This window comes from Clarias gariepinus, chromosome 2, assembly GCF_024256425.1.
Source record: "Clarias gariepinus isolate MV-2021 ecotype Netherlands chromosome 2, CGAR_prim_01v2, whole genome shotgun sequence".
Classification (NCBI taxonomy): Eukaryota; Metazoa; Chordata; class Actinopteri; order Siluriformes; family Clariidae; genus Clarias; species Clarias gariepinus.
The window spans coordinates 40,263,600-40,320,788 of NC_071101.1; the positions used below are offsets into that span (position 1 = coordinate 40,263,600).

The window sequence follows — 57,189 nt, forward strand, 5'->3', positions numbered from 1 at the left end:
TGTGTTTGGTGGGCTTCCTCCGGGTACTCCGGTTTCCTCCCACAGTCAAAAGACATGCTAATTGATTAGATTAGGCTAATTAGTCTTCCTAAATTGCCCATACTGTGTGTATGTGTGCCCTGTAATGGATTGGCACCCTGTCCAGGGTGTACCCCACCTCGTGCCCTAAGGCTCCAGGCCCCTGCGACCCTGAATACAGGATAAAGCGGTATAGACAATGAGACGACGAGACTAACGCTAGGTAAATTGAAGGACGCAAATGACAACTAATTGTAAAATTTCTGTTTTGTTTTTTTAAACCAGTTTATCCTAATGCTTAAAAAAGAAGGGGGAAAAAACAAAAACATACACCAGTGTTGTAGACTGACTTTAATTATTAATTTATCCTAAATAAATGTTTTATATGGAATTCCACACAGTTGACTTTGGTTTTATGAAAAATAAAATAAACGAATTTATTCGTTAAACTTATTTATTTTAGCATATGTATTTAATGCTAGATGTCTTGTTTGCATTTTTTTTTTTTGTAATTAGAAGAAAAAAATCATATAGTATTCGATTAACATGTGAATGATTTGAACGATTTCCGCTCTTGTTCACAAACCTCCGCCCCAGGATCCACAGTGGCCAATGAAGTACGTTTGTAAAATGACTGACAGGTTGTACATCCAAACGCAAACAGGAATTCCAAACAGGAAGTCAGCTTTCCAAACGGGTTTCCTTAGCGGTTTAATGCTTAACGTCTACTATCCACTATCTTAGCAGATTATTTGTACAAGTAAGAATATAATAGAATATAATAACAATATAAAAATGCGTGTGTATGTGTAAGCGTATATTAATAGATAATTCTATAATGTTAAATCATGTGCTGATTATTTCCTCCTGCATCATCCCATAACCAGTAACGGTTGCTAGGAGACACTTTGTACCAAGCGTTGACACACAAACCCGTCGCGATTTATCTTTGACAGACATATAAATGAACCAATCACAGAGCAGGATTAGATCTCTGGACCAATGAAACATCAGCGTTTTTGGAAGGCGTTATGTTAAGACGCTGTAAGGGTGAAGGGTTTGATGCAGCAGGAGTTTGTCCAAGCTAAAGGAGGTAAAGTAACATAACATTTATATTTTAAGAAACATTATAACACTTTGCAGTGGGCGAGTTGCAGATGTATAAGATGTATGTTTTCTCCTTACATGAAAAGCCGTTTTTTAGTGCACATGGATAGCTAGTTAGACAAAAACAAGGAGTCGATGCTAATTGAGCTAATTGAAAGCTCCTGACTGTTTGAACATAATCTCACGTGCCATGATAGTTTTGCTGCTCCTGTTAAACCATAATTTAGCAGACTCAACCATTGAGCTGTTTTTAATGTAATAAGGTTTTCATATAACTGCGTTCTATTACCCTAAGCAACAGAGACAAAAAGTTAAATATATTGTGCTTCTATAAATGTTCACATTCATGCATGTATGCCCAAAACTAGCTTAAATAATAATGTCCAAGAACCTGACACTGTTTGCTAGTACACACTGTCAGAGGTGCCAAAACTTTTGTCAGTGTGGCCAGATTAAATTATCAAGGGTGTGCCACTGGTCATGTTTTATCCTGTGTGTATGTATTACACTAGAAATTAGTCTTATTTATTAGAGTTGAAAATAATCAGACAAACTATATACGATTGTAAGTCATAAATTATCTGCACTCTGGCTGTTGAATTTATTTTAATTTACTTAATTTTTTTTTTTTTTTTTTGCCATAATTTTTTTGTTCATCTGTCTCCAAGCTTTTGTATTCCTTCATAAAAAAAGAAGTTTTATTATGAGCTGTGAGCCACGAATGGGGCTCTTTTTTCCTTGTGGGGCGACCAAACGGGTGAAAGTCTGATTAAGCGAGATCGGGATTATAGGGTGGAGGGAGGATGCTCCAAAAAAAAGTTTTTGCTGAGTGTTGACAGTGTGGGCAGACGTGCATTGTCATGCAAGATCACAACATTACAACATCCTTCGATACTGCATTTAACCCTAAGTTTAGGCTTCAGCCCTTTAATAAGTGTATCACTGTAACAAACACTGTTGATTGTTGAACCTTTTTCCTGATAATGTTTCAATACTAGATCTTGAGAATCCCAGTAGATTTTCCAGCTGATGGTTGACTTTTGAACTTTCTCAGTCAGCGATTGAGGATGTTTTCGTTTTATAATCTGCTGTTTGTATCCTTGTCTTGTCACCGGTAATGATTCTCTTTAAGACACTTAAACCCTCCTTAGAGTATCGATCCACATATTGTTCACAGATATTCAAACGCTCCTGTTTTTGCTCTTCTGTGGGTTGTTTCGGCACCAGGTACACCCTCAGACCACAAAAAAAAACAGATCACAAGTGGAGCATCAATTTTTGCACGCACTGCTGTTACAAATGAACTGATGTAATATGTTCACACCTGCACAGCAGTGACTTGGGGAAACACGCTGATACAGTAAGTGCAGCAAACTGGAGTTTTAATATAACCTGAGTGCTTTTTTTTCTTTTTTTGCGTTACCCTATTTCTTGCATTTCCTATAATTTTTTTAATAAGGTCTAATGATATTTAATTCCTTAATAACCATTAATTTGCATTTAGATTTTTAGCCAGTAACTAATTATCCTTTAGGCAATTAATTTGTCTAGTCAGACAAATCCTTTAGGCAATTAATTTTTAGTCAGAGAGTAAAGGTTTTTAAAATATAGCTGCTGGCGTTAATGCGATCTGCCGCCACCTTCAGGTAAAATGTTATATTATATAATTTTTTATCATTTTTAATTATTAAAATTATTACTTTTTTGGTTGATTGATCACATGTCTCACAGAAATTTGAGAGAAGCTGTAGGCTGGCCCTGGGATTGTAATTTGGCCACCCCAAAAGATTGACCATTTATTTCTCTTCTCCAAACATAGACTTTTTAAAAAAAAAAATTTATTTCTGACATGTTATTAAAATTTAAATGCTTGGCAAAATGGATGCATTTCAACTTGAGTAATACCGTAAAATATTAAAGTGAAATGTGCTGGTGTCAGGGCTTCTTGGAAAAAACATCACACCTCATATGTTACTGACAAAAAAAATGTGTGTTTCTTTGTTTTTTTTTTTTTATTTCATGTTTGTCATCTTGATGGCTACAGCATGACGAATCGGGCCAGACATGGATAAATATGTGAAGGTGAAGAAGATCGGAGAGGGCTCTTTCGGGAAAGCCATTCTGTTCAAGTCTAGGGAGGACGGTCGCCAGTATGTCATCAAGGAGATCGGGATCTCCAGGGTGAGCTTCTGACGGTTCTTGTTGGATTCTAAAAGTTTACACACAACAGAATTCATGCAGCACATTTATCGCTTTCATTTACACTTTACAGATGTCTAATAAAGAGAGACAGGAGTCACGCAAAGAAGTGGCCGTGTTGGCTAACATGAGCCATCCCAATATTGTGCAGTACAAGGAGTCGTTTGAAGGTAAAATTCTTTGAACTCTGAAGGAAACGACTTGTGAAGTTTTATTGAGCAGGCACCGTTTCATAGTTTGCTTAGAGTTAAATTTGGTTTTGACTGAAACGAGAATCATTTACTTGGTTCAGGAACATCTTATAAATGTCACAGGAATTAAAAATAAAGATAAAGACATCCTGCCAAAGATTAATGGAGTCATTTGAGCACACTGTGGCAGGCTTGACAGGCGGACGCTCAAGTGATGGAGCTACAAGTCTTGGAATTGAATTACAGGGAGTTTCTGCATGATCTAATTGCTTTAAAGAGAGTCGGAGACAAAACAGAGAGCTGTTGTTTGGTGGTTGTGATGCATCAAAGGTAGAGGTAACCAACTGGTGTAATGTTAATTTTATATTTCCTTGTCTGCAGAGAATGGTTGCTTGTATATCGTGATGGACTACTGCGAGGGAGGCGACCTCTTCAAGAAAATCAATAACCAAAAAGGCCTTCTTTTCCCTGAAGAACAGGTTAATGGAGAAGTAAAGCATGTGCTGGTTGTCTCACCAGCACACAATCATATAGGCTACTGATACAAAAGCCAGTAGATATACACTGCGCATGCAGTGGAAAATCTCTAGCCCATAAAACTTGCAGATGAGCAGATTTGCAAGGTTAAAAGATTTACAAATATTGACCATCTGTTGGGTAAAAAGATGACAAGGTTTGGTTGAGATCTTGCCAATATAAATCAGAAGTTTATGACTATCAAGTAGAAAAAAAAATCTGAGTGCTGAGGATGTGAAGGGGTTTTTGCAGGTTGAAACACATTAAAATATCACTAATTGCAAATAGCTTGAAAAGCTCTTAATTAAATGTAAAAACAGCAATCTGAAACAATACACTGAAAAATAGAGTGGCATGAATAATATGAGGGAAAAACCATCATGCACAAACTTGTGCTAAAACTTGAAAAATGCATTTTAAAAGTCCAGGCCACTCTATTTCCTGTAAGTGTCTGATTTGATAACAGCTTAACTACATAGAAAAAAAAGGTTTGTTTGACAGCACTTGATGGATTAACCCACACAATGTACAATGGGGAATTTCAAGGAGCTCTGTTCAGATCTGAGAAAGAGGATCGTAGATTTACGCGAGTCAGGAATGTCACATGGAGCCATTTCAAAGTTGGTGGAAACCAGTGAATGTGAATATAAGTACAAGTTAAAGGGAGGTTTAGCCACTTCAACATTGTGAGGGGATCTGGGTAAAATAGTCAGGCACAACCAGATGGTCAGGAACTAATTCTACATTAATATAATATAATTTTATGTTTTTATATTTTCGTTGCTTTTTTACATGCTCTCTTTCACACATTCTAGGCTGTAATATTATAAGCCTTTATATCTCTCTTTCTCCTGCAGATACTCGACTGGTTTGTGCAGATATGTCTGGCTCTTAAACATGTACATGATCGTAAGATCCTCCACAGGGATATCAAGTCACAGGTACTGATTAAAACTCCATTACAGCTAATAACCAATGATTAAGTCATATGTTTTTGTATAAAATTAATAAAATTTATTATTATTTTTTAAGAACATTTTCCTGACTAAAGATGGTACAGTGCAGCTAGGAGACTTTGGGATTGCCAGAGTTTTAAACAGGTAGGGTGCTTTTTGATAAGTATCACTATCACAGCTCAATATTATTTTTTTAATGATTCACAATAAAATAGATTCTAGCTAGGTCTATGGACATTTTGGTAATGTGTATGAAGTGATATTAAAACCTTCCAGGAAAGCCTGTAATGGTTTACGATTCTCAACGATTGCAGAATCTTCCAGCCTCTGCAATAGTGAGCAGTTCACAGTGATTCCAGAAGCTTCTATCTCCATCAATAGGGGCGAGTCTCAGTGATGCCAGAAGTTTCACAGGCAGTGGAACGTAGTGACAGTGTTACAGTTAGAGGGGTCGAAGTAGGTTAGGACTCGGTTGTCCTACTTAAAGTTATTGCAGAAGCTTACGCTGTACAAATTTTCTGTGAACAAATTTTTAAACCTCGAACCTTATGACAATCACTTTTGATAAAAGGCCGACTAAATGAGATGTGGTTTAATATTCTTATAATATGTTTTGTGTGCAGTACCGTGGAGTTGGCCAGGACCTGCATCGGGACACCTTACTATCTTTCCCCAGAGATTTGTGAAAACAAACCATACAACAATAAAAGGTAGTGTGTTTTATATATCATCCGTATACACATTGAAAGGTGTGTGTGTATACAGTCAGGTTCAAAAGCCTTTTTTTTTTTTTTTTAAATAATACTAAAATACTCACTCCTGTGTGTAACCACAATGAGTTGAAATGAATCAGTCAAGGTTTGAGAGTGTCTCTTTAATTCAAGCGATTTCACAAAAATATTGCATTAACAGTAAGGAATTAAGCTTTAACGACGCAGCCGTTTGTTCAGTAAGAACAGGCTCAAAAGAAATCGGACAAGCCTGAATTAGCTTGTTTAATTAGCCTGGAAACTCTTAATATGTAGTCCAGTTGAAGTGATGAAGTGAAGGAGGCTATCATTGAGTTTGAAACTGTAGGAGTGTGCCCAATCATCCATGCGAATGAGAGAGGATCTGATCATTTTCTCAAAATCAAACGCAGACTCTGCAATACCAATTTGGCCTGGTACCAAATTATCCGCAGCTGTGGACTGCTGCTTTAGACGTAAGACGAATGCTGCAAAACTTGCTTGTCTGAGAAAAGAATCTGAATGTTAAAGTTAGTCACCTGACCTTATCCCAGTAGAGCACATGTTGAAGACAAAACTGAAGGCAGAAAGACTCACAAACCAGCAGCAGCTCAAGGCAGTTTGGTGGTTGTGGCCTGAAAAATCACCTCAAGGGAGACAGCTTTGGTGATGTCCATCGTTTTCAGACTTCAGGTAGTCATTAACTGCAAATGGTTTACATCCAAGTGTTTTAAACAGTCCTAATATATATAATTAATGGTTTGTCCAATTACTTTTGCATTCAATGCTTTTGTAGTAAGTGTTTGATTCCTAAACAGTAAATGCAATATTTTTGTTTTACTGAAAGTCTGCACTTAACATCTACTTAGCACACGTCGATTGCTTAATTTTTTTTTATTCTTTTTTTTTAAAGCAATTTTTGTTTCTTCTCTTTTCTAGTATATTACTAATAAAATCTAGAGTACTTTACGTACCAATTGTAATTGGCTTTGTTTGGTTAGGATGCATTATCTGATTAATGTAAATAATCCATCCCTATTGTTACATGCTATATATAATGAAAATGTAGTATATGTATATTTTAAAGGAAATGTCACTATATAAATATTTATATACAGTAGTAAATAAATATAGTTAAATTTTCTTTAAACCCCTGTCCTTGAAAGTCATGTCCCCTGACAAAAAAATAAAGGAGATAGTGTGATGATACCTGTAGATGTCAATCATATACCCTATTATTATTATTATTATTATTATTATTATTATTGTGAAATCCAAGCTCTTGAGCTGTATATCAGACTCGTACTTCCCCTATCTCAAAAAGGTGTTTCTTTTTTAAAAATTGTTTTTGTTATTCTGTGCTTTACCTGTGTGTCCGTGCTGAATGTGCCTAATGCAAGAAAACCTGTGTTGTTCTGTTTTTTTTTTTTTTTTTCCTTTTCTCCTATCCTTGTGTCTGCTAGTGATATTTGGGCCTTGGGATGTGTCCTATATGAAATGTGCACACTTAAGCATGCAGTAAGTATAAAATTCAGTCCATTGCAGTGCTAATGTTGAAGGTATGTGTGGGGAAAATTCAGGTCTGTCTGTGTTACAGCAACTCCTTAGTTGCTAACTCTTACTGTTGTGATGAGTGTTGAAGTATAATCGTCACTTCGCCTTTAAATAGCTTAGCCTGCCTGATCAAACAGGCATGCTTTAAATACCCTGTGTGAAAGGAATTCAGTAATTAAAGATATAGCGATTTAATGTGCAAGAGCTCTAGGGAAGCCTTTTGTCTTTCTTTTGCTGTAAAAAAATTTTCTTCTATACTGCAGTCTTCTGACAGTATCTCAAGCTGTGCTGATAAAGTTCAAAGTAAATGTCCATAGTAATTTATTTGATATGCGTGTTTAATTTTTCATTTATTTTTTTCCCTCTCTCTCTTTTCCTGTACAAGTTTGAAGCTGGGAACATGAAGAATTTGGTGCTGAACATCATCCGAGGTTCATACCCCCCAGTGTCGGTGCATTACTCTCAGGATCTGCGTGCACTCTTGGGCCTGCTTTTCAAACGCAACCCCCGGGAGAGACCCTCCATTGGTGCAATACTGGACAAGCCGTTTCTCGCACGCAGAATCCAGAAATTTCTCTCCCCACAGGTTAGACTCTACTTTTTTTTTTTTGGCCTGAGCACATAGACAGGATTTTAAAAAATAGTTTACGGTGACAAAAATCTACGGGGTCAATGTAGAAATATTAGTGAATGTATAAAATGTCTTAAGTCTAGTATTTTGTATGTGTGGCAGAAATGAGTTGTCCTCTCCGGTTTCAATGAATTAGTTTGGAAACATGTTAGACAATGGGTGTCCTGATGGAGAATAATCCTAATTTACTGTAGAAAAATCCTGACCAAAACAGGATTTACAGCTTAATACAGTGGAAAATAGCTCTGAGAGAAAACAGCGTCCGCAATCCCCCTCGCGATTAAAGGTGCAGAAACAAACTGTGGGATGTCTCAATGTGTGAGATTAATTTTGGGTGCGGTTTATTTATATATTTATTTTTAGCTACATGATGGCAAGGGGGGAAGGGGACAGAAATTTAGTCAAGTGGATTGACTGGAATGGAACTTGTTCTTAAATCAGGGACTACCTGTATTTATACCGCATTTGTAAAAAAAAAAATTATAATAATAATAAAAATGCATCCAGATTGTTTAAAGAGGCCTTGGGTTTGTTTAAGCTTAATTTAACAAATAAATACATTTCGGCATTGTTAGGGGAGTTTTTATGAAATTTTGAGTTCAGTTACATCATAGTGTGTGTACGGTTTTGTGTGACTGTGTTTCAATACTCTGTTTTATTGCGTATTTCACTATTTAAAGCACGCTGTGTTTGTGTGTTTATTTCAGCTCATAGCTCAGGAATTCAGCCAGCCTTCTCTCATCAAACAACCCAAAATAAGTGTCGCTCAGGGAGTCCCAGGTGAACACACTCCATCTTTGACTCGCATGCGCACATACACACAGTAGTTAAATGTCTAAATGAACATGCTGACATTTTAAATCAATAGTTAACAAAGGAAAACAATTCTACTGCACTTTATACTGAAAAAAAAATATTGGTAATTACCTTGTTATTGCAGCTGTGTGTAAGATACTATGTATGAAAATCAACAAGCAAATCTGTACTAAAGAACAGCATTTAATTTTTCCCAGCCAAGCATCCAATCTCTGGTCCGGCAAGTGTCGCCCCTTCTCAGAAAATCACCAAACCAGCTGCCAAATACGGAGTGCCTTTAACAGCAAAGAGAGCTGCTGATGCTGTGCGAAAACCAGCTGATGCAGCCAGGAAACCAGTAGAGAAGAAAATTTGGCTCAAACAGGTGTGGGTTAACCTGTATGAAATAGAAACTGATGCAGAGAGAATTTAGCAGCAAACACTGACACCCCTTTTAACAGTGCAAAAGTCACATGAGTGTAATCTTCAAGTATAGAAACCAGAGCGAGTTCATGTCTCAGATGGCTAGACAGTGTGCTTGTCTAATGTGCGCCGGTGTCGTGTCGTGTGTTGTCCAGGCTCCCCCTCCAGCAGCAGTTCAAAGGCGAATGAGTCGAATGGAGGAGGAGAGGAGGAAGCATGAGGTACCCCAGAGAAGAGCCCTTTATTTCCAGCCCCCTGTACTAACATGCACAACTTGCTCTTCTTAAACTCCCTTAGTAACACTCTTCTCCTAAAACAAATTTTCAAGCCTCAACACTGCTTTTTATTCAGTCTGGACAAATACATCACCCAAATGAGCAAAGAGAAATGTAAGCTTAGTTCAGGAAAGATTCTGGTGCGTCTCTCTTTCTGTCTGAACATCCACTTTGAGATTATTATTATTATTTATTTATTATTATTTTTTTTAGATTTGCAGACCAAACTAGATTAAGAGGGGGAACAAAAATCCTTGTTCGCCGCTCATATAATTTTATGACCAATATTAGTCTCACAATTAAAACGTGTACAAATATTTCTTTTATTTTAATGTAACCTTTACTTAACTTTATACAGTTAAACCTTGGATTGTGGAAACGTGCTTATAATCCAAAGCACTCATATATCAAACAAATGTCCCTGTAAGCAATAATGGAAACTCAAATTATTCGTTTCACAACCCAGAAATATTTATATAAAAAGATAAAAAATCTAAAGTAAAAATAAAACAATTTAACCTTTGAAAAGAATCATGGCTGGTGTGAGGGAGACGAGAGAGAGAGAAGAGGAGAAGGCTGAGGAGTTATTGTGTTGGACAACTTTCACTATCACTGCTATCTGTTGGCTCACTGGAAACTTTTTTTCCTCTTATTGTGTGACTTTAACAAGAAACCTTTTTAATGACACTTGCATTTCGCAGAAATCCTGACATTGCATTGTGGTTAAACAGATTCATCTCCCGCACTGCTACAGCCTTTTTAAGCTTTTTTTTTTTTCCACGAGGGTTGTTGTTGCAGTACAGTTACTACACTTGGACACAAAATAATTAAAGAAATGCTTTACGCACACACACATGGTCACAATGTTGTAGTAAACGGTACATGCACTGGCGGATGTTGACTTTACAAGCGAGGCATGCGCACTGAGACTGAGTATGGGAGACGATTACCCACAATCCCACAGCGAGAGAGAGTTCAAACGTTTGCCTGGTAGTGTGTCTTTATCAATTTTAAAACCACTTGGGGAGCATTTTGCAAACTGCAGCATCTTTACAGATGAAAAACCAACACACTGGTGTGACATTTATGAGGTTTAACACCAACCCATCCCCCAAACCCCCCTCAAACTGCAAGAATCCTGTTTTGTATGGTTTGGCTGAGTACTGTTTATTACTTGCAAAAATAAAATTGGTGATCTGGCCTGAGTGCATTGACGAAAAAGAACTTCTACCCTAGTCTCACTATTTCATGTTTATGATGTTCCACCATTAACTCTATAAGCAGGGAAACACTGCAAAGAATCATTAGGACACAATTTGTTTCCCCTCTTCTTTGACTCTGTTTCCAGTCAAGAACCAGTGTCTACACCGGTCACTTATTTTTTTTTTTTTTAATTTTTTTTTTTATTACCTTAAATAATGACTTGAACCACAATCAGTCACCCTTGGAGAGAAAAATGTTTTCCAGAAGATATCCTACTAATGCTGTATATGATGAAGTCAGTAACTGAACCAGTTTGTAGTTAAGAGTTTGGGAACGTGGTGAGAATCGTATTCTTTAACCTGTGTTTTGGTTATAGGAAGGAGCAAGAAAAAAACGGATGGAGCAGATGGAACGAGAGAGGAAACAGCGAGAGCAGGTTAGTCTTTATTCGACATTTCTGCTCAGACACTTCAAATGAGGGGATAAAAATGTATTCACGACTCGTTTTATTGCAGATGTTTCTCCTGAAGGCAGCTCAAATGAAACGATTCGAGAGGGAAAAGGTGATTACGTGTATCCAAGTTCATTTTCGCACCTGTATTCCACCCGAGTTATGACGAATAACATTTTAAATGTCTTTTCACATCAGCTTAATAGGATCAACCGTGCTCGAGAGCAGGGCTGGAGGAATGTCTTAAGCTCCAGTGGAGGCAGCAGCCCAGAGAGGAAGGTACCGTGTGCCTTTAGCAGTGACGCAAAGTACTTTTGCTCAGTAATCCTTTTTAGATTAGTGGCAAGACTAGCAATGCTAAAATATCCATTGGCATGAAATTTGTTTGTCTGCTTGCTTGTGTATTCACTTTCTTTCTGGAATTTTTCCGTTGGTGTCTAGTTTTTTGCAGGTGGAGGTATGGGAGCACTTCCTACTCCTGTACCAAGCCTCTCTCCTCTCCCCGGAGCTGCCCATGTGCCAGGTCCAGTCAGAGGATCCAAAGCTTCTGGAGACGGCAACCAGGCAAAGTAGGTTATGCCAAAGAGGGAGTTTCAGTAAACCAGAACTCTGCACTGTTTGAACAAATGAATATGGGGCTGCTAAAAATACATCACTGTGATTTTGTTAAAATGCTTCTGGTCTATCGTTTTAATAAAGGGTCGAACTAAACCATGGCATGGATAACGGGCACGATCATTACTCTGTCAAGGGCCAGGCACGGAGGACGAGTCTCCAAAATGAGACTGTCATAAAAAACGACTATGCCAACAGGTCTAGGTGCTTTTCATTTAGATACTAACAATAGTCATGGTATTTTTGTGTATGTGTGTGCGAGATTAATTTATCTATCCATCTATCCAGGCTAAGGGCTCAGGTAGTGGCAGGGAGGGCCAAACAGGTTGAGGAGTTCCTGCAACGCAAACAGGAAGCCCTACTCAATAAAGTCCGTGCAGAAGGCCAGCTGGTAAGAATCCTTTTTTTTTCCCTTCTTTTTTTTTTTTTTCTTTTTCTTTTTTTCCTCTCTGCTCTCGCTGTAATATTAAGGCTTAGTTATTAGTGACTTATAGTGACCGTATAGCTTCTGTTGACTTGAATGTGGCAAACAGGGGGCCCGGCAAAACCTGGCCACCATCTTTGCGAGTCGGACAAACTCGTCCCGAGGCAGGAGACCCAGGGTCAACAAAGAGGAGGAGGTAGGAGGGTGGATACAACCAAACGCTCCTTCCTACCCCGTTTTATTTGCATCATCCACCGTTCTCATTTTTAATTTTTTTCCCCCTTGTACAATTTGGGTTGTGAGTACTTGCCTACGCCAGCAGACTGATCACTTCCTCACCTTGCACGATGCTGTTAACCATGTACGCACTAATCATAATGCTACTGGGTATCAGTAACAGAGTGCTTTCATTTCTAATGAGCTGTTTGCCAAGAGTCTCAATTGAAGTGAAACTCCTGCTTTTTTTTTTTTTTTTTTTTTTGCATTTCTCTCCGGTTTAGTTTTTCCACTTACTGCAAATAATTAAACCAGCAATTAAGGAAAATATTTAGTTGTAGGGCTTGAAATGCCGACATAAAACTTGAATTGACAGTCATAGAGAATGTATAGCCTGCATTCAATAAAGTGCTTGAGAAATAACTAGTGTAAGAATTTTGTGCATCACATCTAGTGTTTGTTTTGTTTGATTCAATTCCTCTAGTTAGGTTGATTCAAGGATCTCTCGCGTTCTCGCTGCAATCAAACCACATCACACTACACTTAAGATAAGATATACTGTAACTTTATTCGTCCCACAGTGGGGAAATTTTTGTACTGTCCCTACTTTTTTACCCTTCTTTCTATTTGCTTTGACGGTGTATGAATACAAAATAGTTTATTTTAATAAAATATTAAACAGTTATACTTTCAATCTAATTGCACTGGAGTAATATTGCACAGTTTAAAATGGTGTTATTGCATAGTTGCTATTGCACAAAAAATTAAGTTTGTAACTATACTGTAAAATATTGTAACTTTTTTGCAAAATTCGAGATATTGTAACATTTTATATAACGGTATACAACAGTGTGCGATATGGAGACCGTGTGCACTGGGAGCAGGTCTGATTACAGTCTAATAGCACAGGGAGAAAAGTCCATCAATATCGCTCTTTCAGACACTTGCAGTATAACAGTTTGTCACTGAAGGAGCTGCTAAAAGATTAAACAGTTTCATGCACTCTGCTTGGTAGTGGACCAGTGTTCAAAATATTAAATTTGAGAGCGTCTGAGAGATGTGTTCTTGATCATTCGATTGAGGAGGAGAGGCATTCAAATGGATTAAACAATGCATACACGAAGGTGCCAAAACAAGTAGGAAAATGATTGGTATGTCGGTGCTCACGGTACTGATTTGAATTCCTTGTAATACTTTCGCTGTTCATACCAGCGTGTATGGCCTTTAAAAAAATAAAATAAAAAAAACATGTCTTAATCTTTAATAATCTCTTTAAGGAAGAGGTCATAATCACATGCATGCTTGTTTCTTTCAGTTATTTCAATATTTTTTTATCTTTGTCCTCATAAAATTTTTTTTTTATGGTTTTCATAGTCACAAAATGTTTGTTTTATGTAAGTGCATGGTGAAAGAGACGCCGAGGTATTATTTTGCGCTTCTATAATCCACGTGTGGAATTTGCAGGAGTATTTGACTCGGCTGAGACAGATCAGACTGCAGAACTTCAATGAGCGACAGCAGATTAAAGCGCGTCTCAGAGGAGAGAAGGTAAACACATGCGTGTTACCGGTGTATCTATCATTAATATCTTCACACTAATGCTTTAGCATATTGTCTGTGCCTTTTTCTTAGCGTGATGGTGAGGGTTCAGACAGTCAAGAGTCTTGTGAGGAGTTTGAGCTCCGGAGGAAAAAGATCGAAGCTCTGAAGGTTAGTGATGTACTGTAACTAACTTCAATTATTTTAGTTGGTAGTTGTACCACTGGCATGAATGGATCTTGAGTTTGGTAGTCATGTCTCTGTGTGTTTATTTGTGACAGGCGCAGTCGAAGGCCCGTGCAGCTTTCCTGAAAGAGCAGCTAGAGAAGAAACGAAGAGAGGCTTATGAGAAAGAAAAGAAAGCGTGGGAAGAGCATGTGTGTGAAGACGGCACTTTAAGTCAATCAGAATTTCTGTTTTTCAGAAAATTTCTGGCTTTTTTTTTTAACAGCTTTTAGGAACATTTTAAAAAATGTTTAGACCTAAAATTCTCTCATAAACTGTAATCAATGTTTGTTTTCATTTAATCAGCTGTGATCTGCTTTAAACAGCTCGCTGCTCGAGGAGTAAAAGTTGACATCGGACCACAGAAAGGGGCTGTGCCTCCACAACCTGACCACATCTCTCAGGATGACATTGCTAAAGCCACACCCTCTTCTAGACCGACCACTCCAGCCATCTCTATGACTGCAGCACTTAAGGATGTGGGCGTGGTCAGTCCTCACAGCTTGAAAACTGCATTCATACTGATAGCAATTTAGTTCATTCAATTACATGTTTTAGATTTTTTTTTTTTTTTTTAGCTTTTGAAATGTAAAGTAGATCCAAATCTTTCTATCATGATCATAACTCAGGAAATGTCATTATAGTGATTATTTTAAAATGATAAATCTTGTGTTCTGAATCAACACAGAATTAATACAATTATTTGCCATATATATATATATATACACATATATATATATATATATATATATATATATATATATATATATACACAAATGTTTCAAGAATGACCAATATTATATTTTTATTATTATTTTTTTAAGAGTCTGCTGCCTCAGTGTTTTTAGATCTTTTTGTCAGATGGTATTCTGATATACGGAGGTACAATTATAAGCGTCAAATGCTTTTATTGACACTTACTGCTTCTTTTTCAAGACCTCTACAATTCACCCTGGCATGCTGGGATCAACTTCTGGGCCACATCCTGACTGATGGCAGCTCATTCTTGCATGACAATGCCTGGAGCTCGTCTGAATTTGTGGGTTTTTGTTTGTCTACCCGCCTCTTGAGGATTGACCATGAGTTCAATGAGATTAAGAAGTTTCCTGGCCATGCACCCAAAATTTTGATGTTTAGTTCTCCAAGCCACTGGGTTATCACTTTCATAGCCTTATGTCAAGGAGCTCCTTCATGCTGGAAAAGGCATTGTTTGTCACCAAACTGTTCTTGCATGCTTGGGAAAAGTTGTTCTTGGAGGATGTTTTCGTACCAGGGCTCACAAAATCGCTAGCCCGACGTCCTGGGGCTATTGTGTTTTCCAGTCAGGCTACCAAAATCTATCTCAGCCCTGCCCGTCGGGCTATCATGGGAAGGAAACATATGTCAATGCTTTTGCATTCTCTTGCAAATGTAGCTGGGTAATTATGTAATTTCCGGGCATCGATGAGCCACTGTTGATATGTGGAATGTTGAAATTTTTATTTATTTATTTTTTTTTTACTTTCACTTTGCGATCACGCAAACTGTGTATATAGAGAGCGGCAGTACTGATTGGTCAGTGACGGATTAATTGTACACTAATTCCTCTGACATCGTCTTACAATTCAATTGTGACAAGTGAAATCTCTCACCGCAACCTTAAACATGTAATAGAAGTTGATTGCGCAGAAAACTAAAATTCGTGTGTGCGTGTGTAAAAAATTTACGCAGGTATTTTAATTCTGCTAAGACCAAATAAGACAGGTCAGGGTGAAGAAGGGACAGCCAAAGAAAAGCCTATCGCAAAACTGAAAAGTTATGACGAATCAGACATGAGGCAAAAACAGCTTTTTGGTTTCATGGACAAAAGAATTTCTGTGGCTGGAATATGAAAAGCTAAATAACAATGTTCTGCCAGGTGTTTCATGAGTTTCCCTTGATTTCTGACTCGACAAGCATCTGTGTTACTGGGACCAATAATTTTAGGAAAGACCCCATCAGAACCCATGAAAAATCTCTGCATCACAAGACATGCATTGGTGCTCAGTCTGCAGCATCTTTCCCAGAACAAACACCAATTGCAAAAAAACATACTGAAAATAAAGCAAGCACAATGAAGTCCTGAAAAATCAGTTTAGAACAGAAATTTCTGTTCAGTTAGAACCAAATATTTGAGTTGATGATTTAAATTTTTATAAAGTTGTTGTAATTTGTGTTTTAACAATTTTTTTTTTTTTTTTTACTTTACAATATTATACATTAATTTTTTTTTTTAATTATTTGGACTACTTAAATTTATTTTGGGCCACCAAAAACTGAAGAGTGCCTGCCCGAAGGACTACCAGGGATTTAAAAATTTTGCGAGCCCTGTGTAACATTCTTTATTCATGGCTGTGTTCTTAGACAAAATTGTGAGTGAGCCCACTCCCTTGGCTGAAAAGTAACTCACACATGAATGGTCTCGGAATGCATTGCTGTTGGCATGAAACAGGCTTCACTGATTGTAGGTTCTGCCGCTTGCTGGACTTTCTTGGGCGTCCTGAAACCTTCACAACAATTGTAGTGAAGAACTACACAGCAATATTGCAAACTAGCAGCAATATCCTTGCCTGTGATTCCTGTTTGTGCAAAGCAATGATGACTGCACATGTGCTCCCTGATTAACAGAGAAAGAACAAGGATTTCAAGAACCACTCTCCTTTTAAAGCTTCCAGTTTGTTATTCTACCGCAATCAGCATAAAAAGAGTGATCTCCAGCTTTCTCTTTGTCAACATCCTCACCTGTGTTAATGAGCAGATCACTGACATGTCAGCTGGTTGTTTTGTGGCAGGACTGAAATGCAGCAAAGAACGGAATTTTTTTTGGGATGCGGGCAGAGTTTACATGGCTAAGAGGGACTTTGCAATTAATTGCAAATCATCTGATCTCTTCTCATAATGTTCTGTAGTTTATGCAAATTGTCATCATAAAAACTGAGGCAGCAGACTTCTTGAAAATTAATATTTGTGTCATTCTAAAAACTTTTGGCCACGGCTGTAGGCATATCTCTGGGACTGAATGCTGTATTGGATTTCGAAAACACATTTCAGATGCTTGAATCTTAAGAAGAAATTATTTTTCCATAACACTTTATGTTCTCCTGACTATAGACTTTGTCTGGGCAGAAATTACCAGTAAAGGAAGATCCCTTAAAAGTCGAGACATCAGATGCTCAGGTAGGTAACATGCATATTCTGTACGGACCTAAACTGGCTTTTTTTGAAAAAAAAAAAAGAAAAGTCCAGTTCTGTTTTAAATAAGACGAGTGTAAAATTCATGGGTGTACTGTAATGTTTTCAGAGTGAGAGAAAGGAGATTCTGCGCAGACTGAATGACAATTTAAAGGCTCACCCTTCCAAAGAAGAGGACGAGCAAGAGACGGCATCTGTCAGCGAGCCAGGCCCCATCCCTCAGCCCTGCCAGCCTGTCCCAGATGAAAGACCACAAACTGGGGGTGATAGACGAAAATGGGAGACTGGAGCTCCTCCTGTACTCTCAGTAGCGCAGTACACACTGGAGGACACGTGTAGCACTTTGACAGGTGCTAATAGAAATGGGCTCAAGTGAAAATCTGCAGACATGAATTTGATTCATTCCTTCATTCTATCCTTTCTGTCTCATCAGTGTCTCAATCAGAATCTTCGGAGGCGAGTCCTGTCTCTGGTGGTGACAGGAAGAAGTGGCAGCCTGATGATGCTCCGCTTGCTGTGGCTCATCAGACTCTGCACGACAGTATTATCACTACAGCAGGTGAAGTTTTCCCTGTATGTATAGTTTAAGAAATGCTCTGCTCCAGTTTGTGTTAAGAGTGCATAAGCGCCACCTAGGTTTAGGTGCTATATGTAAGAACTAAAATGTGTTTTTTGGCCACCATTTGAAATAACGGCTTTCAGCTTTATTTCCTGGGGATTGACAAAAGTGTGGCATTAACCATTCAGCCATTTTCACATTTTGGATATGGAACAAATAATGGAGCAATGTCTGTGCTTGGCCAACTTGTGGCCTGTTTCCTCATTACTTCAAGACTAATCAAGCAGATAAAAGGCCTGGACGTGGCTCTGAGTGTTACATTTTTATTTAATAACAGGGGTCAATGTTCACTCAAACTCTCACTGAGGTCCAAAGAGATGTCTATACAAGTGAATGAGGCCAATATGCTGAAAAATCCAATAAAAACATCACTAGTGGTCAGTATAACAATTTGAAACATTCTTACAAAGAAGGAATTAACCGGAAAACTTAACAACAGCAAAAGGCCTGGAAGACTATGGAAGACAACTATAGTGGATGATAGCAGAATCCTATCCATGGTGAAGAATATATTTCATAACATCTAGCCAAGTCAAGAACACTCTAAAAGGTAAAATTACTTTTTAGGGGTGATCAGCAGTGTTATTATGTCAGTGTACAGTACATGGCTGCCAATGGACCAGATCTCTGTTTTTTATTAATGACCTGACTGCTGATTAGAATTGGCAAGATTAATTCTGAAGTGTATAGGGCTATACTCTCTGTTCAGATTCAGCCAAAATCTGTGAAATTGATAGGACACCACTTCATATTGAAGACAAGGCTGAAGGCAAAAAGACCCACAAACAAGCAAGCAGCATAAGGCAGCTGCTGTAAATTCCTGGCAAAGTGTCTTGAGGGATGAATATTCGCATTTGGTCATGTCCATGGGTTCCAGACTTTAGTCAGTCATTGACTGCAAAAGATTTTCTTACATGTGTTTAAGGCAGTCCTTATGTTTGTAATTAAATTAGATTGTTCCGTTGTTTATGAGCCAACACAAAGACAGTGTGTGCGTGTATACAAGTATGCAGGGTGAATGGTTTGAACTTTTGTCAAACTGCTTGAGTTAAAGCTAAAAGTGTTCTCTATTTCAATTCTAATTCAGTCTGGTGATGTACAGAGGGGGGGAAAAAAACACCTTACCTTTTGTTTCAAAATTTATGACCCCATCCGTGTTGTGCATTGTTACATGAAAACTTGAGTTGGGCTCTTTAAGTTGCTGTGTATCCACCAGGTTTCTGAACAAAAACCCCAGAAAACGGAATAGAATCCTTGGGTTTGCGTTTCCTGACCAACACTTTGTATTCATCTTGCTAGATTCTGTATTGTTCCTCTATGTTACTGATAATTTGATTGAATTTATATGCTGCAGAACAGACAACAGGTGAGGTCATCCCTGCGGAGCCCTGGCAAGGGGCGGTGCTAAGGAAAGCATGGGGGCAGACCCCTGTTTCAGAAGTTTTAAAAGTTCTCGAAGAGGCCGAACTACAGCCACTCACCCAGTGCCTGGATAACAGCAGTGTTTGTGACCGCACACACACTGGTGAGTATTCGATTCATATAATATTGTACAGTTGAAATCTAGAAATTTTTAGAATTGTACATGATGCTCTCTCTACAGAAAGCCTTCAGCCTACATTAGGACCTTCAGATGATCCTAATGGAGTTAAACTGGGGCCTGACCCTCAGCCAAGCCAAGCTGTCACTGACCAAAGCCAAGAAGAGCAACCCACCATCATGCAGAACCGAGATAAAGAACTTGCCATTTACAAGGATGAGGAACAAGCTCTTACTGACCAGGACCAAGACCAGCACACTCCCACTGACCAGGATCAAGACCAGCAAACTTCCACTGACCAGGACCAGCACACTCCTGCCATTTGTCAGGGTCATGACCAAGTGCAAGAATGTCCAAAGAAACAGTCAGACATAGTGGTGATGAGCAGTCAAGAGCTAAAACCAGGCTCGCCTGAAAAGAGTCTCCCTGATGAAAAAAAGTCTGAGGGTGAGGATCTTTAACACTCAGTTCAATTGAAGTCCATATTTTGTAGACAAATGTTAAATATTTATGAATATTATAAAATGTTTAATATTATGAAAAAAAAATTATGCTGATTTAATGTGTTTTTTTTTTTTTTTTTTTTTTTACAATTTTAAATTTAATGTATTTGACACCATTTAAAAATGAATATATATATAAATATCTGTAATTCTTCTTTGTCTAGAAACCGATGAAGTGGAGTGTTTGTTTCTGAAGGAGGATCTTCTGCAAAAATCCAGACCTCCAGCTGAAGTGGTAAATGCTTGGGAACAGAAGGTCCTCCAACCAAGGTGAGATCCAAATTTTTAGAATGGCTAATTACAATAATCTGATCAATTACCTGCAATATAGATTAACTTATTTAGCGCATATGATTTTAAATTTTTGTCCTACACAGATGTACACCTTTTTCCACAGTAAACCATTTGCCTCTTTAAGAGGCTGAACCTCGTGATCAGCTGCCAGTCAGCGGAACACTTGAGGTGTATGTGGGGACTGTGTAGGCCTTGCTAATTAGGGACTCCAGGTAGTCCCAGACTTGCGAACATTTGAGTTACGAATTTCCACAGATACGAACGGACCGCAGTTCATTTCATAGATGTAAACAAATCACGGAAGTAGCTCACTGTATTGTACAAAAAAAATAGACACTGCAGTGCACCAGATACCAAAATTTACAATTATATACAGTATTTCCAGTGTGTAAGTGAATGTATAAAATGTCTACACTACCTTCCAAATTATTATGCAAATGATATCTTTCTCTGATTTTCATAGTCAATGCAAATGAGTCAGTTTAATTTTCTAGTTATCAACCATAAGTGTATAATTTGAATTTTATTGAACAAACGTCCTATTGATAACAATATTTATTTAAAAAATTAAAAACTGAAAATGCACTGTTCCAAATTATTATGCACAACAAAGTTAAAACATTTTATAGGCTGTAAAGAACTGAAAATGGGCTTTTGTTGAATTTGCAGCTTTAGGGGGTCATATTTACTGAAATTAAAAGCTATTTTAATCAAAGACATCCTAACAGGGCATGTTGCATCTTGACATAGGACCCCTTCTTTAATATCACCTTCACAATCCTTGCATCCATTGAACTTGTAAGTTTTTGGACAGTTTCTGCTTGAATTTCTTTGCAGGATGTCAGAATAGCCTCCCAGAGCTGCTGTTTTGATGCAAACCGCCTCCCACCCTCATAGATCTTTTGCTTGAGGATGCTCCAAAGGTTTTGGGTTTGAGGTCAGGGGAGGATGGTGGCCACACCATGATCTTTTATGCCCATAGCAGCCAAAGACACAGAGGTATTCTTTGCAGCATTAGATGGTGCATTGTCGTGCATAAAGATGATTTTGTTAAGGAAGGCACGGTTCTTCTTTTATTACCACAGAAGAAAGTGGTCAGTCAATATACTTTGCAGAGGTCATTTTCACACCTTCAGGGACCCTACAGGGGCCTACCAGCTCTCTCCCCATGATTCCGGCCCAAAACATGACTCTTGCACCTCCTTGCTGATGTCGCAGCCTTGTTGGGACATGGTGGCCAGCCACCAACCATCCACTACTTTATCCATCTGGACCATCCAGGGTTGCACGAGACTCATCTGAATAGTAGGTTTATGCACAACTGCAAGTCTCTGAAGGATCCTACACCTTGGGTTTCGTGGGACTCCAGAGGCACCAGTAGCTTCAGATACCTGTTTAATGTTTTGTAATGGCAGCTGCTCTCTTAATCCGATGAATTTGTCTGGCAGAAACCTTCCTCATTCTGCCTTTATCTGCACGAACCTGTCTGTACACTGAATCAGCCACAAATGTCTTCACAGTATGATGAACACGCTTAAGTTTTCTTAAAATATCTAATGTTTTCATACCTTATCCAAGGCATTGCACTATTTGACACTTTTCGGCAACATAGAGATCCTTTTTCTTTCCCATATTGCTTGAAACCTGTGGCCTGCTTAATAATGTTGAACAACCTTCTTTAGTACTTTTTATTTGATTGGGTTTATCTGGCAAACTAATTATCACACGTGTCTGAGATTCATTTCAGTGATCCAAAGAGCCCTGAGACACACCACCACCCATGAGTTTAATTTAAAAACTAAACATTTAATGTTTGACACTTAAATCCAATTTGCATAATAATTTGGAACACAGTGTAAAGTCCCGGTATATTGTATGTGTGTGGGGGGGTGAGGAAGAAATTAGTCGACCTCACTGGTTTTAATGAATCAGTCCGGGGGTAGAATGATAGAAAATGGCTGTTCTGAGACAAAATAGCATCTGGGATTCCCCTTGCGATTTAAAGGCACAGAGAAAACACTTACATTTTACGTGAGATTAATTTCTTTAGGTGTGGTTATGGTTTTTGGCCACATGATGACTGTGGAGGAAAGTGGACAGGTATACTTTACAATGTATATTTGTGTCAAAAGCGACAAGACTCACTTTGTTTGACTTAAGAACAAATCCGACTTACAAACATTCTCCTGGAAAAGAAGTCAGAGACTACCTGTACTTATTTTGTACTGTGTACATATGAATTTTAAATATTTTTGGTGTACATCTGATTTTAGGCCAGAAGAAGACAGTGCGGTACTGGCAGAGAAGCAGAATGATGAAGCACCCCAAAATGCAGAGGATGAAAAACAAGTTGGGGTTTCAGGTTTGTCTACCTGCTGCCTGGCCTCCGTAATTTTGTGTAGAGAACAATAGTTTCTGTAGGTGTCAGGATTCAGATAATGGTAACCCTCTCTATTATTTATTTATTTATTTAGTGCCTGGAGATGCTGCGTTTGTGAAGCTAAGCTGTAGTCCAGCTCACCGGCGTGCAATGGCACTGTCTACCATGTCTGCCCAGTCCTCTGTGGAAGACACCTCGTCCTCGGTGGCCTCCCGCTCGCGCTCCGTCTCACCATTACGCCGACATGATGACTCCCTTTTGATCGGCCTTTCCACAGGCCTTTTTGATGCCAACAATTCTAAGGTGGTTTGTTTCAGAAAACTTCTCCGTCTTCATAAAAAGAGCAAATTAGATTGTCATCTTCTCCCATTTCTCACACTAGCAAAAGGTTTTCCTGAAAGAATGAGTGGTTATTCAAAATGGGGTGGTCATGTGCATTAGTAAGATGATGGACTACATGTTAGTCTGAGCAATTAAATACACAGCTTTATTTCTGACATAAAGGTCAGCTCTTATATAAAGTGTTTAGCTGATTTATGCACAATTATATAATCTCAGCATACCTCAGGAAGGCAAACCTGCTGCTTCAATCACACCCAGAGCTTTAGGAGCACGAATCGAGTAGCGTGCAACACAACATTAACAATAATAATCCTCTAGTCTTGTATAGCATTTTCAGACAGTGTTGCACTATTCTCTAAACTTGTGTGTCTGTGTACCGCCATTAGATGCTGAGGACATGCTCTTTACCTGATCTCGGTAAAATCTTCAGCGGCTCTACAGAACCCAACGGTGCCTCGGCCCATGACCACAATCTGGAGATCGAGGATGAGGAGTCTGACACAGAGTAGGAAATATATACTTACACCGTTTTTTTTTTTTTTATTTTATTTTACTGAATGCATGCACAATGAGTAGAGACTAATAGACTCTACAAAAAGTTGATTTTGTGTATATATATATATATATATATATATATATATATATATATAATTTTATTTTTTTATTTTTTTCCTCCCATCTCAGTGCATATGAGGATGAAGATCTGCGAGAGCTCAGAGCCTCTATGGAGAGACTGCTGCAACAGCAACGAAGTGATGATGAAGATGATGATGAAGAGAACGGTGTGTCTGACAGAAGTCCTCCCGATGAAGACGACCATGCTGAATCAAACGGTCAGAGCAAGAGCAGTCCGGTGGAGGATACCTTGAAGAGCGGAGTAGCTCTGGACGAGGATGAAGACAATCCAGACAGAAGTCCAGAAGAAGAGTCTAGTAACGGGCATAATGCAGAGGAGGATGAAGAGCAGAACAGCGAGGGGAACCTCAATGAGGAGTGGCAGTCAGGTACAGTAGTAGCATGCAGATGAGCCTGCCAACACACAGAACATATCTTCAGGTTCAGTGGAAGAATTTTTCAAGTTAAAGTAGGCTTTGTCACTTCAACCATATACAGTTAGTACACAGTGAAACGAAACGTTCCTCCAGGACCAAGGTGCTACATGCAACATAAATTTTCAATATAAATTAACAGAAAAACCAAACTAGCTAACTAAGAGGCCTAGTTAGCTGGCTAGCAGAGACAAGACAGATTGACCTAACATAAATTACAACATAAATTAACAAAAACTAACTAGCTAAGGAAGATTATCTACAGGGTTTTTTACAGACAACATAAAGTGCACGTGCAAATGTGCAACAAAAGCAACAAAGTGACAGTGTGACAACATAACATAATAATAAGGTGATGATTTGGGGTAGTGGAGAAACAGTAAACATTCCTTAACTTAACATAGCAGCAAGAGTTAAGAAGTTAGTGCAAAAAGTAGTCCAGTAATGAATATTGTGCAAAAGAGCATTTACAGGTTGGTGTGTACGATAGTTTGGTAGTGTAGGTCAGTGTGTTTGCGCTTGTGTTGATTAGTCAGTCTCAATGTTCTGAGGTAGTTGAGTTATGCTGAGTGATAATGTTTGTGTGTGTGTGTGTGTGTGTGTTTATCAGTCCAGTCCCTTTTTGTTGAGAAGCCAGATAACTTGTGGAAAAAAGCTGTTTCACAGTCTGGATGTGTGTGCCCGAATGCTTCGGTACCTTTTTCCAGATGGCAGGAGTGTGAAGTGTGTGTGAGAGGGGAGTGTCCGATCAGCCACAATGCTGGTGGCTTTGCGGAGGCAGCGTGTGGTGTAGATGTCCTTAATAGAGGGCAGAGAGACCCCAATGATCTTCTCTGCTGTTCTCACTACCTGCAGGGTCTTGCTAGGGTTAGATATGGCACAATTCCCAAACTAGACAGTGATGCAGCCGCTCAGGATCTCTCGATAGTTCCTCTATAGAAGGTGGTCAGGATCGGTGGTGGAAGCTAGGCCTTCCTCAGTCTTCTTAGAAAGAAGAGACGCTGTTGGGCTTTCTTGTGTAGGGAGCTGGTGTTGAGGGACCAGCTGAGGTCCTTCTCTAGGTGGACACCGAGGAATTTGGTGCTTTCGACGATCTCCACAGAGGAGCCGTTGATGCTCAGCAGAGAATGGTCGCCTCGTGTCCTCCTAAAGTCAACAACCATCTCCTTGTCAACATTCAGAAACAGGTTGTTGTCTTTACACCAGTCTGTTAGCCTCTGCATTTCCTCTCTGTACGCTGACTCGTCGTTCTTGCTAATGGAATCCTGGAGGTGCAGTTCCCGATCTGTACTGACTGAGGCCTTCCGGTCAGAAGCTTCCCGATCAGTTGTTGGGGGATGATAGTGTTGAATGCTGAGCTGAAATCTATGTACAGCATTTGATCGTATGTGTCCTTCTTGTCCAAGGGTAAGATGGAGTGTAGTGGAGATGGCGTCGGCCGTTGAGCAGTTAGGTGGTGGCCTTGAAGCGCGTGGGAACGATGGCGCTGCTCAGAGAGATGTTGAAGATGTCTGTAAGAACATTTGCCAGCTGTTCCGCGCATTCTCTAAGCACCCTGCCTGGGATGTTGTCTGGTCCAGCAGCTTTACGTGGGTTGACTCTGCGTAGAGTTTTCCTCACATTAACTGTAGTGAGACACAGCACCTGGTCGTTCGGAGGTTGGGTGGTCTTCCTTGCCGCCACGTCGTTCTGCCTGTCGAACCGAGCGTAGAACTTGTTTAGTGCATCTGGGAGGGAGCCATCACCATCACAGGCAGGTGATGTCATGTAGTGAGTGATGGCGTAAAGCCCTGCCACATGCGGCGTGTGTCGCCGCTGTCTATGAAGTGGTTGTGGATTCTCTGGGTGTGTGCGCGCTTCGCCTCTCTAATGGTCCGAGAAAGTTTGGCCCTTGCTTTTCTAAGTGCCACCTTATCTCCCGCTTTGAAGGCAGAGTCTCGGGTCTTCAGAAGTGCACGCACTTCCGCATTAATCCACGGTTTCTGGTTGGGTCGTGAGATGATGCTCTTGGAGACAGTGACGTCATCGGTGCACTTGTTGATGTAGCTGGTCACTGATGACGTGTACTCCTCCAAGTCGGTGAAGTCGCCGTAAGTTGCAGCCTCCCTTAACATGTTTTAGAGAGTGTTCTCGAAACAGTCCTGAAGAGCAGAGATGGCTCCTGCTGGCCAGGTTTTTACCTGCTTCCGAACCGGTTTTGAACGCCTGACGAGTGGTCTGTATGCTGGAATTAGCATAACAGAAATGTGGTCTGAGTAGCCGAGGTGGGGGTGGAGCTCTGCCCGATATTCGCCCGGGATGTTTGTGTAAACAAGATCCAGCGTGTTTTCCACATATTGATGTAATCTAGGAAGCGTGGATTTGCATGGTTGAAATCTCCAGCAACAATAAACAGTCCATCCGGGTGTGTATTTTACAGTACACTGATCTTTGCATAGTTCCCCTAGCGCTTCCTTAGCATTAGCGCTAGGTGGAATGTACACCGATAATGAAAACAGTGGTGAATTCCCGTGGTAAAAAAAAGGTCTGCATCTAATAGTCACAAACTCCACCAGCGATGAGCTAGAAACTAGCACAGAGTTCTTGCACCATTTCGTGTTGATGTAAACACACAAGCGGCCACTGCAAGTCTTACCGCACAAAGCTGCATTTCTGTCGGTGCTAAACGAGGCTAGCCCGTCTAGCTGAATAGCGGCTTCCAGTACTCTGTTGCTAAGCCATGTCTCCGTGAAAAAACAAACAACCAGCAGTCTCTAACCTCACCCTGTGTAGCCTGCTTGAGTCGGATGTAATCCAACGTCTGCTCCCTGGACAATAAACTGGACAAGATGATGGACGGGAGAGCCGGCCGGCTAGGGTTTGTTTTTAGCCTAGCACAGACTCCAGCCCGCTTGCTGCACTTCCGCTTTCTTGCGCAGCGCTTCCGATGTCCCCTTCCCAGGCCGCCGGCATCAGGCAAAGCCGAGGCTTTGAGGCCTGGTTCCCGCAGCTCATCGTGGATGTCGTTATTTGGGTACAAAAGTGTCTGGTGGTTGTATGTACAGACAACCTTAACAACGTAGCACCATTTTGGCTCCGGAGTGGCCGCTTCGTGCTACTGCCGCGTCGCCATTTTGGATCCGAAAATCCAAGATAATTAAAACTATTTTACCTACCTTTTTGTCAAAAGAACAATATAGTTCATGCATTTTGGGAAGGTGAGCAGGGCCTGTGCCACCATGTGTACATATAGATATGACATATATGCCACCATATGAACATGCAGTCGACCACTGAAATTCACGTGGGTTACATTCCTATAGCACTTGTTAATTTTGGATGATTTTTTTTTATAAAGCCTATAAATACATATTTTTATAGTTTAAAACTTAAATATGCCCCCAAAACACTCTAATTCTATTTCAAACTCTGCATAATACATTACCCTTAAAAGAAATCTGGTATACCATACTGTACTGCTGTGTCTCCCGCACTGCTAGAACCTTAGTTTACGAGTGTTCCGCAAGACGAGCAAGGATTTGAAATAAATTTTGACTTGAAAAACGAGCATTGTCTTGGTTTACGAGCGCAGAGTATCATGTATCACGCATGCGCTTCTGTTTTTGAGGCCGAGCGTCACATGATCACAACTGAGCCAACGTTTTTTCTCTTTTTTGCGCTGTGGAATTGTGGGTAATCGTCTCCCCTGCTGGGTCTTAGTTCTCATCTCTTAGAAATATAATCAACATCCGTGCACGCGTGTACTGTTTACTATAACACTGTGACCATGTGTGTGTGTGAAACATTTTATTTTGTGTTTGTAAGCGTGTTTGTACAGGGCGTGTGTGCGCGCGTATTAAGCAAGAACAAGTCTCATTAGAGAGTAAAGATCCATTTTTTTTTTCTCTCTGAGTCAGCCTGTCATTTCTCACTTTACCTTTGAAAAGAATCGCGACAGAGCAGAGTTTGTGTGTGTTTGGGAAGCCGGGGGGTGGTAGGGGGGCTGTAAAAGCGAGTGTGTGCGCAATACACACAACCACACTCCCACCCCCTCCTTCTCTTGGCTTCACACACACACACACACACACACACACACACACACACACACACACACACAATCTCTGCCTTAGACAGAAACTCCACTCTGTCGCGATTCCTTTTTAAGGTAAAGTGCAGGTTAATTTATTTTTTTACTTTACAGCAGTGATTCCATTAGTATGCACTCACGTGAATGTGACTAGCGATGTCCCTTGCTAATTAATCTGATAAAACATTCTCTCTGTTAATCGCACGCACATTACACACCATACACACACAGCACCTGCGTGCACAAACGGAAAGACTTATTTGTCGGGATTTATTTTTACTTTTTTTTTTTTTAAGGTAAAGTGCAGGTTAATTTGTTTTATGTATATTTTGTATTAATTATTTATGGTTTTTTTTTTTTTTTTTTTTGGGATGTACAGAGGTACAGATGTTACTCCAACTGTATATTTACTGTAATTCATGCAAGTGGGATAAATACAGAAATAATAATTCACCATCCCAAGCCACGGTTTCTTCTGCGGTCACCCTAAAAAATGTAAACAGTATAAATTTATATGGAAACTCTGAACTGTATTCACAAATGATGTACTCACTGACATTCGAACACTGTAAACCAGTTTGACATTTTTTGCTGCATAGTTATTGTATACACAACCTGAAGGTGATGTATATAATTATTATAACTTCAATACTATCACAAGTCGGGTCAGTGATCCAGCTACATTGAAAAATATTTTTTCTTTTATTCCCTTCATTATTCATGTGGACAGATGACAGTGAGGAAGAGGGGACGAGTGTTTCAGAGCAGCAGGAGAGTATATTCAGTCGTCTGGAAGAGCTGAGGTTCAATCTGGAGCAGGCCATGGGCTTTGATCACTTCATCCAAGCCTACAACAAGATCAAGGTGCACTCATGTTAATGATCTTAAATTGGGTTAATTTAACAGTCAGTAGTGTGTAGACTTCAGATTTCCTCTTTATGTGGAATCTGGAGTCAGTTTCCTGTCCTGAATTTTAGTTTTTGGTCACTGGAACGTTTTTCCGTCAGCGCCCACTGTGAACCTCTTATAGTGAAGATACAGTGCCTTGCAAACGTATTTATAGCCCTTGAACTTCTCCATATTTTGTCACGTTACAACCACAGACGTGACTGGATTTTATGTGATAGACCAACACAAAGTGGCACATAATTGTGAAGTGAAAGGTAAATAATAAATTTTACAAATAAAAATTTGAAAAGTGTGGTGTGCATTTACTTTACTCTGATACCCCTGACTTAAACCCAGCGAGACCAATTGCCTTCAGAAGTCACCTCATTAGATTAGAGTCCACCTGTGTTATTTAACATCAGTTTAAATACAGATGGTCTGTAAAGCCCTCAGAGGTTTGTTAGAGAACATTAGTGAACAAACAGCATCATGAAGCCCAAGGAACCCTCCAGACAGGTCAGGAGAAGTTTAAAGCAGGTTAAGGTTATAAAATATATATATATATATTTACCCATCTCACAAAGCACTAGTCCAAATGGCACAACTGCAAAAATACCAAACTAACTAAACTTACAGACCAGGGAAGTAAAGCATTAAGGAGAGCGCCTTATAGTAGCACTGGAGTTGCTGCACAGATCCACTGCATCAGGAGGGAGAAACTACTGGACAGCTATTAGTTGTACACTCAACAAATCTGGCCTTTTATTGAGTGTGAAGAAGAAGAAAAAGTGGAAAACAGTGCTCTGGTCAGATCAGATAAAAATTTAACTTTTAGGCATAATCAAAATGTTTGACAACTAACTGTGCATGGTGGTGGCAACATCATGTTGTAAAGCTGCTTTTCTTTAGCCGGGACAGGGACGCTGGTCAGAGTTGATGGGAAGATGGATAGACCCAAATACAGGGCGATCTTAAAAGAAAACCTGTTAGAGTCTACAAAAGACTTGAAACTGGCACGGAGGTTCACCTTCTAACAGAACAACATAAAGCCGTAAGCATACAGCCAGAGCTACAGTGGAATGGTTTAGATCTAAGCATATTCATGTTTTAGAATGGCCCAGTTAAAGTCCAGACCTAAATCCAATCGAGAATCTGTGGCAAGACTCTCCATTCAGTCTGACTGAGCTTGAGCTAGCTTGCAAAGAATAGTAAAAATTTCACTCTCTAGATGTGCAAAGCTGGTAAAGGCTTTCCCTCTAAAAACTTGTAGCTGTATTTTGCAGCGAAAGGTGGTTCTACAAAGTATTGACTCAGGGGGGGTTAAATACAAATGAATGCTATGCTTTTCAGATTATTTATATTTTATCTTAATTTTTTTATCTTTCCACTTTCCACAATTATGTGCCACTTTGTGTTAGTCGATCATAAAATACATTCACATTTGTGGCTGTAAGGTGACAAAATATGGAAAAGTTCAAGGGGTTTAAATACTTTTTGCAAGCCAATGTACACATTAATCTATTATTATAACTGAATTAGTTTATGATCTCTTAAAATGGCCAAAGTTCGACACTTTTATAAGTTTGTCCTGCGTTTTTAAAAGTTGCACATTTTGTTTCTCCAGGCAATCATTGAAGACGAGGACTCGAGCATTGCTGTGGGCCCTAACGTGGTACAAAGCATTCTGGGACCTGAGCACCAGCACCTGTATCCCAAAATACTGCACTTAGTGATGGCAGACGGAGCGTATGAAGAAGGTGGATACACTGTACTCATAAACGCATTCCCCAGTCACTTTAATAGGAACAGTGCATTACTGCTGTTTTATACATTATACAGTATAAGCCAGTCATGTGTGCAGCAGTGCATCAGATCACACAGGTACAGGTCAGGAGATTCAGTTAACATTTCCATCAAACATCAGATCTCAGAAGCAGGGCTGTTTGAGTAATTAATTTACACACAGAGTCAGAAGATGTTAAGAGCTGTTGAATTTATCTTCTGTAATAATTTATCTAATGTAATAACACGGCACAAACCCCTAATTTGCGGGACAAGATTGGATCTTCTCTATTTCTTAATTCAACCTGAGTAGTCTACAGGTAGTTTCCGACTTGTGAACATCTGAGATGGTAATAGGAAGAAACCTTGAGAGGAACCAGACTCAACCGGGAACCCATCCTCATTTGGGTAAAACAGAAAGCAGGAATTGATCTGCATTCATACTGCGTGTTGGGTGGCAGCCAGTTCAGCTATAACAGGTGATGTTAATATGGATATACTATATGTAATAACATCCGAGTTACGAATTTCTGCAGATAGGAATGGACCATGGTTCCAAAAACAACAATTGTAGATGCGAACAAATCACAGAAGTAGCTCACGTGTATTGCACAAACAATACACACTGCAGTGCACCAGGCCAATATTTACAATCATACAATATTCTAAATGGGTAAGTTGAATGTATAAAATGTCTAAAGTCCATTACATTGTATGTATGTGCATGTGGGGGTGCGGGAGAAATAAGTCAACGAATCAATCCGGGAGGGCTGTCCTCTAAAGCTGATTGGATGGTAAAATAATCCTAATTTTGGAAAATCCTCAACAAAACAGAGTTCACCGTCAGATACAGTGGAAAACAGTTATGAGACAAAATGGCGTCCAGGATTCCCCTCGTGATTTAAAGGCGCAGAGACAACACTAATACATTTGACATGTAAGATTTATTTACTTAGACACAGTCGTAGTGTTTGGCCACATGATGGCAGTGAGGGGAAATGGCACAGAGATTTGGTCAAGTGGCTTGGCATGCTTTACATTGTATATATTTGTGTCAAAGGCGTATAAGAATCACTTCGTTGGACTCAAGAACAAATCTGACTTACAAACGTGCTCCAGGAACGGAACTTGTTCATAAGTGGGGGACTAACAGACTTTTTTTGTGTGTGGTTAATACTCATGAGATTCAAAATCATGCATTCTTTCTCAGTTTAAAGAAAAAAGTATCTCACTGCCGGAGGCCTAGAGAAAGCTGATTGGCCGAGCTCTCTCACAGGGGAGGGATGAGCGGTATTTCGGGCTCCCACATTAATGACGGCTCTACAGCCATTCAGGGGCGTCTCTGAGCTCACGCAAGCAAAAGGAGCAGATGGCGCTATCGTCCAAGTGTGTTATGCTGCCCCCAATGGTGCGTGAGCAAGCAGTTCGAAAAGATGCGGTCGGTGACGTCACGTGGCTCGGAGGAAACGCGTAATAGTCTGCAGCCCTCCCGACTCAGTTGTAGTAGAAGCTTAATGTGGGAGCCCCCTAGTGACGGGGAGGAATTGGACACGACTAAATTCAGGGAGAAAATAGGGGAAATATAAAAGTTTAAAGAAAAAAGTATATGAATGCAGGTTTTATAGGAAGTGTGATATAATTCTCCTTCAGACCAGAAACCTCATATCTTAAATGTCCTTATAATCTCTCTGTAGATAACGATGAATAAGTTGGCGCTTATCCTCCCGTTACCGGTTGCTCAGGACAATCTGCTGGCTCTGAAGTCTTCCCATGATGCTGTGCATGAAGCAGACGGAGTGTCACTGGAGTGTTACTGCCATGTCCAACATCAAAAGAATGAGTGTAAATAAAATGTAATCTTAATATTATTTAACCAAAGCTTGATGGAGAGAGAGAGATGTGCATTTCTAACATGTGACACTATATGTGAGAATTTTTCACCACTTAGCATTTACAAGCAGTCAAAGCCATGAGTGGCCTGGGTCAAAGGTCATGGGACCATTGTATCCTTCCTGCATCAGGTATCCTTTCACACAATCCAGTCTCACGTTGTATACATATGTGCGCGCACACACACACCGAGTACACATCCTCTTTTTCTACTTTTTGTAGTAAGGAAAGCCTTTTACAGAACGACTTCATAAACTGTTCATTCCTGTTCTTTCCATGCTTCCGGTTCCGGTGTTTACGTTTCACACGGCGAGCAGCCACATGTATTGGCTAATCGATGTTAACGCTTAACGTGTGCATGCATTATACACACGGCATGCTGTTGCACTTCTTCTGTAATGTCAGCAATTGATGTCATTGTAGGAAATGAGTGTGTGGAAGCGGTCCGTAAAAGATGTTCAGTAAATTATCTAAAGTCAAAAGCATAAGTCTAAAGACTTAAAAGGAAACGAAACACATTTAAAGCTATATGTGTAGTAAAATGTCTTTCAAAATGTTCGTCTTTGTATTCTCAAATAAAAATGCTTAATTTTTAAGCTTTGTTCTTTGTTTCTGTGTGTGCCAAACGGAGTCAAACATTTTTCTTTATTAAAACAGATCAGAAAGTGATTTTTCATAATTCTCCTTGGAAGAAATAAAAGAAAAAAAGGTCCCGAACATCATTATTCTAAATGCATTTTTTTTTTCATTGTTGAAAATGTTTAGGGAAGTCAAGCAACTTATTCTTTTTAATTTTTGCATCAAGATGTTTATTTGCCACATCATTAAAAAAAAATTGTGCTTGCAGGAAATGAAGGTAAAGACATACAGTAGCAAATTGAATCACTCTCACCTCTGAAAGTTACAGTAAAGAAAGATAAAATTTCCATTAGGACACGGGGAGAACGTGTGAAACCCCACCCTGACAGGAACCCAAGTTCAGGAATGAACCCAGAGTCCTGTAGCATTACTGCCTCACCGTTCCTTGCTTTACCACCATACAGGAATAATGCGCTAAACCGAACTCGTGTAAATAACAGTCTATAAAATTCATCACAATCTTTTTCTTTATTCTTCGCATAAGTTGTGGCTAAACTTTTTGGCAAAAACAATGTAAGCAGTCTTAAAAAAACAAGCCAGAGCCTGTAAAATACTTGTATTTGTAATGGTTTCACCGTCAGTTCGTGTTCAGCTCCAGCGAGAAAAGGGATTGTCTCTGAGTAACTGTAACCCTTCATTATAGCAAATGATTCCTGACAAACTAAACATACACCCACTCTCTCATTCTGAACACAATGAAACTCAATGAAACAACCAGTATTCAAACTAGGAATGTCATGTTTTAAACTTTTTATAAATAAACTTTTTTTTTTTATGTTTCGTGCCTGCAAAGCTTGGGCATTACATCCATCATCCTGTGTTGTTGTCGTCACACTTATGTTTGCAACTCCTTTTAAACAATTCATGATCAAACCTTTATCAGGAAGAATAGATGTGCACTAGCTACTTAATTTTCTTATAAATAAAAAAAAAAAGCATAATTTGCCTTAAGTTGCTTCAGTTTTATTCAGACATTTGGTACAACACAAATAACCTAACAATTATAACAAAATTATAATTCTTATATAAAAATTTTAATCTTATGTAAGCTAGCAACATAGATTCATAAACAAGTTATATATAACATTTCAGCCCTTTTTAATACATACTTAATATTAAACCCATAGTGATGACCTTTCTGTATACCTTTTATCGTTTGCCTATTTCTTATTTAATTTCCTCTTATTTTTTTTAAACTGGGCATCTAATAGCTTATTAAATTTAATTAACAAGCATCAAGACACCTTAATTAAGAGCCAAGACAAAATCATTTGTGTTTAGACTGGTTAAATAACATTCCTAATGCATTCACAAAAAACAGCAGAATGAACTTACAGTAAAACTATACAGTACAGTATGTATTAACAGTATTATGTGTGATTTGATTTCACTAGTTGCCTTGCTGCCAAAACATATAGAAGTCTGCACACCTGCAAATGATTAGCAGCACCGGGCTGCAACCTAACCTCTTAAATCCTGAGAACAAGGAGTAAGGGGGTACTTGTATTTTTTTTTATTTTCATATTTTTTGCCTTTATTTTTGTCAAACGAAAAATAAAACATTGTTTTTCATATGAGGGTCTATTTGCCTAATACTAAGACCCGCTATAATGAGATGATTTTCATGATGTTATAAAACAAAAAAACAGAATTGAAAGAGTGGGCACTAAACTTTTACACATTTCTGTAGCATGGAATAAGACATGATTCTTATCTAGAAAGGCCATTTTGTCAACCTTTACAGGCAGCCTGGCTTGGAGCAGCTCTATGCTGTCAGCTTCCTCCTGGGCCTTTTAGCTCTCTGGCTCTCTCTGAGCACGGTGCTGGGATGAGTCCAGTCAGCCCCACTTACTCTGCTTTTCCTCCAAGGCAGTTCTGGACTAATTCAACTAAAGGTTTGTGATTGCCATCTTTAAAAAAAAAAAAAAAAAGGACTTAATATGCAACGGGCAGCTCAAATAACTCATTGACGCTTTATCCTGTATACAGTCTGGTGGAGGGCCTGACGCCAATACCAGGAGACTTAGAACAGAAGGCACACACTTATACGCTCTTTCACACACTTTGGGCAATTTGGGAACGCCAGTTAGCCTAATCTGCATGTCTTCGGACTGTGGCAGGAAACCGGAGTACCTAGAGGAAACCCCCATATTTTTATTAATAATGATAGAACCAGGAGAACTGCTCGCAAATCCATGTTGAAGTTTGCTACTGTTGTTGTGCTTGCCACTGGCATGTTTGTTGCTGCTAATATTGCTGGAAAAATAGAAACATACATAGACATGTCCTGTCTGGTGTTGTGGCCCTCAGTGTCATCCTCTGGGACAACAACAGTGCCAGCTGTACCAAATTTTGTCATTCCACTAGATGCCTTCTATTGAAGTCCTGCCACAATGATCTATGCATAAGAGCATGTGAAAAAAGGGTCTTGTGCATGACGGGAGCCATGTCCAAATCAAATGTGTTTCCAACCATCAGTTGGTCATGTGTGACACAGTCAGAAGCCATGGGTGGCCCTTGTATACACATACCACATCTTCATTTTTCTCCATTTTGGATTAACAGAACATGTGTGTAAACTGTTCATTCCATCTTTTCAATGAGGCACAATTACAATTTAGGAATCCGGTTTACACCAATCATGTTCTACACCACGAGCAGTCATGTGTGGTGACTAATTGATGCTAAGTGTTAACATGTGCATTCATTATACACACCATATGCTTGCAAACCATGATGTAAATGAATCATGTCATTGTAGGAAATACCTGTGTGGACATGGGTCATAAAAATTGTACACTTAATATTTAAAGTCTAACGATGCGAAAGGGAGGAAACAGCCATCTAACACAAAGTTTGCTTTTGTATTCAAAAATATATTTTTTTATTTTAAAGCTTTTGTCTCTGTATGCGTCTGTCTGTATCTGTGGGATCAAATGCAAACGTCCCCATTATGATTATTTATACTCTTTTTTTTATTTCTTTTGCAAGTGCTTCAATTCCAAGCCAAAAAGTTCTGATGAAAATTGTCTGATTTTAAATGTTTTCCTTTATCTGCTCGCACACACAAAGAAAGCTTGTTTGCTTGATGTGTTCTAGCCATTTGCACCGATCAGATCCGCTTCCATGATGACCGGCTGCAGTGTGCAATTTAACATACGTTGATTATTCAATTTTATTTTATTTTTATATATCGCTTTTAACAATGGTCATTTTTACAAAGCTGCTTCACAGAATTTTTTGGTCTGTTAATCTGTCGTCTGCTATTTTTTATGTTAATAAATTACAGTATAATCCATAATGCACTACTACATGTAAGGACTTAACACTTACCTGTGTTATTCTCATTACACCTTCCAGTGGTCTTAGAGAGCTCTTTCTCCAGATCATAGAATTAGTAGTAAGACTTGCAGTCTGTTGACTTTTTTCCCCAGATTTTTTTTCTTGAGCATGTTCTGCATCACATTGAATCAGAAATGTTGAATCACAAATTATTTTTTGTTTAAATACATACATAGCGGTACCTCAGCATATAAATTTCATCCATTCTGGGGGCAAGTTCCTAAGACGAAATTTAGTATTAAACACATTTTCCCAATGTAAATGCAGATAATCCGGTGCAGCCCCTCAACCAATATTACCAATATTACCAATTTCCAACATTATAATCATATTTTTGTATATATTTTTGCTAAACATTTAGAAAAGACATGTAAGTTAAGTAAACTATGAAATAAATAGACATTAAATCTTACTTAACTTTAATTTATGATTCCATTTGGCACTGGCTGCTTTAAAAAAAAAAAAGCGGCTCTGTTTTCTTCTCGTTACCGTCCTTTCTAACATTCTTGGGACCCATGGTGCTATGTCTTGACTAAATCTTGCACAGAAAAATAAAAAACCTTGCAAAGCTGATGCAAACATTTGGCACTTTTGAACGGCTCCCGGACATACACGCAACTTGGCCAGTGTTCGATTCGGCTCGGTAAATTCCTCACAAAATTTAAGCTCTTAAGGTGAAAATTCTTAAGGCGGGTCATTCGTATGCCGAAGTACCACTGTATAAGCTTTGTTATAACTTAATATGCAGCATTAGAGTTTTCACAATATTTCCAAAGCAACTGTTTAAGGCAGTTAGGGTTTTTCTCACTTACCTATGTTGTCTCGACACGCTCACTGTGCACCTCGAAGAACTCGGGCTTAAACTCCTTCACTGAAACTTCTAGTTGGGCCACCTTGGACATCAGCTCAGACTTCTCTTTCTCCAGCTGAGCATTGGACTCCATGGCTTCCTGGTATTTCCTCTCAGCATCAGCCAGAGAGACCTTTAATATTTCATAAGCATATTCAGACACTTTTACGTCCCAAAATAATGTTTTCCTCCAAAACACATGGAACAATTTTTAATTTCAGTAAAGTACACAAAGTCTGTGGTGGAACTAAAGGAACTGCTAAATGTTAAGAGTTTCCACTTACCCTCATCATCTCATCACATCTTTCTTTAGACTCAGAGAGCTCTTTCTCTTTATCCTGCAATAAGGCTTGCAGTCTGTGCACTTCAGCTCTCAGGTCATTCTTATCAGCCACCAGACCAGCATTGCTGCCCAGCAGTCCCTGGTACTCCCTCCCAAGTTCAGCCAGAGTAGCCTGGATGTTTAAAAAAAAAATGTCTGTATTATTTTCTTCTATACCCACAGTTAGACATTTGAGAACTTGATAAATCACTCAAAACAGGTTTCATAGAAGAAAAAAAAACAAGCTTACCCTAAGTGATGCGTTTTGATGATTTAAAATCTTCTCATTGAGCATGGTCTTCATCATGTCCTATACAACAAAAACATTTTCAAATATGTTTTGAGCCTTTAGTGTGACTCAACATGCAGTGCTACAATAATGGGATTTTTGAACATTTCTAAAGAAACCAGTTAACACGACGTTGTCCTCACTTACCCGAGTTGTCTTGATATGCTTATTGTGCACGTCCAAGAGCTTGTTGCTCATCTCCTGCACTGAATTGTCTAGTTGGTTCATCTTGGACATCAGCTCAGACCTCTCTTTGTTCTCCTGAGCACAGCACTCCATCACTTCCTTGTAGTTTTCCTCAGTTTGAGCCAGAATGACCTATGCATATATACAGAGGGGCCCGTAAAAAGTGTTACATGAAAAATACATGCTTCTCTTCTGACGGTCACATGATGGCATCAACAATGGTGCGACTGCCATAATTCAATTTGAGTTTTTAAACAGACAAATACATATAGCAGTCCTCTGCGTTTAACCCATAGTTTTAGCTTTGGCTCTTTAATAAGCGTCTCACTGTAACAACACAGTTGAACTCTTTTCCTGATAGTGTTCCAATACTTCTGGCCCTCAAGAATCCCAGAAAACTGTAAGCGGTAATGAATTTTTTAACTGATGGTTGACTTTTGTACTTTTTCTCAGTCGGTGATTGAGGATGTTTCCATTCCATACTCTAATGGGCACTGGTGGCTCAGTGGTAGGTGTTTCAACCGGGTTTGATTCCCAGCCAGTGTTGTGGCGACCCCATTGCTGGGAGAATCCGAAAAACCAACAGCAACTCATGAATCCATGTCTCGCCACCAGTAATGATTCTCCTTAAGAAACTTTCACTTATTTTCGCTATGTATTTTGTTTGCAGATATCCAAACACTTCTGGATATTTTTTAGAGCAACTTAAACTTTTTTTTTTATCCCATTATACATCTAAGCTAATACTCAATAACAGCAACTTGGTGGTGGGGTTTGAACCTGGGACCTTCCGAAACATAGTCTAATGCCTTAACCACTGAACTACCCCCACTGACTCCAGTATGTGCTAGCAATGTGGATATGTCATTAACAAGTTAGTCCTGAGCTCCATCAGATGGGAAAATATACTTAAAAGTACCATGTTTGCTTTTCCGATTGACACCCAGTGTACTACAGCGGTCATGACTTAGTGAAAGCTCATACCTCCACTACGTGCTCGAAGCGTTGGAAATTTTCTCTCATCTCCTGGAACAGTGATGCCAGGACATGGTGAGCCTCCTCCTCTAGCTCCTTCTCCTGAAACAGCCAAAGAGAGAGAAGTGTTTTGGACTAGAGTGCTTAATTTCACCTTTTATTGTCACATTGAAACATCTAGTTTAAAGAGTGTCGCACCATGCTCCTCCATTTACATTAAAGCTTGGATGTTAGTAAAGCGCCATGGAGGCACTTAACTACAGATCCCATCAGCCACTGCAAGTCACATGCTCTTAAACGTGTCATTTGTTTTGTGTTATGGTGGCTGTATTTAAGACCCGGGTTCTGGGGTTCCGTTTGTCTAGTGTCCATTGTGTTAGTCCTCATATACAGGCCTGGTCTAAGTCTTAAAGATTTGCTTCTATATGCTCTATAGTAAAATGTACCTTCAATAACTCATCACGCTTTTGTAAAGCTTCCTCCATCTCCTTGCACTGTGCCTCCAGGATCTGGTGAGCCTCGTGGTCTCGCTCCTTTTCCTAAAACACAAACGTACAGACCATCTATCCTGTGGAACATCACAGGTCATGGCTGAAATTTTAAACAGTCTGCTTGATGCAAGAGGTTTTTTTTAACTTACCCTCTTTAGCTCCTCACACCTTGTCTGGGCCACAGAGAGCTGCTCTCGCAGTTTGGTCACTTTGGACATCAGGTCGTAGTCTGTACTCTCTAGGAGAGTGTTGTTCTCCATCGTCTGCTCGTATCTCGTCTCAGTGTCAGCCAGAGGGTCCTGAAAGAACAATCAAACTTATTGGTGTTTATTTACTTCACTTGTTTAGACACCACTAAGGACTCATCAATCATTAAAACCGACTGGAAAATCTTTCCAAAATTTAACATTTGTGAAACCTTGTGTATACGTACATTACTGTATGTGGCACGTAAAGCACTGGAAGGCTAATGTAAAAAAAAAAAAAAAAAGTACTGTAAATTGTTTAAGGGTTTGAACATGCGATTATTACGTACAGTATTAGCAGAAATATATATAAAGAATTGAAAGGTTGTAAAGTTGAGTATCTTAGGCCTTGTTCACGCTAAGTTGTATGTCTTTCTTCGTCTGCCAAATACACTCCATGTTTGGTTATCAAAAAGAAAATGAGAAATGAGAAATTAAAAAAGGGGGATCGAATAAAGATAAATTTAGTGCTGTTATTTCAGGAGCAAAAATATAAACTAATCTCAGTTAAAATATTCAGTTTAGCTTTTTTTTAGTGCAGGTGTTTGTTTACATTGAGTAAGTAGCTTATTCTTAAAGTAGATGATTAAATCCGGCACCAAATGTTTATAAAATCACTTTTACTCAACATTCTGATTTCACTTACGGTGCAGGTTACACTTCAGGAAGATACTGCAAAAGTTTTTCCAATTCAAGACGTGCCAACAGTTTAACGTATATGCAGTACCCTGTCAAAACTTCCATTTTTTAATCTGGAAATTTATGCTCATAACTTCACTTCTTGTAAACATCTTTTTGCATTTATGGTGCAGGTTTAACTTTAGGCAGACGTCTAGGTACTGCCAAAGTTTTATTAAATGCTGTCCAGACATACAGACAGACAGACAGACAGACAGAAAATTTTCTGAGACTGGTTTTAAATCCTCAAACATATAAAACGTAAAGAACAAGTGTTGACCAATGTACAGACAAAACCTTTTTTTTAATTCATATAGATAATAGATAAATAGTTTCACTAGCTAATGGTTACATAATAAGAGTTTTAAACCTTAAGGTACAAAATTGATTATATTTTATTATAACCAGAAAGTAAAACACTATTGTTTTTAAATTCATTATTGTTAACTGTAATGTATAACAAGACACCAAAGACAGATGCAGATACAGAACCAGATCTCTTTGATCAAGGTTAAACCAGGGGGAAAAAAAGCCATACAGGTTAATTCTTAGCATTTATTTACTGGTAATATCTACCTAAATATACATTTTACATAAAAATTAAACCCATTAATAAAGCTGGATTACTGTTTTACTCGCCAGCTCTTCAGATTTCTAATACCTGTAAAGGTATATTGTTGAATTTTAAGAAAAATAAAAAGTTTTTTTTTATGTTGAAGTATTTGATTTTGTTTTTTTGAGAGTACCTCAGGGATGGTAGTGTCAGTGTGTGTGACACTGACCCCATCAGACATCAAGCTTGAATACAGTGAAGAACTATCTTTGGATGCTGTCTGCACCTGGACTAAATAAAAAAAAATAATAATAAAAACATTTTAAATATATATTAAATGAGAAAACATATGCTTATATATAGGAATATTTCCATCCATCCAGGTACCTGTGTAGTCCAACTAGGGACTGTGGAGACCAATGGTGACTATTGTTTTTATTATACAGTAGGTACTGTATATTTTGGTATATACTGTAGATACAACCGCAAATAATGCTAAGCTGTTGGCTGCAACATCCTCTAAAAAAGTTGGGACAGGGAAAATTTAAGACTAATAACATAGTATACAAGGAGTTCCAAAGAAAGGCCTTGTCCTTCCAGAGCAAGGGTAGAGCGAGGCTCACTCACGTGCCAGCAGATGGCCCTCCAAAACTTTTAGTTTAACATTCTCCAGCGTTAGTACACAACATCATCAACATCAACAATTTAAGACAATCCATCAAATCTCACTGCATGAAGGGCAGAGCGAAAAACCACCTCAGAACATGTGTGAGCTTCAATCACTCAGATACCAGTTTCTTTAAAAAAAACGTCCTTTTTCTGCAGTGGATATCGTCACATGGGCTCGGGAACACTTAAATAAACCTTTAATGTTGGTGCATTTACAAATGCAGAAGCATTAAAAACTTCCCTGGGCTTGGTCTCATCTGAGATGGACACATGTTTTATGGCCCGATGATTCAGCATTTTAAATAGGTTTTTGGGAACAAAAGCCACCATGTTCTCGGAAAGGAACGATTCAAAATATAGGGGTGTGCCAGTGCCCAGGGCATGGGTAAATTGCATATCTGCGAGCGCACCATTAATGCTGAAATATACATCCAACATATGCTGCCTTCCAAACACCATCTTTTTCAGAGACACCGTCTTTTTTAGAGACATCACAGTCTATTTCAGCAGGACAACTTCATTGCAATCTTTATTTGAAAATGTACAGTATAATGCATTATAAAGTGGACAATGTGCCGACGAACACTCTGGACAACTGTGCAGCTAAAGACCTGCATAATAGAAGAATGGAGGAAAATCCCACTAGCTAAATTTGACCCAATGGTGTCTTCAGTGTCCAAATGCTTGAAGGGTGTTATTAACAGAAATGGTGATGCTACACAGGGGTAAACGGTCAACTGGCCCAAATTTTTAGGAGGATGTTTCAGCCATAAGATTCGAAATGAGTGCATATTTCAACCACCAATTAAATTTGCATGGCAAATCATTATTAAAGAGAGAGCCAAAGAGAGAGAGAGAGTACATCACCCCCATTACATCACCCAGTGGAAACATAATGACAAAGTACAGTCTCAGTGTGCACACGAACACACACACACACACACACTGGTCTTTAAGACAGGTCGGTATAAAGAAAAAGACATGGCCCTCCACAGAGCAGAGATTATACACACAGTGCAACAACAACACAGCGGACACACAGCTGCACTTTCTAACAAAGTGTGACAAAATTAACTACATGAAACATATTTCCAAAAATGTCAATCCACACACCTAGTACAAGGTTCTCCCTTTTGCCCCACCCTGACAAACAGCCCATCATGTTAGGGGAAAGGAAGGAGAGGGACAAGCTGATGGACAGCAAGAAACCCATCCAAACAAACAAACCAACACACACACACACCCCAAACTGATTTAATTAAAAATTTTTAGTTTTGTTTATGTTATTTGTATTCTTGTTAGTTCTTTTATTAATTATTTAAGTTTAGTTCATTTATTGATATTATTATTATTATTATTATTATTATTTTATTCATCCATCTAGGAGCCTCTGTAGTCCAGCCAGGGGCCGTGGAGTCCAGTGGTGATTACCACTGCATTTATTTCCATTTTGCGACCGTGTTGGGACCTGCAGTCAACATTTACACACTGTAAGATATTATAATATGATGAGAAGATTCCTATGCCCATAAAACAACCCCTTATTGAGCTTCCTGACTCCTTATATGGTAACATGTCCTATAGCCTGTATCCAGGCGAATATACATCCAAAAAGCTCTTTATTGTTTAACCAAAACAATGCTAATGTATTTCCTATCACCTGTCTGTTTATAAAATGCTTAAATATGATCTCTCTGCTGAGAATAAACAGAGATCTTCAGAAATCATGCGTGCGTTTATGCGTGTGTGTGTCTGTGTGTGTGTGTGTGTGTTGTCCCTCATTTTTGGAAGAAGGCCCCTTCAGTAATAGTTTTCCAAATTCCTCAGGACACATTCCAGTTTCTTAGTTACACAAGAAGCTTTTTTTTTTTCCTTTTTTTTTTTTTAAGAGAAGAAGAGACAGTGGAGATGAAACACCAGTGGTGACAGGAAGTAACTTTTTATAATGTTTCATAACATTAAAGATATTTTGTATATATCTGTTTATATACAAAACACGTAAACAGATACAAAGTACTTCTTCTGTATTGCTTTATCCCACACAGGGTCACAGGGGGCCCGGAGCCTATGCCAATCCACTGCGGGGCGCACACACACACCCTACTGGCAGTTTGGGAACACTAAGGCTAATCTGCATGTCTTTGGGTTGTTGAAGGAAACCTGGAGGAAACCCACCAAGCACGGGGAGAACCTGCACACGGACCCCGAGGCGGGAATCAAACCTGGAACCTGAAGGTGCAAGTTGACAGCACTAAGCACTAAACCACCACGCCTCCACTATTACTCATATTGTTTATTATTTTTAAGGTGCTAATATCTGTGATTGATGTTTTTTTTTTATTCTAAATTTGGATATGGTGAAACTTTTTAATTAGAAAATTTAACTAGTTTAGTTTTATAATGCTTTTGAAACAATTATGTGAGTGTATGGCCATGCCAATTCTACAAGTTTGTGTGTGTGTGTGTGTGTGTGTGTGTGAGTGAGATAGAGAGGTGCTGGTGTCCCCTACCCGGGCTGGGACGTGTTGTCTCTCCACGTCTGCACTTCCTATGAGTGTAATATAATCCTCCCGCTAAGGCTGCAGCTCCAGTCACGAGCAGCAGCGGGCGCACTGGGAGATCCTCGTCCCGGAAACCAACCAACCGCTTCACATAATCCATGACAGTGAGTCAGCGAAATCATGTCCCAACTTTAACGGAACGTCTCTCGCGCTCTCTCTCTCTCTCCCTCTCACTCACGCGCGCGCGCGCTCTCTCTCTCTGTTGCGTCGATGACGTCACAAAGCAAAGACGCTATTCGATACGGAAGCACGTTACTGTCACGGAATAATAAATAAAATAATAATAATAATACTTTCATGTTTTTTTTACGTGAAATGTTTATTGTCATCATAACAATATGTTTTTTTTAAGTTTTGACAAAATATTTGATAACATCTTGTAAAAGTAAAATAAAATACGTCTTGTTATATTGCTACTTTTCACATAAAAAACATGAAAGTTGTTTTTTTTATTCTTGTTACACATTCATTGTCTATACCGCTTTATTCTGTATACTGGGTCACAGGGGGACTTAGGGCACAAGGCGGGGTACACTCTGGACAGGGTGCCAATACATCAGAGGACAGGACACACACACACACACACACACACTACCGGCAGTGGAACACCAAATTTGGGAACATACCAACTCCATGCACACAGACCTGAGGTGGGAATCGAACCCGGAACCTGGAGGTGCAAGGCAACATCATGCTGTCCCCATGCTGTGTGCATAAAACAAGCTCCCTAAATACAGCTTGGAGTGAAAGTACCTGAGTGTCTTGTACAAAGCCCTGACCTCATCGGGTGTCCACATACTTTTGGCCATAGCGTGTAACTAATGAAGCTACAGTATGGGTTTGAATGTACTAATTGACTGAATTGACGAGGAACACCTTGAACGGGGTGCCAATCCATCACACACACACTACGGGCGATTTGGAAACATCAATCAGCCTAATCTGCATGTCTTTGGACTGTGGGAAGAAACCAGAGAACCCCAAGGAAACTGTGGAGTGTGAAGTAATTTTTTGTTTTCTTTATAAAAAAAAAAACGAAAAAGAAAAGTAAACAGCCCCAAACTTCAGTTTAACATTTTATTTACGATAAGGACTAAATGGACTGGTTGGGCCGTAAGATATTTTCAGATTTCAAACTGGGCCGTGGCATCAGTAAGATTCAGAGTGGACGGAGCTAGGGTTTGTAATGAGATATTCACATAATTTAATAAAAATTAAAAAGTATTCGATTTGAATCATTAACTCATCCATTAAATGCATTTTTTAAATAATCAAAACACTTTCAGAGTTCTTACACACAACTGCAGAATGGCTGAAAAACACATCTTTCAATTAAATGTATCAGAATGAAAACAGGTGTCAAGAGTAACAAGCGTATATACGCAAATATACAGTGCATCAAAAAATGATTTAATTCAAAAATTGAAACTCTCATCATTTATATATTTACTACACATGTCAAGTGTGACAAGTGACATAATTCAAGCCTTTTTTTTGTTTTTGTTTTAATTTGAATTAATTTGGGGGCATTGGTAGCTCAGAGGTAGGTTTCTCTCCTGCCATGCAGAAGGCCTGGGTGTGATTCAAGGCCAATTCCCGAACCCCAGCCACCGGGTGCAGTGCTGACTGCGATCCCAAAATGGGAGGGTTGCATCAGGAAAGGCATTTAATGTAAAACCTGTATCCGATTGTGAGGATCGCATGGTCTGCTGAGGCGAGCCCACAAAGGAAGCAACCGAAAGTCAACAAAAACAATTTAGATGATTATGGCTTAAGATCAGTCAAAAAAGAATTTACAACACAGAAATGTTCAACTTCTGAAAAGTATGTGCGCCACTAGGCCAGGACTTACAAATTACTGTATATAATTGATCCAAAAATGTTTTCAAATGCACTGAACGAGTGAGTGGCAGCATGTTGCTTATTTATATCTACAGGCATTGGTCAGAGAGCATGAGTACCAATGGCAGTAATTCTGAGTCAATAATGATCATGGACACGTCTCAGACTCCGGTCCCAATTTTTGGTGAATGCGGTACATGCTATACCATTCAAAACATTGCTGAAAATACTATTCCAAATTTACTGTTCCTTTGCCATTACAATAAACTCTGGGCTGGCAAGGCTTTTCCTAGATTTTGGAGCATGGCTGTAGGGATTTGTGTTCATTTGGCCAGAAGAGCATTACTCATGCATTGATTGGAGTTCAGTCAATGTTACACTTCATTGTTGGCCTTTCTTCCTTCCTTCCTTCCTTCCTTTCTGTCTGTCTTCCCTCCCTCCATCCCTTCTAATACTACACTACACAGGCCATAAGAGGGCAGTGTGACACAGGCAGAGAGGCAGAAGGACAATGCCACTTAATATAGAGAATGAAAAAAGAAACTCTGTTTTAATGTGTGACTATATGTCAGTCTTCATCTAATACAGGAATTAAAATTTTAATTTGGGAACGCCCATTAGCCTTATCTTTGGACTGTGGGTACCCAGAGGAAACCCACCACACATGGAGAGAACATGCAAACTCTATGCTCACAGACCCGAGGTGAGAACCGAACCTTCAACCCAGGAGGTGTAAGGCGACAGTGCTAACCGCTAAGCCACTGTGCCACATCAATCACAATCACAGCATATCAATACCAACACTGGTACTGGGTAGCAGACTGATAATGACTTCTGATACATGTAGGTGATATAACATGACATTAGCCTAGTCTATGATATGCTAATGAACATTCAACATGAAATCAAAGTGATCTGGAATAAATTTTTTTTGATAATGCAAAGTGTTCTCTGTGAAAACATCAACAAGAACATTTTCATACAATATTAATAGCAAACCAGTGCAACATGGTAAACATACACACAGCACGAACACCACAGCATGGAAAAGCTGGCTAGGCGAGGAAAAATGTCTACAGAGGACGTGAAGAAAACAACAGCTGCGCATACCCAGAAAGTTGTTTTTGCTTGATGATAAGCACCTATCGGCCACTGACAGCAAGGGATTCCTATGCAGTGAAAACAAAAATGCTGTCTACCTGCAGGTGTTCAGGGCTGCTTTTGCAATGTAGAATAAATCCCACTGTCTTCCACATTACTCAATTCAGGGTACACTCTATGGCCAAAAACTGGATGCCTGATTTTTTCCACAAAGTTAGAGGCACAAGATGGTCTAGAATCTTTTTAGACAAGCTCTAAGCAAGATCCATAAATACAGTACATGGTTTGACTAGTTAAATGTCAAACTGACCTTATCAGGTGTCCACATACATTTGGCCACATAGTGTAACTAATGTAGCGATGATTGTAGTCTGAATTTTACTCTTTATGTTCATCATCAATCATCGGGAATAGGCATTGTGGTAGGTTTCTCGTCTGCGATGTGGAAGGCCTGGGTTTGGTCCCAAGCCCGGTAAAATGGGAGTTTTGTCAGGAAGGGCATTCGGCATAAACCTTGTGGCAAGTTTTTGTGCGGATTGGACGACCCCTCAATAGGAACAGCTAAAAGACTAACAACAACAGACTCATAAGTGGTCAAAGTAGTATTAAATTCTTGCCAGTACTATGTAGCTAAAAGGTGAGGAGAATAAACCATGAAGGTGGTCATTTGGTGGTCATTTAAATTCCACTTATGTTTCCACTTATTCCACTTTATAATAGCCTCAGCTAACTCAATGTTTCAGGGTCGAATCCTAAATGGTGTAAAATGAAAAGCTAGAATGCAGTCTTGGGTATCCCTTGTTCCACACACCAACTTGTTCAAAGGTTAGATGGTTCAAAGATTGGTTTTGGGAACCAGCCTTGTCTTTGAAGATGTACTGTAGCTCGGATTAGCCGTGAACAAGGCAGTGAGGTGAGTCATGAACCTGTCAGCGTGTTGGCAGAAGTTTGCACTCATACATTCATTACTAGCTGTAATGAAAGACTGAAACCCAACACGGACAGTTCAGAGGCAATTTGGAACGACTTAGAAGCAATTACTAAGGAGTGTTGTTTAGAATGACATAACATTATCAGATGTTGATATGGATGATCATTATCCTTGCTAAAAGTACTACCGTGCCTTGTTTTGAATGTGGGTTTTTGGCAGACAGCTGCTCTCCACTCTTTCCAGTACTATGTACCACCACAAAATCTTTTAATGGTACGCAGCACCCGCCATGCCAGCCTACTTTAACCCACGTTCATCATGAAAATGCATGCAATCAAAATACTTGGCTTTGAATTGGTCTTTTTCTGGGGTAGAGCATACAAATCGCCTAAGCCCAAGGGGTCAACGTTCTCTTAGTGATGACTAGAAGTTACCCATGGCTCTGCACACGTATATGAGGTTCTGCCCCCTTGCATATCCTGAATCTACTATTACCTGTAAATGAAATGTGCTGTTATTAACTCATTGTTGCTCCTCACGCTGCTCCAATGTTTAGGAAGCCCGTACTTCTTTTGCTCATCGTGAGCGCTGTCACTGTAGTGACGTCACAGCCTGATCCAGGGTTTCATTCGCTATCTGTATGTGCTATCGCTGTACACGCTCTGCACTCTGATCCGGGGTTTCAGTAGCTATGAACTCTGATCAATGCATGTTGCCATGGACAACACTGCCTACTGTTAGAGTCAGTGAGGAATCCCTGTGACATGCTCATGGTTTGACACATATGTTGATGACGACGCTGCCCATTGTTACCTTCGGTAAGATACGCCTGTGACACGCCTGTGCCGGACCTACCTACTCAAACAAAACACACAAGCAGAATTTTTGTTTCATATATAGATAGATTGACTGGGTCATTGGTGGCTCAGTGGTAGGTTTCTCCCCCACCAAGCCCAGGTTCGATTCTCACCCAATGCCCAAACCCCTGCCACTGGATGCATTGCCAGTCCCAAGCTCTGATAAAATAAAGGTGGTTGCATCAGGAGGGGGATCTGGCTTAAAATCTGTGCCAAGTTGTTGTGCAGATCAGTTGGTCCACTGTGGCGATCACTTGACTAACAATAATATACAGATGATTGACTACAGCTGGCAACTTCGCTGTGTCAACAGAAGAAGGAATTGACTGATGTAACCCTTGAACTGAAAAACACCCAGTACATTAAGAACGTCTAAGGAGTTTGACATGATGATGATGATGCTGTCTACTGTTGCCACGGTGAGGAACTTGATAGAGAGAGACAGAGAGAGATGATTGACTACAGCTGGCAACTTCTCTGTGCTAACATAAAAAGAGATTGATTGATTGACATAACCCACTGAATTGAAAAACACAGTACGTTAAGAACGTCTAAGGAGCTCAGTGCCGATCTGAGAAAGATTCCAACATCAGGTCAAACAATTGTACATAGTTCAAAGTTACTTGAAGGTGTAGCCACTTTAAAACATTTTGCAAGTAGACCCAAACAGTCAACCTTAACTGAGAAGAAATTATTCAAAGCTGGTGTCCCTTTGTCCATTACTGGACCTGTGTCAGTCAACTGGTATGCAGTCGTGTGTTGTGCTTCCCTAGAAAAAAAACCTGGATCTAAGAAAAGGAAAAAAAAACACATTTTACATGCTTTAATGTTTGCACCTGCAGCATTTCTGAACTGATTTTTTTTAAATATATTCAACACACATCTCTTAACTCCTTCCCCTCAGGAATCAATTCACATTTCTCGAACATGCTTTTGCCAGAACATTACACATACTCGAACCTATAAGGATAATGAGAAATTTTATAAATATTGTTATCGCACATTTCCATTCTTGTTTATATGACTTTCTTGTTTGAGTGGTTCAAAAACGCCAAACCACAAAGTGCTTTTCTCGTGCTTTTGTTCACACCCACCCACCAAAAATGATCGTGTAACAGCTCTGTTTTCACAGCAATTTGTCTTTGATTTCATTTCTCCCTTCATCTTGGGGTGCTCAGCAGAAGCCTGTAACTTGATGTGTGCTAGCCCTTTCCATCAATCAGTTCCGCTTAATTGTTGACCTGGCTGAAGTATGCGGTTTTGATGTTAGTCTGAAGAGTCAAATGCCACAAGGAAGCCACTTGCAGAGAGTTTAACAGGCTGCCTTTTTTTTTTCTTTTTCATTTTTTGCTTCTTTTGTTTTTTTTACGATTCATACTCTAGTGTTTGGCAGAACCTTTATGTGCTGTATCTGAGTGAGCACAGGCTGAAATGTCAACAAGTTCTCAAAGTAATATGATAATATTAGCTCACTTTAACTCATTCTGTGATGGAAGTCCAAGGATAGTTATTGGATTTCTTGCATTTTCCATATTCACAAATCTAAGGTTTGAAATGTTAAAAACGTACATAGTTCATATTTTGGGACGTGCCAAGCTGCAAACACTGGTAGCAAAAAAAAATCCCCACAAAAGCCTACCACTGGCTTGGTGCTAAAAGGATATACTGTAGAGTCAGGTTTCCATTTTAAAATACAGTGGGTATAGAAAAGAATGATCCCCCTTTAAAATAATCACTTTTTGTTGCTTTGCAGCCTGAAATGAAGAAAGACACTTTTTTGTTTTATCCAGTTATATTTACTCCAAGTGATCCAAGTCAAAATTCTTAAATACTTCATGAAAAATTCATAAGATGGAAGGTCTGAAACTGATTACCGTTGTTGAATTTGCATTATGTAGCTGTTTATGGGAACTCATGTGAATCAAAGAGATAAAGTACCAATGCAAAGCAGGGATGAAAAAAAAACTATCCTATCAGAGTGATAGCAAAAACTTCAACAAATGGCCAAACCAATATACATTCTTTAAAAAGAAATGCACTGACTGACTTGGACATTTTCCCATTCAGGACAGCAAACAATGGGGTAGCACTGTTGCCTTGCACCTCCAGGGTCAGGTTCGATTCTTGCCCTGGGGGTCTGTGTGGGGTCTGGGGGTATGTTCTTCCCTGTGCTTGATAGTTTCCTCAGGGTACTCCGGTTTCCTCCCACAGTCCAACCACTAAGCGATGAATGCTTGTTTTAAATGTTGATCGTAAAAAATGAGAATGAATACAATGGTAAGTACTGTACAGTACCATTGGCCTCCACAGTCCCGAGTTTCCTAGACATAGGAACAGAGTAATAATAAAATGAATAATAATAATAATAAGTGAATGTGGACGTGTGCTACATCTGTTCTTTCCAATATTTTAGTTAGAAATACTTAACTAGTAATTTTTTTGAAAACCAGTCTGTACCATGTTTTTAAGTACAGGAGTTATTGGATCCATTTTAATAAATAAAGGATGAAGAACAGGAGCAAGAGATGAAAGTATGACATCAGTTATTAAAGAGGACAGGAAAAGTAGACAGACTTTTATCAAGTGACTAGAAAAGGTGTCTAGCTGGCAGACAGCGGGTGCACAAATGAAACCAGATATTTTAAATGGAAGTTTAAAAGTAGATAGCACAGTGAAGAGGGAAACCTGAAGAGTTAAGAAAGGTACACTTTATGTAGTATTATATAAGGAGTAAATATTTTTACATTTGGCAATACAATAGGTTACAGCTGGGCAGCTCATCTGTAAAAAAAAAAAAAAAAAGAGAGTATTTGAATGTCATCCATATCCTTATGCACAACAACACCAGGAGTTCCAGGCTTTCTATGCAACAGCACTATGCTTTACATTGCCTTACATCAGTAAAGGAAATACTCTGAGCTTTCCACAGGAGCAAGGACATTTAAGACACTGAACAATCCATCACTGTAACTTGAGACTGGATGAATTGTCTTTGCTGGGGAGTTTATCAAGTTCACCAGACAGAGCAGATAAATCAGTGTTCTTGATATTTCAGAGGGAAATTGGATGAGAAAGGTTTGGAGTTGGTGAAGGTAAATTAAGACTGAAAGGAGCTTGCTATTGATCAATATTGCCCAAATCAAACGCGGTACTACTGGGAGCCAGAGTAGGAGATCAGTGCAAGAATACTGTACGTCTTTTAGAGTGAGTAGGAGGGTATATTACTGAATTCCAAAACTGTTAAGGCAAGATGTAAGGTGTAAAATCTTATTTCTATGTAAAGTATATTTAAATTACACAGCAATATTGTATTGGGAGTCATGGAACAAAAGGACATTGAAGAAACATTAAGGAGAGTTAATTAAAGACATTACTATCAGACTTGGACGATCGATAAAGAAACACTGAAATAGGAGGTAGCCTATTGATTTGTAAGGCAATGGACTCAGTAGAGACATGCACAGGTACAGTTATATAAGACATTTCTATTTCCCATTCAGGCGGATTCCAGGAGGAATCCTGTGATTAAGATAAGGAAAGCCATTGGATTGCTGCCACGTCTCAGGCAACACCAAAAGAGGCACATCCTAAGATTGCTTTTGCACATACTGATGCTAGCTAGCACACTACAGCCTGATAGCACACAATGGAAAACAGCCTGTCCAGTTTTCTTGGAGGATGGCAAAAATGAAAACCAGAATGATAATGTTGTTCGTTTATAATTAAAAAAATGTATCTTATATAAAGTTAAACAATATTCCAGACAAAAATATGAACTCATTACCTGGCAATGTAGAGGTAAAAATGCAGTGCCACTGGTGGCTCTGAGAGGTGGTATCGCATTTCGCTGTAGGGTCCTGGAGCATCGTCATTACTGGGTAGAGTAAGGAAGGCATGACAATCCTGTAGAGATTGCAATCAAGCAGCCCATTGATCCAAACAGTGGCAGGTGGTGTGATGCTAAATGCAGGTGCTGGAGCAAAGTAGCAGCAGGAACAAGGTATTGAACAAAGTAGTGAAAACAACAATGAAACAGTGAAAAAACAGTAAAAAATCTGTGAAAATGCAAAAATGCTTAGAGCAGTGGCAGCCAGCATTCTTCTATATTTCGCCATTTTTTAAATAATGATCACAAAAGTCTTTCCTTGGGGAAAACCCTTTGCGATATTAGCCAAGTCAAGAAGACTCTCAAGAAAGTGATAATGTAGTACGCTATGTTCCAGAGCAGACAACATTATCATGGTGGGGCAGTGTGGTATGTCATGGGCAATGTCAATGGCAAAATCGAATTGGGTGTTTATTGATCATGTGACTGGTGATAGAAGTAGCAGAATGAATTCGGAAATGTGTTGAGATGTCCGGACACTGAACACTGATACTGATATTAATTCAACACTGATAACGCCTCACAATATAGATGCACAATGAGCCCAAAACATATTGCGAATGTAACACAAGGCAAGGACATGGAATGTTTATTTAAAGGGGTTGGACAGTTTTATCATGGTGCTTCTGCATGACTTCTGTGTCAACAACTGACTGTAGTTGTTGTTGTTACATAATTACCTAATTCCATATGTGGTACTACCTAGTCATGAAATTCCCAGTATTGTTGTAGAATATAGAAAATCAATCACTAAACAAAAACCAAAAAAATTACAATTGATCCCAAACTTTTGAGCGGTAGTGAATATATAAATTTCCTTCCTACATCTATGACATCTCTAGAAATTGGTGTGATTAAAACATATAATGATTACAATTAATTTGCCTATATACCTACACGATTTATTTAAAACTTTTTTTTTTATGAAAAACTTGAAACAGAACTGAGTGGTTGTCAGTAAAAGCATGAAATACATTACCTTTGTGCTCTGACAATAAATGTCCTAATAAATGACAAGCAGTGGACAAACCTGGTAGCGGACAGACTTAAGGGAAAGGCTTAACCTCTTAACAAAAAGTAATTATATTTCTCCTTTTAAGGGAAACTAATCTTGTGACCTGATTGGGCACAAAGTAAAACAGCAATTGCCATCTTTTACCGTTTTATCATTCGGATGTATTTGTAATCGTAGTGGGACAGCAGGATGGATTGTCTGCAGACGAAGCTGTTATCGTTATCATTGTCCTCCTGCACTCTGCTCCGCAACTGTCCCACAAACTCAACCTCATTCATCAGTTCCCAGGAGCAAGGAATTAATTGACTTTGCCTTTGGATTACCCCTGAGGCAGTGTGTTAAGACAATGAAGGAAAGCTTTGTCCTACACACTGTCTTTGCCAAGCTTGTGCCCATGCTCTTATACAGAGGGAAATGAATCAGCTCTGTGTCTTATCTTACTCTCGCTAATTCTTTCAGCTTTGGCAGAGCCCGGTTTGTGATTTTCTTTCTGTTGGAGGAATGCCGTAGTTCCCTCTCTCCATATTTTCACAGGCCGCCCGTCTGCAGTCTGCTTTGCTTTGATTGCTTTCACTGGTTGTAAAATCCATCCCAATCACTGTCATTTCTGTGGATTTGTCTGTTCATTAGCATGGCAGCGTAAAAACCAAGTCACTTCCTGGTCACTATATATACAATGCTTGGTTCAGAAAGGTCAAATTATTACATCAAGTAAAGAAAACAATTTTAAATGACTGAAAATGGGTTAAGATCGGATTTGGTATAGTGCTTGATGTTTGGGTCCAACTAAATATTCACTGTGGAAATCATAGCTTAAGTTTAATAGTGAAAGTAAGAAGAAGTAAGTTTTAAATGTTAAAATTCGCTAGGGATCATAAAGATTGCCCTTTGGAGAAATAGAAAAAAGGGTCATGTGGTCTGATGAGCCGAGATTGACCCTATTCCAGAGTGATGGGTGCGTCAGGGGAAGAACATAAAGCGATGCACCCATCATGCATAGTGTACACTTTACATGTCTCTGGAGACAGTGTTATCATCTGGTATTGCTTCAGTTGGTCAAGACTCAGCAACGTTATGTGGCAATAAAATGAAGTCAGCTGACGACCTGAATGTACTAAATGACCAGGTTATCACATCTATGAAGTCTTATTTCCAGGACACAGATTGTGAAACATTACTCTAGGAAAATTTTTACACATGACACATTTTTGAAATTCTGTGTGTGAATGGTAGTAAATATTTTGAATCTAATCAAATCTACATAAATAAAGCCTATTCATAGACAAAGTGTACTAAATTTTCAAACATAAATGTTTTATTCTATTGTCAGATATGTTTGCTTCTTTCAAGAAATAAATGTTAAAAACTTAGAAATAGGCAATACATTTTATTTATTGTAATTTGATGTAACTTTCATAAATTTGAGATTTAAAATATTGTCATCATTTGTTTTTTGCGCTGCCTGTAATAAATGCCTTTATTGCAGCAGGAGGTGTCTGGTATCCAGCATGAATACAGTGTTTAGATATTCTCCACAATTCAGCAATCACTACACAAACACAATTAAAATATGCATATTAAAGTAAGCAATATATTTTCCAAATTAGCATAAAATAAACTCTGATATAACAACATAAATAAGTCAGTTTAAACTGGTATTTTTAAGGGGCTGTTTGTGTTCTGCCTGGGATTCCTCTGGGCTCTCTGCATTTTAAAGCCTGAATCTGTAATTTTATTTTTATAGATGGATCAGTTGTCATGGACGCGTGGTACAGAGATTTTCGAGCTACAAGCGATCACTTATTTCAGTATCCCGCCTGTCAGTGTTCTCGCATGCACAGAGAACAGAGCATTTATCTTCTCACTGTCCTTTTTTTTTATAGCCTATAACATAGCTGTCATATAAATAATGAGTGAGTCTTCTGTGCACTAGGAGGAAAAGCAGCTTCATTTAATACAGGCTAGGGTGCAACCATGCAAAAATAATGAGACGGTCTTTCAAAATTCCTATTTATAACCTTCATTTAATTGCTGTTGTCATCTCCAGTTCTACATCATTACAACAATCGTCATTTGAATTTAAGCGAATGAAGCCTTTTAAGCATTTTCTGTCTGAATATTTGTAAATACCTTACTCAGGAAAAGAACACGTATGTATGCGCCAATCTGTTACTCTTGCAGCCGGTGCCACTAAATGTTTGAAATATTCTGTATCATGCAAATCCAAAAGTGCAACCATTATAACAAGTCTGCGCCTAGGTTGTTTTATCCTGGGGTAATTTCGCATAAAAATACACAAGCAAATGATGATTTTCTCAAAAAAAAATAAAAAAAAAGCAGCCCTATGTTTATAAAAATAAATTATATAGTCTTAAATAAATACATATTTTCTTTGTACGTGTTTTAGATAAAGAGATGAATTTAAGTTTATTTTAACCAACTATACAAACATAACATAGGAAAAAAATTCACACAGGCAAAAAAAAAAAAAAAAAAAAAAAGCACAGTTACACATGATCACATGTTTGTCTGGTTGTTTTCGGTTGTTTCTACTATGATTCTACTATTTTTTTATGATAAAAAAAAAAGGGAAAAAAACATGCTAATTTTGAGATTTCTACATTTTTAGATGTCATTCACATATTTTGGTTACCTGACATATCCAGAAACCCAAACCCACTGGTTGATGTCTGAAGCCTCCCTGTTAAAGTACACCACCAATGCTTCCATATATACTTAGCAAAAAAAGAAACGTCCCCTTTTCAGGACTGTGTATTTCAACAATAATGTTGTAAAAATCCAAATAACTTGACAGATCTTCATTATAAAGGGTTTAAACAATGTTTTCCATGCATGTTCAATTAACCATAATCAATTAATTAACATGCACCTGTGGAATGGTCGTTAAGGCCTTAACAGCAGAAAGTAGGCATTTAAGGTCACAGTTCTAAAAACGCAGGACACTAAAGAGACTTGTCTACCGACTGTGAAAAACACCCAAAGAAAGATGCCCAGGGTCGCTGCTCATCTGCGTGAACGTGCATTAGGCATGCTGCAGGGAGGCATGAGGACTGCGGATGTGGCTAGGGCGATAAATCGCCATGTCCGCACTGTGAGACGCCTAAGAC

At 39.0% G+C, this 57,189-nt stretch overlaps 2 protein-coding genes across 11 annotated transcripts; one reads left to right on the forward strand and one right to left on the reverse strand.

The window, feature by feature from the left end:
• The first annotated feature begins 1,023 nt into the window (after window positions 1–1,023).
• On the forward strand, window positions 1,024–33,225 carry nek1 (NIMA-related kinase 1). Of its 7 annotated transcripts, none has more exons than XM_053482003.1 (36): window positions 1,024–1,111; window positions 2,303–2,485; window positions 3,170–3,306; window positions 3,398–3,494; window positions 3,897–3,994; window positions 4,889–4,972; window positions 5,064–5,131; window positions 5,611–5,697; window positions 7,179–7,233; window positions 7,655–7,855; window positions 8,608–8,680; window positions 8,914–9,080; window positions 9,274–9,339; window positions 10,973–11,032; window positions 11,112–11,159; window positions 11,246–11,326; window positions 11,489–11,616; window positions 11,747–11,866; window positions 11,951–12,053; window positions 13,767–13,850; window positions 13,935–14,012; window positions 14,123–14,218; window positions 14,393–14,554; window positions 17,211–17,261; window positions 17,386–17,626; window positions 17,710–17,835; window positions 19,250–19,420; window positions 19,499–19,882; window positions 20,103–20,208; window positions 22,506–22,594; window positions 22,707–22,915; window positions 23,341–23,459; window positions 23,639–23,958; window positions 28,800–28,933; window positions 30,582–30,714; window positions 32,434–33,225. In XM_053482003.1, the coding sequence occupies exons 3-36, from the start codon at window positions 3,190–3,192 to the stop codon at window positions 32,445–32,447; spliced, it is 4,170 nt and encodes a 1,389-aa protein (XP_053337978.1). In that variant the 5' UTR covers window positions 1,024–1,111; window positions 2,303–2,485; window positions 3,170–3,189; the 3' UTR covers window positions 32,448–33,225. The 7 variants fall into 7 exon arrangements, with proteins under 7 accessions (XP_053337978.1, XP_053337944.1, XP_053337953.1 ...); XM_053481969.1 differs by having other exon boundaries at window positions 1,025–1,111; window positions 17,196–17,261; XM_053481978.1 differs by having other exon boundaries at window positions 1,025–1,111; window positions 2,353–2,485; window positions 17,196–17,261.
• LOC128510061 (synaptonemal complex protein 1-like) lies at window positions 23,901–48,870 on the reverse strand. Of its 4 annotated transcripts, none has more exons than XM_053482042.1 (11): window positions 44,379–44,619; window positions 41,393–41,490; window positions 39,873–40,022; window positions 39,679–39,771; window positions 39,242–39,334; window positions 38,219–38,389; window positions 38,033–38,092; window positions 37,745–37,915; window positions 37,423–37,593; window positions 36,602–36,723; window positions 23,901–23,983 (listed from the first exon to the last, which is right to left on the reverse strand). In XM_053482042.1, the coding sequence occupies exons 1-9, from the start codon at window positions 44,527–44,529 to the stop codon at window positions 37,423–37,425; spliced, it is 1,158 nt and encodes a 385-aa protein (XP_053338017.1). In that variant the 5' UTR covers window positions 44,530–44,619; the 3' UTR covers window positions 23,901–23,983; window positions 36,602–36,723. The 4 variants fall into 4 exon arrangements, with proteins under 4 accessions (XP_053338017.1, XP_053338035.1, XP_053338008.1 ...); XM_053482060.1 differs by lacking the exons at window positions 23,901–23,983; window positions 44,379–44,619 and adding exons at window positions 28,840–28,917; window positions 48,799–48,870; XM_053482033.1 differs by lacking the exon at window positions 23,901–23,983 and adding an exon at window positions 28,840–28,917.
• Between the last annotated feature and the right edge of the window lie 8,319 nt (window positions 48,871–57,189).

Excerpts from the sequence above, each read along its gene's own strand:
- nek1 (XM_053481969.1), top strand. The coding sequence starts at position 3,190 with ATGGATAAATATGTGAAGGTGAAGAAGATCGGAGAGGGCTCTTTCGGG. Across the intron at positions 8,681-8,913 it reads TGTCGCTCAGGGAGTCCCAG|CCAAGCATCCAATCTCTGGT; the intron begins GTGAACACACTC and ends AATTTTTCCCAG. Across the intron at positions 14,555-17,195 it reads CACTTAAGGATGTGGGCGTG|ACTTTGTCTGGGCAGAAATT; the intron begins GTCAGTCCTCAC and ends TCCTGACTATAG.
- LOC128510061 (XM_053482042.1), bottom strand. The coding sequence starts at position 44,529 with ATGGATTATGTGAAGCGGTTGGTTGGTTTCCGGGACGAGGATCTCCCA. Across the intron at positions 41,491-44,378 it reads GACAACACGTCCCAGCCCGG|TCCAGGTGCAGACAGCATCC; the intron begins GTAGGGGACACC and ends TTTTTTATTTAG. Across the intron at positions 37,594-37,744 it reads GATGTGATGAGATGATGAGG|GTCTCTCTGGCTGATGCTGA; the intron begins GTAAGTGGAAAC and ends GAAATATTAAAG.